Genomic DNA, 72089 nt, shown 5'->3' with positions numbered 1-72089 from the left:
GTATTACAGCAGACCAGAGTATTACAGCAGACCAGAGTATTACAGCAGACCAGAGTATTACAGCAGATCAGAGTATTACAGCAGACCAGAGTATTACAGCAGACCAGAGTATTACAGCAGACCAGAGTATTACAGCAGACCAGAGTATTACAACAGACCAGAGTATTACAGCAGACCAGAGTATTACAGCAGACCAGAGTATTACAGCAGACCAGAGTATTACAGCAGCCCAGAGTATTACAGCAGCCCAGAGTATTACAACAGACCAGAGTATTACAGCAGACCAGAGTATTACAACAGACCAGAGTATTACAACAGACCAGAGTATTACAGCAGACCAGAGTATTACAGCAGACCAGAGTATTACAGCAGACCAGAGTATTACAACAGACCAGAGTATTACAGCAGATCAGAGTATTACAGCAGACCAGAGACTAGAAAGGACAGTTATCAAAAGGAGGAATCCCGGTAGTCTGCATACCTTTAATGAGCTCTGAGCAGAGTACCAGGCTGTGTTGGGTTCACTCTTCTTCTCTAGTGCCATGGAGAACATGGCTGACCTACTCAACCCACCAGCCAGCCACCTTCAAACGTTTTCAGTTATGTGTTCAAGCTGTAGTTGCAGTTTCATTTAGCTTGTGATGACCCCATAATAAGTGTGCTATTTCATCCTCACATAGCATCAAAAAGGTTACACCATTGGTTTTGGTAAACGTGTCCACTCACTTGAAGAACATTACTTAGCTTAGATTAAGGGGTTTTCCACAGAATCATTTTTTTAATGGAATCCACTTATAAACTGAATGAACCGTGACTGACGTCTGTCGGTCTCCGTCTGCTGACCAGTCAAATGTTTCTGCTCATATTTACGCTTCTCGCTTTCTACTTTGACCCCTTTGTAGCTATTCCAGAAGAACCATCATCACAACACATCTAAATCAGATAACTGAAGTCATAAAATGTATTGAAACTCTTTGTCACAGCGACTCCTACTGAACAGTGGCCCCATTAGTGTCTGTCTCTGAGTTTCTAGAAAAGCACATTCCCATGGTCTCAGCTGAGAGGGTGAACTCACATCAACTCCCTTCAACACTCCCAACCCCCCGCCCATGCCACTCACTAAGCGAATCAGTGGAGAGCATTCTGGTGGGGGAAGATTTAATTCGATATAACGTCGTTTGAGTTTGAGGAACAGTGCTCTGTATGCGCAAATCATTGTCATTTGGAAAGGCAGGGGATGTAAAATATGTAGTTTAGTCTGATGAGCTTATAGACCTCTCCTCTACCCCACCCTGACCCACCAGAGGCAGTGACAGCATCACTATCTGTGGGTAGAACAGAACCAGAGGCAGAACATCAGGTGACTGGAGTCATAGCAGAGTGGTGCTCACAGATCTGGGACATCTCAGAGCACTCCAGGACAGTGTGCACGGGACAGTGTGCACGGGCCATCTGTGCAGAAATGAACACCAATCAACTGAAGCCAAACCAACAAACTGATACAAAAAATGTTTTTACTACAGAATCAAGTGAAACATGTAAATATAATGACAAGGGGCCTCTGAAGAGCTGGCCCTGTTTGAGGGGACGGACAAACAAGCAATTTTACAGAACCACGCAGAAATACATGTCCCAGAGTAGGATGGAATCAGAACACCATAACAACAGTCTAATCTCTCTGTGTGTGTTCCATTCTAAATGTTTCATTCAGCGGCCCCATGCGGACCACTGTGAGGTTACACTGACGTTACACGAGTGGTCGGAACATTACGTGAGTGGTCGGAACACTGCTTGTCCTATCTGGCACAAATTGAATCTTGTGAAACGGCCACACTTTAAGTCACGCACAGTGAAGGTCTGCTGAAATGAGAGGGACGGGTTGTTGTTAGGTAGAGCAGGGGAAACTGGGGCTTCGGTTAGTGTTTACAATTGACATACATCTTCCTTTAAATATATATGGCCACTGTTTTACATATGCCTCTGTATCTACCTGGTTGAATACATGTTATGCATTCAAATGGTAAAACTTGTATACATGTTACAGAACAGGAGTACACAAGACACGTGATGGTTTTGTTGCTCCTCCACTCCACTTGTGACACAAAGACATGTACTGTATGGGACTCAAACGTATCAGTCAAACAGTACGTACACACACACACACGTACACGTACACACACACACACACACACACGTACACACACACAATGGAGGAGAGAGAGAGAGGAGCAGTGTTCTGCTGGGATGACATTTCACTCAATAATCTGATGACCTTTTATGATAATATTTCATTTGATCAAACACTCCTTTCCTCCAGGGAGACTTAGAGATAGATGAAAGCCTGGGTGGCAGACACATGGACACGAGAGGAGGCTATAAGTGTTGTTCCTGCCAGTCCCTCAGTGCGTCAGACTCTGTAAAACACAGGACCAGTGTTCTGATTGGATACAGGAAGTTATGTTGTTATGAAAGCTGTAATGCACCGTTAGGTGGATATCTATTCTCTACCCATTCTGGGGAATTTAGAATATTTGTAATGATCATGGTCAACAGTTAATGCAAGACCCAAGTTAAATTAAAGTATATGTCATTACACACATGATAATTATAAACATGATAATTACACAACAATCCTAAAGTGGATGGAATCTAATAGTAGCCTATTAGAGAGCTGTATGGGGATGCTGTGAATGTTGCAATGGATAGAAGAAAATAAGAGGAGAAAGGTGTAAACAAGACGAGACGATGTCGTCCGTTTTTTTTTGGGGGGGGGGGGGGGGGTGTCAGTCCAGCATCCAATCATCACTCGTTACCTCAGCGTGGCATCTGTATCCCGGGTTGCCATGGCGATGCAGTTGCTATGAGATCAATCCATCTGTAGATCACATAGTGGCTGGCGGAAATCGGACTCAGTTCTCTGCTCAAAAAGGACTCAGTTGCACTCAGTTAAAACTCTAACTCCTAGCTTTTACACTCTGGCTTGTCACTGAAATTCTATCACAAAGATGTATAAAATACATATCTTTCTAAAGGTAGAATCTATAGCCTTAATAGGAGATCATGCTCATGCTGGAATGAGAAAGAACTAATGACTGATTCTCCATAAGCATTTATCTTAGTGGAGAGTGTGTTGAATATAAGATGGGCTGTTATAGATCCCCTAACCACAGCTGCTCCCCTCACCCTCTGAGTCATAATCAATGAGATCAGTGAAAAACTCCAGTATAGAACTACTCTCCACAGTTTCCGGGTTAAAAAAATCAATAGGACGTGTTTCGACAACAGCATTAGTCATATCAAAATAAACAATGAGGTCAGACTGCATTGCATAGCTAGTTATAATTAGCTACCTTTCACTACACAACTAAGGCCTGTCTGTCAGTCATGTCTAGATGGGATGCAGCTTTTGTCAAATTTGACATCAAAATTAGATTTGTTTTGCATTTTCGCTAAACTGAAACCTTTTCCTAACCTTAGCTTTATTCTCCTAACCTGCTACGTTAAATCTCCTAACCTGCTGCATTAATTATTTTAAACCTGCTACAAAACGTCAAAAGCTGTAGACAATTCTAGACAATACCTTGTCTGTCTGGCCAACTGCAAGTGCCTCTTGAGAGTAGCATGCCATCCAACACAGACTGTCCCTCCCCCTTCCCCTCTCTCTCTACCCCCCCCATGCACAACATGGTGTCATCGTATGACGCATGGCCCAGTACCTCTGATGTGGGGCAGTGGCAGAGCCCTGGCTGCCAATATACACTACACTCAACTTCCTAATACCACCAATCAGCTTATTTCCCCTGTGACCTCAGATACCTGAACTTCTGGTTGATTTCTCTCCTCCATCTGCACTTCCTCTACCAGTGGCCTGGATTATCACTATCCTTCTCATCTCCCATGGGAACTGGCCTTAAACCTACATAGAGAGAGAGAGAGAGCACATATTACAGACAATATGGATGGTGTGTGTGTGTAGACTTTGTGTTACACATGGGCCTGTTGGGGGTCTCTATAGATAGTCTCATGTTACATGGATGTTTGAGCCTCTGGCCTTGTACAGGGAGATAGCAATCACAGCAACAGCTGTTGGCAGAGTCTACAGTATGTTACAATACTACATTATAATCATTTGTCACAACAGAAACTGGTACCGACTGTCACACCCTGGCCTCTGTTATATTGATTTTCTTTATTAGTTTAGTTAGGTCAGGGTGTGACATGGGGGATGTTTGTGTGTTTTGTCTAGTTTAGGGTGTGTGTATTGTTTAGGGGGGTTTTGTAGAATGTATGGGGTTGTGTTCAGTGTAGGTGTTTAGGAAAGTCTATGGTTGCCTGGTTTGGTTCTCAATCAGAGACAGCTGTTTATTGTTGTCTCTGATTGGGAGCCATATTTAAGGCAGCCATAGGCTTTAGGCTTTTGTGGGTAGTTGTCTATGTCTATGTTGCATGTTAGCACTTAGTCTTTTATAGCTTCACGTTCGTCTGTTTGTTTTGTTTTCGTTCGTTTTTGTCTTCCTAATAAAAGAAGATGTATTTTTCACACGCTGCGCCTTGGTCCACTCATTATCCTCAAGACGATCGTGACACCGACACACACCGGATATTGGAAACTACAGAAATTGAACACAACATAAATTGGATACACACACTAACAGACACACACAGAGTCAGGGGTCAAAGGTGATGGTGAGCCGAGCAGTGCAGAGCCCCTGGTCCCGGTTCCAAACTGGGAAATGGGAAGCACACATACATATTGACTTTTTCAGTAAAGTGAATGAAGTTTTCTAACATAAATGCAGCTAGTCACCATCCCACCTGAATCTGAAGGAGGTTGGTGAAAGAAGTGGGATTGTGAGGGAAATAAGGAGGCATAGGAGTCAGGTCTCCATTATGCAGGAACTGTGTGTGTCTGGTTGGCTTTTCTCTTCAGAGTTTCAGCCACAGAGAAGTGATAACGCTAAGGATCAATCAGAGGATATCACAAAATCAATATGAAAGTTAGTCTGTTCCAATAGCTCATCATGGACCCTGTAACCTTCCCCTGTCTGGTGTTTATGATATAACCATGACTCCCAGTTGAACATCTGAATCCCTCCCAGCCGCCAGAGGTTACACTCAGCCCCCCTGATGTCATGTGGCCACTCAGCCTTTTGACTGCATCCCCCCCAGGAGTGAGCTGGAGAGATCACTTGTTGCAACATTAATTAGCAGGATATGTTCTGTACAACACGGAAGAAACGCCCTCGGATTGACAGATTACTGCAGTCAGCGATACTCAGGTATAATATATTTTTTATATTTTCAAAATAAAACAACATTTGTTTTAGGCTATTCATAAATTATATAAATTTAATTACAGAGATAAAACCAAAATTAATTGCATTGAATACTGTACTTCTAAGAGCAACAAGTGATTAAAATCAGTTTTATGTGAGTGTGGCGAAATAGTAATTAATCCATTCTCTTTATTTAGCACATCAAAGACATTCATTATGGCAGATCTGTCAAGTTCATTGTCTGCTCAAACAGCAGAACAATGAAGCAGTTTTTTCTGTTTAAATGTTCAAATGGTATTTCATTAAAAAAAGGAGTGCCGAATTTTACTTTAAAAAGTGTATTATTATACTGTATTTTACACTAATTCTACCAATAGTGTGATTATGTTGAGCAGTTGGACTGTAAAAAATGTGATCAGATGTCTCTACTGTCATGACTGTCCTGTGAGAATCAGAATGGGTCAGATCAGCTTGGCAATGGATGACAGTAACCAGACCCTCTCTCACACACAGACAGGGGGAGAAGGGAGCTGGTGTGGGGTTGACAGCTCACACCCTGTTGTAAATCAAGGAGAAAGATCTAGGGTCTCCCTCTCCAGTATTAACCAAAGGAATGTTCTTTGTTAACATACCTTTCCTGCTGAAACTAACATGTTTAAAAAGTGAATACTGGAACAATATTTCTAACATAGAATGTGGGGAATGGTCAGAGGGGATCTAAAGAATAATAACTTCATATTGTTTTTTTGTGATGTCATTAAAAAGGTTATAAAGGAAATACTGTAACTTGAAAAGTATACCCACTACATGTACGAAGTCTCCATCCGCTACGTTGTATATTAAATATAAAAAATTATAAGTATTTTTGTTAATAAGATAGGAATGTGATTTTAAGAGCCTTGAGATAATTTGTCTCCTATAAACTTTGCATAGTAAGTAACCATGCCCCGAGTGAGTTCAGAGAGCATGTCAGCCTGACGGAACCATCCCTTTCTACCAGAGTGCATAAAAGGATTTAAATTAACTTTGAACCTCAACACAAGGTGAAGAAAATAAACTCACCTCCCAGACCAGGAAAGATAGGGAGCTGCAGCCCATGTCTAAAGTCTAAACTGAATATCAACATGAGGAAGAGGCAAGAAGCCCCAAATTCCTAATGAGTTAATTGTTACATGATTAATTTAAATCTGGTAACAATTAAACATAGTTAGTTGATTCGATAAATAACAGTCATCAGATTAATGAAAGTAAAGTAAACTATTTACTTACGTAGGCTCATCGTTCCCCAGGGACCATAGCCATCGATGACTCCTCTCCATCGCACTCTGTTCCCCAGGGACCATAGCCATCGTCGACTCCTCTCCATCGCACTCTGTTCCCCAGGGACCATAGGGCATTGATGACTCCTCTCCATCGCACTCTGTTCCCCAGGGACCATAGCCATCGTCGACTCCTCTCCATCGCACTCTGTTCCCCAGGGACCATAGCCATCGTCGACTCCTCTCCATCGCACTCTGTTCCCCAGGGACCATAGCCATCGTCGACTCCTCTCCATCGCACTCTGTTCCCCAGGGACCATAGCCATCGTCGACTCCTCTCCATCGCACTCTGTTCCCCAGGGACCATAGCCATCGATGACTCCTCTCCATCGCACTCTGTTCCCCAGGGACCATAGCCATCGTCGACTCCTCTCCATCGCACTCTGTTCCCCAGGGACCATAGCCATCGACGACTCCTCTCCATCGCACTCTGTTCCCCAGGGACCATAGCCATCGTCGACTCCTCTCCATCGCACTCTGTTCCCCAGGGACCATAGCCATCGTCGACTCCTCTCCATCGCACTCTGTTCACCAGGGACCATAGGGCATTGATGACTCCTCTCCATCGCACTCTGTTCCCCAGGGACCATAGCCATCGTCGACTCCTCTCCATCGCACTCTGTTCCCCAGGGACCATAGCCATCGTCGACTCCTCTCCATCGCACTCTGTTCCCCAGGGACCATAGGGCATTGATGACTCCTCTCCATCGCACTCTGTTCCCCAGGGACCATAGCCATCGACGACTCCTCTCCATCGCACTCTGTTCCCCAGGGACCATAGCCATCGTCGACTCCTCTCCATCGCACTCTGTTCCCCAGGGACCATAGCCATCGTCGACTCCTCTCCATCGCACTCTGTTCCCCAGGGACCATAGCCATCGTCGACTCCTCTCCATCGCACTCTGTTCCCCAGGGACCATAGCCATCGACGACTCCTCTCCATCGCACTCTGTTCCCCAGGGACCATAGCCATCGTCGACTCCTCTCCATCGCACTCTGTTCCCCAGGGACCATAGCCATCGTCGACTCCTCTCCATCGCACTCTGTTCCCCAGGGACCATAGCCATCGACGACTCCTCTCCATCGCACTCTGTTCCCCAGGGACCATAGCCATCGACGACTCCTCTCCATCGCACTCTGTTCCCCAGGGACCATAGCCATCGTCGACTCCTCTCCATCGCACTCTGTTCCCCAGGGACCATAGCCATCGTCGACTCCTCTCCATCGCACTCTGTTCCCCAGGGACCATAGCCATCGTCGACTCCTCTCCATCGCACTCTGTTCCCCAGGGACCATAGGGCATTGATGACTCCTCTCCATCGCACTCTGTTCCCCAGGGACCATAGCCATCGATGACTCCTCTCCATCGCACTCTGTTCCCCAGGGACCATAGGGCATTGATGACTCTTCATCACACTCTGTTCTGGGTTGTCTGATCAATCTCGTTCCACCCCATGCCAGATCTTTTGGTGTCTGCAATAAAATGCCATTGATATCAAATTGATAATTAGCTCATTATCATGTCAGAAATATATTTGTCAATGCACCTTTGATCTGGTGTACTTGGCTGTTATAAATACACATCAGTAAACATCATTCTTCTTACTCAAATGTACAAATGCTCCATCCAAGCAGAAACATACCTGATTCTACAAATCAACTAATCATATTCTCTAATCAAGGCTTTGATTAGTAGAATCCCTGTGTGTTACAGCTTGGCTGAAGAAACAAAAGCCTGGACGCAAACACACGCACTGGCAGGGTAAGATTGCCTGCTCCTGTTCCTGACTGTCAGAGTGTGGTCTTGGCTACCTGTGGTTTTCCAGTGTGGTCTGAATGTACCTTTGGCCCAAATACAGTAGAGCTGCAGCCAGACACACAATAACCTATCCATTAGACTCCCACACAGAGAGGGTGTTGTTGTTCCCATTTGACTCTGGTAAACAATAGCAGTGTGTGTGTGTGTGTGTGTGTGTGTGTGTGTGTGTGTGTGTGTGTGTGTGTGTGTGTGTGTGTGTGTGTGTGTGTGTGTGTGTGTGTGTGTGTGTGTGTGTGTGTGTGTGTGTGTGGCTTCAGACGGTGACAGCGGGAGTGTGTCCTGGTGTAACTCTGTGGTATCCTGACAGTCATCCGTCCCAGCTTCCCTGTTGATTGGATTACTGCTGAGGAGACCGACACAGCTTTATCCCCTTGAAACACACAGCCCTGCTTGTCCCTTATCAACTGAACTGAGATCACGGCGGCGCTCGTCCTCTCACCTCGCCTTACCTCAGACGAACTCCCCCCACCCTCCTCCCTCTCCAGCACAAAATACAGCTCTCCTCCCTTCCTCCTCTCTCCTCTTCAGGCAATTGGATCTTGGTTGCTAACTCTCAGCTCGTCTGGACTGATTGCTCATCTAACACTGTCTGCCCCTTGTCTTCTAAATATATCATATTTATCCATCTTTTCTTCTCCTACACTTTCAGAAAAAAGGATTCCAAAAGGGTTCTTCGTCTGTCCCCATAGGATAACCCTATTTAGTTCCAGGCAGAACCCTTTTGGGTTCCATGTAAAACCCTCTGAAAAAAGGGTTCGGCGTGAAACCTAAAAGGGTTTTACCTGGAACCAAAAATGGTTCATCAAAGGGTTCTCCTATGGGGGACAATTGCAGAACCCTTTATGGTTCTAGTAGCACCTTTTTTTCTAAGAGTGTAGCAACCATGGCTAGGTTCCAATATCCACACTATCATATCGTTTAGAAAGCATGCCCAAGACATACCTTCATTCTAAGTGGTATGTTAGTGCAGATATCAGAACAGGGCCAATGTCTATAGTATCCTAAGGGCATCTATTTCCTGGAAAATCGGGGTGTTCTCCTAACACTGAACACACTGTGAAATCTCATAATGGGGCAAAGGCGGAAATCGGAATCAATCTTTAAAATGGTTCCTGGGCAAGAGCCAGAATATATCCACCAATCACAGAAGTGCTCTCTGCTCCTGGAAGACACACAAGAGCCAATCAAGATAGCAGAATTCCTGGAAGTTTGCATCTTCTATTAAGAAGCAAGAGGGTTCCAATTAAAAACAACATACCCACTGGGCACAGACGTTAGTTCAACATCTGGTTTTGATTTATATTTGGTTGAGTTGACAACATTTCACCATGTCTTTGGATTTAGGTTTGGGGGAAAAAAGACGGAATGCCCTTACGTTGGTGACTTTTTGCAAATCTGATCAGTTTTCCACATTGATTCAACGTCAACATATAGATTTTTTGGGTTGAAATTACGTGGACACAATTCTGATTCAACCATTTTTTTCCTAGTGGGTGGTCACTAAAAAGTGTACTTCGTCAAAGTTATGCCCTATTACTTTGTAATTACAATGTACAAAGTCACAGAGCAGTTATAGACAATGAGCCTGTTGTAATACTACAGAAATGTATCTCTTCCTTTCTTGGATAGTTAGGGAGCTAACGAAATGAGGTAGCCAAGATGCCACGACATTCATTATGTCGTGGCATCTCGGATCGGCTCGGATCAATAAACATTTCCCTATGAACATTTCCAAGGAAATCAGGAGGAAATCATTCTATTTTCAAGAACTAGACTAGAACATTGCTGAGCCGTCGTTTTTCTTTTCAGGGCCAAGTGGCACTCTTTCTGAAGGGAAAAGCAAGGTGCAAAAAAAAAAAGAAGAAAGTCCAGCCTATCGCGGGCAGCTTTTTGTCTAGGGTGAACTTTGAGTTGATAGAGCACATCTAAACACCTAACGGCAGATTGACAAACCAGTTAACTGTGCCAGCAACTCCAATCCCCAATCTGTCTGCTTTCCATTCATTGACCATTCCTTGTGTGGCCGATTAGTAGCTATGTAACCCTCTCTTTAGGACAGAACATCCCCAACACCAACTCTATTAGGAGTCTGTTAGGAGTTACTACAATTTCTCTAAGATACTAAATCAGGGGTGGGCAAACATTTTGGCTCGAGGGCCACATGGGGATTTTGAAATTCAACGGAGGGACGCATTTTTTGGGGGACCAATTGTTTGTTAAAATCAATTTGCGAGGGCCTCCCGAGTGGTGCAGCGGTCTAATGCACTGCATCGCGATCCCAGGCTGTGTCACAGCTGGCCATGACTGAGAGACCCATGAGGCGGCGCACAATTGGCCGAGCATCGTCCAAGTTAGGAGAGTGTTTGGCAGACCGAGATTTCCTTGTCCCATCATGCTCTAGCGACTCTTGTGGCGGGCCGGGTGCATGTGTAACAGTATAACTTTAGTACGTCCCCTCGCCCCGACCTCGGGCGCGAACCAGGAACCCTCTGCACACATCAACAACAGTCACCCACGAAGCGGCTGGCTTCCGGGTTAAGCAGGCACTGTGTCAAGAAGCAGTGCGGCTTGGCTGCGTCATGTTTCAGAGGACGCACGGCTCTTGACTTTCGCCTCTCCTGAGTCCGTACGGGAGTTTCATCGATGGAACAAGACTAACTACCAATTGGATACCACGGAATTGGGGAGAAAAAGGGAGAATTTTTTTTCCTTCTCAATGGCTGGATTTTTATGTCTCGCGGGCAGGTTTTGAAGTTCCTTGTGGGCCGGATACGGCCCGTGAGCTGTACTTTGCCCCCCTTTGTGCTAAATGCATACCGTAGCTGACAGAAATTTTTGTTTCTGTTTAATGCATTTATTTGTTAAAGGCATAGTTCATTGAAATACAGTAGGCTACTGATATCTGAGTCTCAATAACCCTTTGAAGCCTGTTTCTGAATGTTCAGCCTATTTTATTCAAGATGGAGACAAAGAAGCTTTGGTAAAGTGTGACGGACTCCAGTATCTTCAGCAGACATCTTGTGTTATGGTTCTAGGCTGGACCAAAAGCAGACAGGGTAAAAACAGCCAGCCAGTCTCAAGGTTTTTGTCTTGTTGTGCACCTTGGACAGGGTGAGAAAGGGACATTGGCTCGACTCTGTAGACGCCACTCATATTAAGTCAATGCTGGGCACTCTCCTGCTCTCTTTTGTTCGGTTTTTATCCATGTCTGTCATTCTATCACCATCTCTCTCTTTACCTCCCTCCTTGTTTGTTTATCTTCCTCCCCTCTCCCCCCCCCCCCCCCCTCTCCCCCCCCCCCCCCCCCCTCACTTAATTTCTGCATCACTGTCCCCCCTTCTCAGGGTCAATTTAACGTGAAGTGTGTTTTAATGAAGAATGGAGCCTACATAACCTCTGAGCCGAGTGAAGCACAGACCCTTGCTCCTGCAACAGTAAAGACTTTTCCGGCTAACTTTTATGTTCTCTGACAAATGTGGTTAATCATTAAAGTAGAAGAGCAGCACAGGGTGATGTAGAGTATCCCAAACTAGGTATGTCGCTTAAAGCCACTCAATCACGCACTCGCTCTTTCCCCTCTCTTCATATCTTTCTTTTGCTCTACCTCTTTTTTCGCCATCCTTTTCCCTGTTTTTCTCTCCCTCTCCGGGTAGATTGATTCGCGCTACCTTGATCAGTGTCAACTGCACACCTCTCCCTCGCTCTCTTTTCCTCACTCTCCCACTTTCTCTCCTTCTCACTCTTTCTTTCTCCATCCCTATCTTCCTCCCCCTCTCCTCCCGTCTGTCTGTCTGCCTCTCACCCTCCCTGGCCCTGCCTGCTGCCACACCACTCCAGTCAGTCTGCTGACCACAGAGAGAGCTGTTTTGGTGGTGAGTGAGTCGCATGGTCCCATGACCAAGGGAACAGAAAGAAAATAGGTCAGGGAAAACAAACGTATCCCTCTCTACGAAGCAGCACAGCGGAGGGCCTGATCTCTTTATGATGGAATCACACGCTGCTTCTATACTGAGTTCTGGCACTACAAGAGAGAGAGGCAGGAAGGAAACAGGTAGGGAGAGAGTGTTTGTGCAAAAGACAAATACAGCGAGAAAGAGATGGATAAAGACAGGTACATGAAGAGAGAGACAAAGATAGAGAAATTAAAAGAGAGGGAGTCACATCCAAGGTGTTCCAGACCCCTAGGGCAGTGTGAGTCAGTTTCCTGGTCCTCAGTAGCTCTTTCTTGGGTAGCTGACCCCTCCGTCTTCCCGTCATCCACAAGCTGCTGGAGAGGGGTGCTGAGTCATGTAGAGGTGGGGAGGAACACACACACAGACAGTGTTGAATGCTTTTCCTAAAACATGATTGGACGCAATCTCAATGGGGTCCCTTAAAAGTTCCGAGCCGTGTTTCCATGGCAATAGTAGCTGACACCATCCTGTCGTGACAAGATGTTTTTGGATACAGAGACCTCGGGTAGCGACGCAGCAGCAAGATTTAACACTGGAGATAGAGGGGCTTTGCAGGACAACAGGCACACAACTAGTATATCCTCTCTGAAACTCTCTGGTAGCCTACACAAAGCAAGGCGCTTTGGCTGTTCGCTAAAACATTAAACGAACTCAACGACCTCATCTGAGAGACAGAAAGCTAGAAAGCGAGAGAGGAAAGAGGGAGGGTAACCACAGGAGGGGGAGAGAGAGAGAGAGAGAGAGAGAGAAAGAGGAAGCCAGAGAGAGAGCAAGAGAGAAAAATACTCATTTAGACAACCAACCGGTGACGTATTTTCTACGTCTCAGATTCCTCAAAGAGAACATTTGTTTTGGGATAAATGGCAAGCAGTGTCGATAAAGCAAATTATTTGTTTTTAATAAACACCTCCAAAGGGTCAAATGCGGACACTCTTTTCACTTACATAAAGGAATGATTATGACACAGACTGAGGTTAGCCTGTGGCTAATGTTGTTCTAACTGGGAGTGATCCACACTGTCTATTACAACACAATATGGAAGTATATTCTAACTAGGTTATCAACGAAATGAAGAATTACTGCATGTATCATCATCATCATAAACGCCATCACAATAATCATTATTATCATCCTGATAAGGATCATGGCGTTGAGTGAGCATATTCATTATAGACATGATCCCCTGAGCGGCTGAGCGTGTCGGTCCGTTGGATGGATGGATGGTGTGCGACCAGAGCAGGGCTCATCAGGGGTACTAGACACAGAAGGGTGTCTAGCGACAGTCAGCCCCGTCTGCTCTCTAAGTCGCTGGAGAACTGCATGACCCTGGAACAACCAATTAACAGTCAGGGGCTGGCACTGTTTGGCCAATTGCCCCACTACACCACCATCTAGACAGCACAGCCCAGAATTACACTTACCTCATCTACGGGTATGTCCCAAATGGCACCGAATTCCCTATATAGTACACTCCTTTCAACCAGAGCCCTATGGACCCTGGTCAAAGACAGTGCACTAAATAGGGAATATGAGGCCAATTGGGATATAGCCCAGGAAGCCTATATTGGTAGATAACAACTAATGAAGTTAAAGGTTTGGCCTCAAAGGTTATGACTTGATTCTGTGAGGCTCTGGTCCAATATCCACACTAGAATCATTGTCAGGTGGCCTCACTCATGAGTGAGGTTCATCCCTCAGTGCAGGCAGAATCTGGCGTAAGACAATGCACTAGAACACCATTTAAGAGGTAATATATTTGGCATACATTAAGACTTGGTATGCTATGGATATTGGGATGTAGCCTGTGAGGTTAGTTTCAAAAGAGAAACTCTGGGCCTGCACAAGGCCTTCCTGCAAAATTAAGTTTCATATTTGATTAGAAGTTCCTCTTAATGTCTTCTGTTGGATCACATATCTAACATACTGTATATATCATAATCCAACATGAAATAGGCAAGAATCCTATTTTAACGAGCATTGGCCAGTGTTCGAAGTTCAAACACAAGGTCATCTGTCGCTAAACCATCAATACATGCTAAAATCACCCATATAGCTTATTGTTCAATTGCAGCCAACAATTTACCGCTCCCTAAAGCGAATGTCGGGGTACATTTTTTGTCCTGATTGCTATCCATATTGGTGTCTCAGGGGGAGTTGGGATATGCAAAATATTTCCAATTCACATCACTGACATTTTCAACCTCTCCCTAACCGAGTCTGTAACACCAACATGTTTCAAGCAGACCATCATAGTCCCTGTGCCCAAGAAAGCGAAGGTAACCTGCCTAAATGACTACCGCCCTGTAGCACTCACGTCTGTAGCCATGAAGTGCTTTGAAAGGCTGGTCATGGCTCACATCAACACCATCATCCCAGAAACCCTAGACCCACTCCAATTCGCATAACACCCCAACAGATCCAGACACAATCTCTGTTGTACTCCATACTGCCCTTTCCCACCTAGACAAAAGGAACACCTATGTGAGAATGCTGTTCATCGACTACACCTCAACACCATAGTGCCCACAAAGCTCATCACTAAGCTAAGGACACTGGGACTAAACACCTACCTTTGCAACTGGATCATGGACTTCCTGACGGGTCGCCCCCAGGTGGTAACGGTAGGCAACAACACATCTGACACGTTGATCCTCAACACAGGGGCCCCTCAGGGGTGCGTGCTTAGTCACCTCCTGTACTCCCCGTTCATCCACGACTGCATGGCCAAGCACGATTAACACCATCATTAAAGTTTGCTGACGACAACAGTGGTAGGCCTGATCACTGACGACGATGAGACAGCCTATAGGGAGGAGGTCAGAGACCTGGACAACAACCGCTCCCTCAACGTGAGCAAGACAAAAGGAGATGATCGTGGACTAGAAGGAAAAGGAGGGCCAAATACGGCCCCAATCACATCAACAGGGCTGTAGTGGAGCAGGTCAAGAGTTTCAAGTTCCTTGGTGTCCACATCACCAACAAACTATCATGGTCCAAACACACCAAGACAGTCATGAAGAGGGCACAACAACAACTTTTTCCCCTCAGGAGACTGAAAAGATTTGTCATGGGTCCCCAGATCCTCAAAAAGTTCTACAGCTGCACAATCGAGAGCATCCTGACCGGTTGCTTCACCGCCTGGCATGGCGACTGCTCGGCATCCGACCACAAGGCACTACAGTGGTTAGTGCGTACGGCCCAGTACATCACTGGGGCAAAGCTTCCTGCCATCCAAAACCTATACACTAGGCGGTGTCAGAGGAAGGCCAAAAAATTATCAAAGTCTCTAGTCACCCAAGTCATAGACTGTTCTCTCTGCTACCGCACGACAAGAGGTACCGGAACGCCAAGTCTAGGTCCAAAAGGCTCCTTAACAGCTTCTACCCCCAACTTATAAGCCTGCTGAACAATGAACAATTAATCAAATGGCCACCCGGACTATTTACGTATACACCCCCCCGTGTTTCTACACTGCTGCTACTCACTGGTAATTATCTATGCATAGTCACTCTATCCCTAGCTAACCTAACGTACAAATAACCTCAACAAACCTGAAGCCCCGCACATTGACTCGGTGCCAGTGCCCGCTGTATATTTTTGTTATTTATTTATTATTAATTCATGTGTTTTACTTTAGTTTATTTTGTAAATATGTTCTTAAAACTGCATTGTTGGTTAAGGGTTTGTAAGTAAGCATTTCACTGTAAGTTCTACACCTTTTGTATTCGGCGCATGTACCAAATAAAACATGTATTTGAAGAGAAGTATTCCTCATTGTGTCAGTGAACAGACTCTGGACTAATCTCAACATTGGAGTATTTGACATATGAATTTGACCCTGGTCTGTTTCAAATGTGTAAACGAAGCACCCAGTCAGTTGGCTGTCCCATTTACGCAACAGGCAAACTAAAATTAGTATAGTGTTTCTAAGCAATGACAAGCCCCCATCTGCTCCATTTAATCAGTTTCACGCAACTAGGCTCGTCTAGCAAATCTCTTCAGAATGTCACTGGTTCACTATGATCGAAAGATTCCTTGTTACTTGTATTTGACTTCTGGTGCTGTGTGAATAAAGTGACAATTTAAAACCACAAGATGGTAGCAGACAGTTACAATAGGATGCTCTAGTTGATACTGGACCCGGTTTCAATGCTTGGAAAATGCTTGTTGCTTCCTTCCTTTCTTACAGGCAACCAAAGATCCAATATACTCATTAGCACACCAGTATGCATGACAATGAGACAAAACATAAGGGGTCATACATGATCATAAAGTCCTACAATGCATTATGACTGCATCAGGTTTATTGGGCGTTCTACTTAACTTTGTTTTTTCCGGGAAGCCCATTTCAAACTATTAAATTGCTTTATTTTTTCCTTTTTATAAAATTATTTTCAGGATGAGAAAATGTTATCAATGTAAACTTAATAAAACAAAAATCAGATATGTAGAAAATATTTTAAATTGTAAGGTCATCTTTGAAAACTAACTATCAAAATAAAAGCTAGACAGTTAGGGAGAATCTAAAATGTACAAAAATAGGCATTAAAACAGGTTTCCATCCAACCTTAAGAGAGTACAGTACTTTTTGTATTTTATAAACAACAACCTGGGGAAATGAATGAGCCAATTGACAGATTGGGAATTTGGTCAGGACACCAGGGTTAACACCCCTACTCTTACAATAAGTGGCATGGGATCTTTAGTGACCACAGAGTCAGGACAACTGTTTAACGTCCCCTATACAGGGCAATGTTCCCAATCACTACCCTGCGGCATTGGGATATTTTCTTTTAGACCAGAGGAAAGAGTGCCTCCTACTGGTCATCCAACACCACTACCAGCAGCATTTGGTCTTCCATCCAGGGACAGACCACATCCAACCATGCTCAGCTTCAAAGGTAAACCAGCAGTGGGATGCAGGGTGATATGCTGCTGTCAAAAATACATGTAGAATAACAAATAAATCATGACCAGCCTGGTGGAAAAATTACATTTTTCATTAAACTTTTCAAATGTCGACATAACTAAATACGCTGTGTCGGTAAAATTAATTAGGTGAGAAATGTCAGTGTAAACGCTTTTATGTGCAAATATTGATATATTAACCATCTTATCGAAATAAACCTGCAGTCACGCGATGACGTGTGGTCCTCCCACTACGACTCGTCAGGAAAGCATGCAGTTAATTAGGTAAATTATCATTTAACCGAAAAAGGTATTTTTAAGTGCACTATGTCATCACACACAGCATTTTATCTGGTGGGAAATTGCACTTTAAAAAAGAAGTCCATTTCAGAATATTAATGTTAAAATCTGTCGCCAATTGGATGGAAACCTAGCTATTCAGGAGTATTTGTCATGGCATGTGGCTCCCATTGATTTTGTTTGTTTTAGTCACAGATAGCATAAGCCATGTCCAAATGTGTAGAATTGAATGGGGGGGGGAAAAATCACTTTAAAAATGCAACATTTTATTTCCACCAAATGGCAAAATGTGTAGAATTGCAAGAAATTTGCCTTAAAGCAGTTAAATTTGGTAACCCACCACATAAACCCTTTTTATCCATAAAATTTTTTATGCATTTTACCTGCAGACTTACGTACAATATAATATTAACCATAGGTTCATTGTAAATTGTATGATAGATATTGGAACAGTCCATAAAACAGCTCAGGCGTTAATGTGATCGGTATTGTTTGCATAAAGCATCAGTCACTTAAATGTTTGGGAGCATAATTAGTGCAGAATTGTATTTCTATAGTTTACTCTCCGATAGATAGCACTACTATAAAATGTTTTCTGGTATGAGTCAGTGTATGCCTTTTACTGTGTTAAAGATGAAAAAACAAGCTTCTAAATGTACATATTCTCTCTGGGGTGATGTGTTGTGTGGAGATATAATAGTCTAGTCAAAGGCAATCTCCAGATTCTGAGTGATGGAGATGAGTTGGAAACCTTGATACGTGGTCATCCGTGTCCATGGATACATAACTAAATAAGGACAGGGGATGTAGTTCGTCAAGGAGTAGTCTCACATGGCTATCCTTCCAAATCGTCACACAGGCTTCCAAGGGTAGTGAAGGAGGAATTAGGCTGCAAATCATGAAAGCACTCTATTCCTGTTCTAGGATGAAAATATAAAAACTCACATGTTCTCTTTATTTACCATATACAGCTAGATAGATGTACACCACTGGAGATTTTGGATAAAAGCACACACACAATGCTGATGTATGTAGGAACTCATCACATACTTTTAAAATGCTGAAACAAAGAAAATCGTGGATTACAAATCGATAAAAAAAATAGTAGAATCCAAATTCAAAACTGTTCTAAATGCATATAGGTCACATGTGTTGTCTGTCACACATCCCAACTGTGGTAGCTAATAACCTTTAACGTTTTCTGTACACAGGGGACATTCCGTACAAAATATTACATCTACCATGTAGTAGCTATAACAAAATAAAAGTACATTATATGTACAATATTAGATGATGCCAATTATCATACAGGGTTGTATACCAAAAGACACTTGTAGAATCATTATTTATAAAAAAAAAAAAAAAAAAATACAGTACCGTCGCAAAGTATTCAGAACCCTTGACTTTTCCCACATTGTTACATTAGCCTTATTCTAAAAACATCCTGAGCAATCTATGCAGAACCCCACAATGACAAAGAGAAAACTGTTTTTTTAAAGAAATGTTTGCTATTTTATAAAAAACAGAAATACCTTATTTACATAAGTATTCAGACCCTTTGCTATGAGACTAAAAATTGAGCTCAGGTGCATCCGGTTTCCATTGATCATCCTTGAGATATTTCTACAACTTGGAGTCCACCTGTGGAAAATTCAATTGATTGGACATAATTTGGAAAGGCACACACCTGTCTATATAAGGTCCCACAGTTGACAGTGCATGTCAGAGTAAAAACCAAGCCATGAGGTTGAAGGAATTGTCCATAGAGCACCGAGACAGGATTGTGTCGAGGCACAGATCTAGGGAAGGGTACCAAAACATTTCTGCAGGATTGAAGGTCCCAAAGAACACAGTGGCCTCCATTCTTAAATAGAGGAAGTATGGAACCACCAAGACTCTTCCTAGAGCTGGCCGCTCGGCAGTCTGGGGAGAAGGGCCTTGGTCAGGGATGTGACCAAGAACCCGATGGTCACTGACAGAGCTCCAGAATTCCTCTGTGGAGATAAAAGAACCTTCCAGAAGGACAACAATCTCTGCAGCACTCCACCAATCAGACCTTTATGGTAGAGTTGCAAGAAGAAAGCCACTCCTCAGTAAAAAGGCACATGACAGCCCGCTTGGAGTTTGCCATAAAGCACCTAAAGACCATGACAAAGAAAATTCTCTGCTCTGATGAAACAAAGATCAACCTCTTTGGCCAGAATACCAAGCGTCTGGAGGAAACCTGGCACTATCCCTACAGTGAAGCATGGTGGTTGCAGCATCATGCTGTGGGGATCTTTTTCAGCGGCAGGGACTGGGAGACTAGTCAGGATTGAGGCAAAGATGAACAGAGAAAAGTACAGAGATCATTGATGAAAACCTGTTCCAGAGCACTCAGGACCTCAGACTGGGGTGAAGGTTCACATTCCAGCAGGACCACGACCCTAAGCACACAGCCAAGACAATGCAGGAGTGGCGTCGGGACAAGTCTCAATGTCCTTGAGTGGCCCAACCAGAGCCCGGACTTTAACCCAATCGAACATCTCTGGAGAGACCTGAAAATAGCTGTGCAGCAATGCTCCCCATCCAACCTGACAGCTTGAGAGGATCTGCAGAGAAGAATGGGAGAATCTCCCCAAATACAGGTGTGCCAGGCTGGTAGCGTCATACCCAAGAAGACTGAAGGCTGTAATCACTGCTAAAGGTGCTTCAACAAAGTACCGAGTAAAGGGTCTGAATACTTATGTAAATGTGATAGCTTCTTTTTGTTTTTTTATACAAATTTGCCCAAATTTCTAAAAAACTTTCTGCTTTGTCATTATGGGGTATTGTGAGTAGATTGATAAGGGGGAAAACAACTTAATACATTTTAGAATTAGGCTGTAACGTAACAAAATGTGGAAAAAGTCAAGGGGTCTGAATACTTTCCGAATGCACTGTATGTAAAATAGAGAGCGCCAGAGGCTACAATATTAAAGCAATTTGATGAAGAACAACAGTCACCACCAGAGTCCTCTCTGCTCTCAGGACACTGGGAACAGCCAGGGATCCATTCACATTCAGTCAACTGAAATTACAATTCTCCTCTGTGAAGCAATGAGGAACATTTGTATTTCAGATGACTTCCTAAATTAACCCAAACCCTGGTGCCATCCAGTTTTGTTTGTGCCATCTATAAAAGCACTCTATACCTCCTTTTAGTAATTTTACAGCAAAATAGTTGGGGGGGTGGCATAAAGAATAACATTCACCATAAATTTAAGACAAAGAAAATAATCTAGAAAGAGACAGTGAAACATCGTGATAGTAATAGTAGTATATTTACAATTTGCACATTCAATCTGAACATCAGAGTTTTTGCAGGCAATGGAAAAGACCCTGCACACATCCAGAAGTAGTGTCTCACACACAGAGCTTCTCTACAGGGATACAGCCAGAGTGCATGTCTGTCTGGGGACTCAAACAATGGTGTTGTATCACATCAATACTCTGCCTACATCTTAAAAATGGCACACTATTTCCTATATAGTGCACTTCTTTCGATCACGGTCCATCGGGCTCTAGAATAAGGTGCCATTTGGGGGACATCCTAAATGGAACAGGGCGTGGGGTAATAAGATCAGGTTGAATGAGAAGCATCCTTCTCTACACCTTTTTCATCAGGCACACAGAGGAACTGACGTAACTCAGACCAGACAGCACGAATGATTCATTCATTTTGGATCTTGGGTTTTTATTCTTCAAGTTTTATCAGGAAGTGCTTCTATGTTAAGTCTTTGGGGCTTACCCACTCCTCTCTAGCTTGACCACAATCATTGATCTGCTTTGTAGATTTAACAAAAACCAGCTCGTATGCATTTTACACCAAACATGGCCCTAAATACATACTAAATACTCTGTGGGTGTGTGTCATTGTGTTTCAACGTGCGTCTCTCTGGTCTGTTGGGAAGCTAATGCTAAATTGAACATGGTTCTGCATTCACATAACACTGCTATTCTACTCTCAGTTTAGCCGCGTGTTCAATAAAGGCACTATGAAAGGAAAGGCTTGTGATGAATTTTGACTGACTACAGACAGAATTATCTTTATATGACTGAACTAGGCTACTACTTCCCAACGTAGAAAAGCAACATCAGAAAGAGAGGGGTCTTGGTTGTGAGGAGCAGGTATTCCTCTGTGTGTAGCCCAGTACAGCTCCTCACACACTACAGCTCAAAGGGAGTCTAAACACTGAACTAGAACACGGACCACACTTTTCACAACACTAACATGACTTGGATGTCTTGATCAATACTGATTATGAATGAAGACAAAAACAGACCGACAGGGAATGAGATTGGCGTGTTCACATGGACAGTGAACTCTAGCGGATCCAGAAAACAATTGATGTGCTGTGCCCTCAGTCTTAGAAAACCATTAACCATTGTTCGAACCAACCAAACACACTGCAACCTGGGACAACTTATTGCATACAATATCATACAGCTAAGAAAGGGCGGATACGTTTTTTAAAAAGCGAGAAAAAGCAAGAGTGAGGTTGGCACCAAACTAGGTCTGTACAGACCAGCTGATGTCCAGTGGACAGAAGAACCCCCCTTTCACTCAGCCAAGCACATTTAGAGCCACAACTTTATTACGTCTCTTGACGGTCCCCAATAATTCCCCTCCCATCAAATCAATCCTAGCAGAACACAAGAAACAAGAGAAAAATTACGCTTATGGCAATAGCAGCAGTAACTAGGCAACAAAGAATAAACATGAGAGAGAAGGACTGTGCTTTCCTCTCTATGCTGAGAGAGGAGACTAAACTGCTTCTTCCTTTGCCCATTACGTACAGTATGCATCTATAATACATGTCTGTCTGCCAGTCCTATTGCCAGTGCACATGACATCTAGAATGAGGATGAGAGAAAAACAGAAAGAAACCAAATTAAAACAATAACAGAAGACCTGAGAAAAATGACCAGAAGGGAACAGCACTGCTTTTACAAGACAGAGAGAGGGAGGGCGGGCGAGGGGAACAATGTCATGTTTGGTGGTCATGCCATACAGTCCTGTGCCATTGACATCTCCTGGCAGGGCTGGAGCGAACTGGGGAACACTTCAGAGTTGGACTGGTGGAGTTGTTTGAGCTGCAGCTTCTTTCAGCCAGGCCATTCTGTTTTGTTCTATTCTGGACCTTGTCTGTGCTGGACTGTTCTGGGCCCCCCGGGGCTGGTCTGTCTGTCAGTATGTGGTGTCTGACTGTATGTGTGACTGTCTGTACACGTGTGTGTGCGACTGTATGTGTGTGTTTGTTTGTGTGTGTGTGAGAGAGACTGTCTGTACGTGTGTGTGTCTTTAGTGTCCGTCGTGTGGTGTGACCATATCATTGGCCCTCCGGTGCGTCTCCAGGGCCTTGACAGTAGAGATGTCCTGAGGCAGCTCAGACTTCCTCCTGACCAGCGGACGCTCCTTACGCTCCTTCCTCTGGAGCTATTGGGGGAGAGGGAGAACAGTTACACTCCAGTCAAACCAAAATCTACAAAGTAGTAAGGAACCGTGGAAGTATTCTCCAAATGGCATGTACGACATTCCGCTGGCTGTTAGCCTATTCAGCGCGGTGTCTAAGCTAGCTAGCCCCTCCCTTCCCTGATTGTTATTAAGCCGCTGCTAATTTGCATAAGCGTTGGACTCTTAGTCACCGACAGTTGAAGTTGAAGTCTGCGTTAGGGGAAGCATCGCGACTGTCTGTCCCAGAGACTTATTTTTTTTAACTTTGTGGACGTGAGGTGCAGTTTAGGGAAAAGAAGATGATCACTTATTCTGCTGTTATATTGCACATGCAGTGACAGAGGAAAAAACTACTGCTTCTTTGTTAGCAGGAACTTTTGTTCTAATATCCCAGACGGACCTAAATGTTTCACCCTTAAGGATCCCAGCTAAGTAGCTAAATCAAATCTAATTTATCACACGCGCCGAATACGACAGGTGAAGGTAGACCTTACCGTGAAATGCTGAATACGACAGGTGTAGGTAGACCTTACCGTGAAATGCTGAATACGACAGGTGTAGGTAGACCTTACCGTGAAATGCTGAATACGACAGGTGTAGGTAGACCTTACCGTGAAATGCCGAATACGACAGGTGTAGGTAGACCTTACCGTGAAATGCCGAATACGACAGGTGTAGGTAGACCTTACCGTGAAATGCCGAATACGACAGGTGTAGGTAGACCTTACCGTGAAATGCCGAATACGACAGGTGTAGGTAGACCTTACCGTGAAATGCCGAATACGACAGGTGTAGGTAGACCTTACCGTGAAATGCTGAATACGACAGGTGTAGGTAGACCTTACCGTGAAATGCTGAATACGACAGGTGTAGGTAGACCTTACCGTGAAATGCTGAATACGACAGGTGTAGGTAGACCTTACCGTGAAATGCTGAATACGACAGGTGTAGGTAGACCTTACCGTGAAATGCTGAATACGACAGGTGTAGGTAGACCTTACCGTGAAATGCTGAATACGACAGGTGTAGGTAGACCTTACCGTGAAATGCTGAATACGACAGGTGTAGGTAGACCTTACCGTGAAATGCTGAATACGACAGGTGTAGGTAGACCTTACCGTGAAATGCTGAATACGACAGGTGTAGGTAGACCTTACCGTGAAATGCTGAATACGACAGGTGTAGGTAGACCTTACCGTGAAATGCTGAATACGACAGGTGTAGGTAGACCTTACCGTGAAATGCTGAATACGACAGGTGTAGGTAGACCTTACCGTGAAATGCTGAATACGACAGGTGTAGGTAGACCTTACCGTGAAATGCTGAATACGACAGGTGTAGGTAGACCTTACCGTGAAATGCTGAATACGACAGGTGTAGGTAGACCTTACCGTGAAATGCTGAATACGACAGGTGTAGGTAGACCTTACCGTGAAATGCTGAATACGACAGGTGTAGGTAGACCTTACCGTGAAATGCTGAATACGACAGGTGTAGGTAGACCTTACCGTGAAATGCTTACTTACAAGCCCTTAACTTTATTTCTTGAACTGCATTGTTGGTTTAAGAAAAAATGTAATAAATACATTAAATATATTTATTTTTTAAATAAAAGTTACAAAAAAATAATGAGGCTATATACCAAATACTATGTACCAAGTGAATGTGTGGGGGTACAGGTTAGTCAAGGTAATTTATAGGTAGGTGTAATTTATCATTTATAGGTAGGTGTAAACTGACTATGCATAGATAATAAACAGCGAGTAGCAGTAGTGTAAAAACAAAGGGGGGGGTGTCAATGTAAATAGTCCGGGTGGGCATTTGATTATGTGTTCAGTAGTCTAATGAAGCCTTTTGGACCTAGACTTGGCGCTCTGGTACCACTTGCCATGAAGTAGCAGAGAACAGTGTCTTGGTGTGTTTGGACCATTCTAGTTTGTTGGTGATGTGGACACCAAGGAACTTGAAACTCCTGACCCGCTCCACTACAGCCCTGTTGATGTGAATGGGGGCCTGTTCAGCCCGCCTTTTCCTGTAGCTAACGATCAGCTCCTTTGTCTTGCTCACATTGAGGGAGAGGTTGTTGTCTTGGCACCACACTGCCAGTTCTCTGACCTCCTCCCTACAGGACGATCAGCTCCTTCGTCTTGCTCACATTGAGGGAGAGGTTGTTGTCTTGGCACCACACTGCCAGGTCTCTGACCTCCTCCCTACAGGACGATCAGCTCCTTCGTCTTGCTCACATTGAGGGAGAGGTTGTTGTCTTGGCACCACACTGCCAGGTCTCTGACCTCCTCCCTATAGGCCGTCTCATCGTTGTCAGTGATCATTCTACCACCGTTGGGCCTTTCTAGGGAGTTTCCTAGCCACCGTGCTTCTACATCTGCATTTCTTGCCGTTTGAGGTTATAGGCTGGGTTTCTGTACAGCACTTTGTGACATCGGCTGATATAAAAAGGCCTTTATAAATACATCTGATTGATTGATTAATGATGGTGTTGGAGTCATGCTTGACCACGCAGTTGTGGGTAAACAGGGAGTACAGGAGGGGACTAAGCACGCACCCCTGAGGCGCCCCCCGTGTTGAGGATCAGCGCGGCAGATGTGTTGCCTACCCTTACCACCTCGGGGCTTAATCCCAGGGTGTTTAATCCCAGGGTCCTTAGCTTAGTGATGAGCTTTGTGGGCACTATGGTGCATCCTTGTTTCTCGCTCCCACCTTTGATAATGAATGACCTCCAATTGTTTGATCGCTAGAAGTAGTACCTGGTCTTATGGAGGCATTAGACTGATCACACATCCTCTTCTCCAAGAGATGGGGGAACAGTTACACATATCCAGAGTCCATCAACCTAAACAAACCTTCTCTAGTCCTTGATAGTCCTCAGTGCCGCTAGAATTCAAATAGCACGTTTAACTAGGTATATCACGTCTTGACTAGATCTCAACTCAAAGTGCTTCATATTGTATACCCAACTCAGCCCAATCCCTCATGTCCTAGATATGTAGTAGTCCTGTATGAAGTGTACACTATAGTATGAACTAAAGTATTCATTACTGTCAGCTCTCCCCTGCCTTAGAAATGTGAGCCTGCCTATAGATATCTGATTCTGTCGATAAGTACGTCACTCACAGCACTCTCCCCGACCCTGTCCCTCTCCAACCTACATCCCAAATGGCACCCTATTCCCTATGTAGTGCACTACTTTGTACCAGGGCCCATAGGGCTCTGTTGAAAGTAGTGCACTATATAGGGGATATGGTGCCATTTATGACACAGCCCGGGCAGTAGGCGAGGAGAGGGCTGTGAATGGCGTACTTCTACTCCTATCCATGCTGCACTACTCCTGTTCCTACATGTTTGTCTCTACCCCTCTTAACCATTAGCCTACAATTTCTGCACCCCCGCGGAAATCTAATTAACATAATAATAAAAAATCCCCATCAACATCTGACTGTTTCAGCTGGAGATATGTTTTTTCGCATGTGCTGCGTCTCAAAATACCGCATCCGCCGACATCACCCTATACCTTCAGGGGCCTTTAAATTACAAATCTAATAGCTAAATGATACTTGGTAGGACCATCTTAAACAATTCCATAATGTTAGCTTAGAACACCCCCCACCCAGGCTTCGACTCTAGAGGGTGAAAACTGCAACAAGGTGGAACAGGAAGCAGCAGATTCTGATGCTACATTTCATACAGCTCGGGAGACTGTGCTCTGAACCTTCACATGAACAGTCTAATTCAATGCACTGACTGCATGGAGGACGACAGAGGAATAGCACCCCCCCCATACCACCAACACACAGTACCTGTGTGGCTTCTTCCTCTATGGTCTTCTTCAAGATGTTAACATCCTCCATCATTGGTCCGTCTGTCTCCATAGGACTACCCAGGTCTGACGGGTCCACGTACACCAGGAACTAAACACACCGAGAGAGAGGAGGGTAGGATTATAATGAGACACCAGGAAGTAAACCCAGCCAGAGAGGTGAGGAACTCCCAGAACCAAAGATAATGATATAGACCTTTTTAGATCATTTGGTCAAATCCATGATGAGTCAGATGATTTCTGGTTGTTGGGTTCTGAGCCATAGAATACACCTATGTATCTGGTGCTGCCTGGGCTGTTCTGTGGTGGAGGACTAGTGGCAAAACTACTGGCTCAGTTGGTAGAGCATGGTGCTTGCAACACCAGGGTTGTGGGTTTGATTCCCACAGGGGACCAGTACAAAAATATATGCACTCACTACTGTTAGTCGTTCTAGATAAGAGCATCTGCTAAATGCCTAAAATGTAAAATGTTTGAGAGAGCAAGAGACAACGGGGCTGGATTAAAACACACGAGGAAAGATGCTTAGAGCTCACCTGAGGGTTGGACTTGGCCAGATTCTCAATCTTCACCCACGCCTCTTCTCTCTCTTTCCACTTGGCCTTCTCTCTTCACACACACAACAGGTTTAGGGAGACAGTGGAACAGAGATCAGACAACGGGGGAACAGAGATCAGACAATGACGGGTTTAGGGAGACAGGGGAACAGATCACAACGACAGGGGAACAGACATCACAACAACAGGTTTAGAGAGACGGGATCAGACGACAGCGGAACAGAGATCCGACGACAGCGGAACAACGACAGCGGAACAGACATCAGACAACGACAGCGGAACAGACATCAGACAACGACAGCGGAACAGACATCAGACAACGACAGCGGAACATACAACGGAACAGACATTTCAGAGTCATTTCAAGATGAAATCTGCTAAGCGGAGACAGAAGTAGAATGAAACTATGTGGGTGGACGTTGCAAATGAATGAACAGTTAGGAGAAAGGTTTTATTCAGTGTGTGTGTGTTTAGAGGTAAAGTAGTCTTACTTGTTCTTCTCTGTTCTGAACTGCTGTGTGCAGTCATCAAACAGCTTCTGGTTCATCTCCATGAAGAGCTTCAGGGCGTTGTATATCAGACCGTGGATCGTCCTGCACACACACATTAACCATACATATGGACCGATGTTTACTTCTCTTTCACAGGGCAGCAACAGAGAGACGGAGTCTGCTCCATAGTGGCAGGTAGTTAGGTAGTTGTTAGCAGAGTGGCTCACTTGTTCCAGTGGGTCTTGGAGTTGAGGTAGAGCGAGGGGAACATAATAGGGAGTATCCTGGCAGCATTGTCACTGATCAGACTCATGATGTACTCATTGTTCCAGTAGTACAGCGCTCTCTCTGCCACCTGATACACACACACACACACACACACACACACACACACACAGAGAGAGAGGGATACCTGGTCAGGCCACACCATAGCACAGAACCACACACAAGCCTGGACATGCGCAACACACACTGCATGAGTTCCACCAGATCAAACACACACCTGGAAGTGAGGGCTGGACACACACTTGGCCAGCTGTCTGAAGAGAGGCTCCATGACCTTGACGAACTCCGAGGGTTCGATGACGTCCAGGATTTCCTCCAGCTCATTGAGGAACATCACCTCCTTTGGACTGTGCGTCTTCGGCCAGTACTTCAACAGAGCCATCACCGTCTACAGGAGAAGATTAGAGTCATACATTAATACTCAACTAACCAGTCACTCCCACAGAGCTGTGTGTCTAACTAACCAGTCACTCCCACAGAGCTGTGTGTCTAACTAACCAGTCACTCCCACAGAGCTGTGTGTCTAACTAACCAGTCACTCCCACAGAGCTGTGTGTCTAACTAACCAGTCACTCCCACAGAGCTGTGTGTCTAACTAACCAGTCACTTCCACAGAGCTGTGTGTCTAACTAACCAGTCAGTGTGTTTTGGCCAGTCCTTTAACAGAGCCATCACTGTCTATAGAGAAGATTCACACATTAACACTAAGCCAGCATTAGAGCAAAGCACTAATCTCACGCATTCCATGGGGGAATGGTGATTCTTGCACAGCGAACAGCAAGATGTCTTACCGGTTCTGTGAGAGTGCTGTCCTTCTCTAGAAACTGCACCACGCAATAAGCCAGCTAGAAAAGACAGAAACAAAAAAGCAGATTAACTACAACCATCATGTCGACACCGCTTAATACAACTAATAAACACTTATTACAACCTATAACACATATAGGCCATATTAACACATTGTATAGCATGCCTAAGGCTTTAACTGTACGGTCATTAACAGTAACGTGTTTGAAACCAAAAGGAGTTGTTAGGGATAGCTACCTGTGGGTGATACACACTAAGGGACTTGACTTTGTGTAAAGGCAGCAACACTTTCAACAGGAAGATCTTGTGCTCCTCTTTCAACGGTAAGGCAAAGCCATTGATTATGCTGCAAACAGATAAAAGGATTTGAAGGTTGTGATCAGCAATGTAATTCTTCTGATCAACACAAAACAATATAGGCACAAAAGCGATTAAAGAACAACATACCTTCCTAATATTTCCAATAACTCTGCTATTCCGTTATGACGTTCTGTTTCATAAATGAACCTGGGAACAAATGACAATATCAAAAGCAGAACAGAGCAGTTCAATAAATGGTCATTTAAACATTGGCATACGCCATGTTAAGTGTCTCCCCGTTCAAAGGCCCTTAAATCTTTGGTCCTGCCCATTGAATGTCTCAACTGTCTCAAGGCTTAAACATCCTTCTATAACCTGTCTCCTCCCCTTCATCTACACTGATTCAAGTGGATTTAACAGGTGACATCAATAAGGGATCATACTGTAGCTTTCACCTGGAATCACCTGATCAGTCTGTCATGGAAAGAGCAGGTGTTCTTAATGTTTTGTACACTCAGTGTATGACAATACAATTTCATAGTACAGTATTATGACCATTTACTCACTTATAGAATATGTTATTGATCTGTTTCCTGATGTACGCTCTCAGGCCCAGGAACTTTCCGTAGATGCGATGCAGAGTGGTCTTCAGAAAGTCCCTTTCCCTGGGGTCTTCACTGTCAAACAGGTCTAATAGCTGTGGAGACAATGCAGCAGGTGACCTTAGATCACAAAGTACTCTCACAATCTCACATCCTGTTAATTTACTTCCAGTGAGAAAGGTCCAGCGCTTAGCTACCTGCATTACAAATTTCTGGTCGATATACTTCTTGGCCACATTTGGTTGAAAGTCTGGAGACTCCAGAAACCGGAGGAAGAACTCGTAGACGAGCTGGAGAAAGAACAGAGGTGTACACATCAGTGGTATGAAACGGCACGCGTATTCATTTGCTTGTTTGTGTGACTGTGCGTGACTGTGCATGTTTACCTGGAGGTGTGGCCACGCGGCCTCTAGCGTGGGCTCATCCTCCTCGGGGTCAAACTCAGCCCCTGTGGGGTTGGATGATGGAGGCAATGTCCTGAACATGTTCACTGCAAACTGAAGGACAGACACAGGCAGGTCACGACACAGCACTTCATATTATTACCATAAGGGCTATTGGAAGAACTATCCCAAGCATGTGTCAATGGTTGGCCAACTCCAGTCTCAAAATGAATACTACCATGCTCTGCGCACACGTTGGAGAAAACATTTTGAAGTATGCATCGCTGCAAGCTTCAACGGAACGTATGCACAGAAATATGACGCAACCACATAAAAAACGCAAAAATTATTGAAATCAAAGGAAGCCATTATTTTGGGCTGAAGAGAGGAAATAAACTGACTTGAGAATGAACTGTTGCCCATTCACATCTCTTATGTTGCCGGGCTACAATATTTTATCTTGATACGTTAAAAAATACATCGTGTTCATTTTGGCACGTTTACCTGCCTAACCCATTGTGCAACATCATAGTAAGTCAATATGTCCAACTGGCCACAAACAATTGGTAACTAGCTAGCCACGAAGAACTGACAGCTAGTCATCTAGATTGCATAACATCGGTTATCGGTCATTTTTGCCTTTTAAACTAGCTGGCTAGCTAGATTATTACGATTCACATATAGCTAGCTGATCATTCCGAAGTTAAAAGTTGATGTAGTCTTGTGTCGTCTGTATTGCCATTAGACTGGCTGGCTCGCAGCAGATTGAGTCTTACAGGCAGTAACGCTTTACAGGGCATAGTTGTGCTGAGGTGACTGAGGCACGAACATCTCGTCTCCCGACTTCTGTAAGTATTTGTAGCGTAGCTAGTACCAGATTATATTCACGTTTTCACAGAGTACTTGCAGGCTGTGTAGTAGCCCATGCAGCCATGGATCATGACGAGTGATAACTTAGCTAGCCAACTAACTTGGTCAGCTTTCTAACCATGGATCATGAGGGTTAACAACTTAGTTACAGCACTAGCAAATTACCTATTGATAGTAAACAAGTATGGTCATTGTCTACGCTAATATATTAATGATAAAGTATGTTGCAAGCTAATGCATAAAGTAAAAACAAGTTGTCTCTTGCTGAAGTTAGCTAGCTTGTTACTTTTGTTAAATGTCTGCTCCAATGTATCAAATGTAACAAGACTGCATCCCCACTCGCCATCACATCCCCACACGCCATCACATCCCCACACGCCATCACATCCCCACACGCCATCACGGCTATATTTAAAAAGAATTGATGGAGGAATAAATGCCGCAGGAAGACCAGACAGAGATGCAGGTGAGTGATGGCTGGAAGGGGATCCAGCTGCCGGCTGGCTGATTACAGCTGCCATGTGATAGGCGCATGAAAGTGAAGCGGACATTATTGGACTGGCGCATACAAGAGTCTAGTTAATGTTGCTTAAATTCAACTGAATTTCTAAACAAAACTGACTATTAGGATTTCATCAACAGGCGTCAGCGGGTTCTTCAGATCGGTAGGGACAACAACAAAAATGTGGTAGTATCTTATGAAACAGTACTACGGATTCTAAAATGTTGGTATCATAAGTACCATGAGGTTTTGGTACCATGATATTACCCTGGTACCGTTATACCATGCAACACTAGTCTATGTAGATCATTTGCTTTACTGACAATATTGGAATATTAAACCGACTCAGACGTTTAAATCTACAAATGTTTGACGTATAACAGCTGAGAGTAGTCGTGATCCAGGAAAGTCAGGCATAGAGGAGCAGCCGACATGACTCAATTTACTCTAAAAAGGTCAAAAGTAATGAAATATCACGGGAGTGCGTAGTGCCTCGCATAATGTATGACTGAGGATGGGGGTGTGGAGCAGGGTAGAAGGCATATTGAGAAACACCCTTTGTTTCATGTGTATTGTGAATACAACTAAATATAAGAGAACAGTACAGATGTCCAGCTGACTTCTTCACCCATCAGGCGGCATCTTCTTGATCATTTACATATTCATCATTTAAAAACCTTTTTCAAGCAACGCAGCCACAGACCAGTAGAACCAGAGAGAGGAGGATGTCAGGACCTTTAAGATTACATTTACCAGACCCCCCCTCAATGAGCAGCAGACATTTTTTTTTTTAACCAGCCGAAGCTTAGGCTACTCTTTTTGTTCACCTCTCCAAGCCAGCAGCATACCACCCTGCATTCCACTGCTGGCTTGCCTCTGAAGCTAAGCAGGGTCGGTCCTGGTTGGTCCCTGGATGGGAGACCAGGTGCTGCTGGAAGTGGTATTGGCAGGCCAGTAGGGGGCACTCTTCTCTGGTCTAAGGACATCCCAGGGCAGTGAAGGGGATATTGCACTGCATAGGATGCAGTCTTTCGGATGGGACGTTAAATGGATGTACTGACTCTCTGCGGTTGTAAAAAATCCCATGGCACTAATCATAAGAGTAGGTGTTTTAACCCCGGTGATAAGGCAAAATTCCCAACCTGGCCCAATTTCATCATTCACAAAATGGTTGCCGTGCATCCCCCAGGTGAGTGGTGGAGGAGGTGAGTTTCTCTCCTTACCATGTAAAGCGCTTTGAGTACCTTAGTTTGTAGAAAAGCGCTATATAATTCCCATTCATTCTCACCTTTCAGATAACACTAGACACCCCCCCCCCAGCAGGTTGAGTTAAAATGCACTCACTTGACTATATTATCAATGTAACATTTGTTTTGGAGCGCTTCTGATACGGTCTGTAACAATAGTGCACTTATCAATTGGGCGCCCCCTCAGAGCCGCCCATCGTGGTCTATCTAACCATAAAGAACACACCCTTTAGAGTCCGCCTCGTCAACACTTTGATGTTAAAAGCAGTGAACACATCAAAGTGAAAGACTCAGGAAGGGGAGAACTAAAGTAAACCAAGAGTATATTCTTATGCTGATTTGGCAGCGGCCTTGCATTTTCTGCTGCACTGATCAAATAGAGGCAGGATCAGGAGAACGAAGGGACATTTGCACCTTGATCATCCTTGGTTTCCTGCTTTGATAAACATCAAAGCCTGTTTTAATTCAGACCTGGCTGGCCGGCAGGCAGGCAGCACCACGACACATCACATCCCCAGCCATGTATATCTGTTACAGAGGTAGGTGAGCCCATGATGACGAAACCACAAAGGATGAGTTCAGATTTTCACACCAATCCGATTTCAGTCATATGTGGCGTAACACAGATATTGAGCCCACAGTGCTAGCCCTTGGCTGATAATGGCTAGCTAGGTAGACAATAGGCCTACTGCTAGCTGTACTATAGAATAACAAAGTCGGCCTCGCCTCTGACTCTGGGTAACAGATTCAAGTTCAGTGAGTGTAAAGCAGTTCCACTCTCTGCAATGCCCTGGTTTCACAGAGTTCACCTGGTAGGGAATGGGACGCGCCTATGCCTCGGGAACTATAAAAGAAAACATCTAGCCTAACTAGAACTGAAATAACTTGAAGAATTTCTGCCAAAGGCACCCTCGACAAAAAACGTGAGACTGAGAAATGCGGAAACTTTGTGGTATGTGGAATATGCATTTGAAAGCTTCTGTGACAGTTTAATTGATTGAAATGGCTTATAGCTTTCATGACCACTTGAGAATAGCAGGGTTAGGAATTCACTCAAGCCAGAGAGACAGAAGCCTACACAAAATGGTTGTGGGGCCTATGGACACTAAATGTTTTGCAAAAAAACCATCAGTCGTCGTCTTTGGTGACCATTAAAAGCAAGTTTGAGGACAATGAGGGATGTGACAAATGTAAAATGTGACTTAATGTATAAATAAAAAAAACATTTGTTAAAACGATAAGAATCATGGTTAAATTAATTACAAAATTCCACTTTTACAATACAGAATGGTTCTATTACGTATGTATGAAGAACTAGGTCCGGGTGATGAAGTTATATCTACCACAACCCTTTACAGACATATTACTGTAGATGCGTTATATGTCGATAGCGACAATTGATAACTTAACAGTTTAAAAAAGTGCCGCATCAGGTCTGTACCTTTTCAGACAGTACAGTCGTGGCCAAAAGTTTTGAGAATGACAAATATGAATTTCCACAAAGTTTGCTGCTTCAGTGTCTTCAGATGGAATACTATGGAATACTGAAGTATAATTACAAGCATTTCATGAGTGTCAAAGTCTTTTATTGACAATTACATTGATGCAAAGAGTCAATATTTGCAGTGTTGACCCTTTTTCAAGACCTCTGCAATCCACCCTGGCATGCTGTCTAACTTCTGGGCCACAACCTGACTGATGGCAGCCCATTCTTGCATAATCAATGCTTGGAGTTTGTCAGAATTTGTGGGGTCTTGTTTGTCTACCCGCCTCTTGAGGATTTGACCACAAGGATTTGACCACCTTAATGGGATTAAGGTCTGGGGAGTTTCCTGGCCATGGACCCAAAATATTGATTTTTTGTTCCGAGCCACTTAGTTATCACTTTTGCCTTATGGCAAGGTGCTCCATCATGCTGGAAAAGGCATTGTTCATCACCAAACTGTTCCTGTATGGTTGTGAGAAGTTGCCCTCAGAGGATGTGTTGGTACCATTCTTTATTCATGGCTGTGTTCTTAGGCAAAATTGTGAGTGAGCCCACTCCCTTGGCTGAGAAGCAACCCCACACATGAATGGTCTCAGGATGCTTTACTGTTGGCATGACACAGGACTGATGGTCGCTTTTTTCCAGATGCCCCAAACAATCGGAAAGGGGATTGACTTTATCGCAGTCCTCAGCAGTCCAATCCCTGTACCTTTTGCAGAATATCAGTCTGTCCCTGTTGTTTTTCCGGGAGAAAAGTGGCTTCTTTGCTGCCCTTCTTGACACCAGACCAACCTCCAAAAGTCTTTGCCTCACTGTGCGTGCAGATGCACTCACACCTGCCTGCTGCCATTCCGGAGCAAGCTCTATACTGGTGGTGCCCCGATCCCGCAGCGGAATTAACTTTAGGAGATGGCCCTGGCGCTTGCTGGACTTTCTTGGGCGCCCTGAAGCCTTCTTCACAACAATTGAACCGCTCTCCTTGAAGTTCTTGATGATCCGATAAATGGTTGATTAAGGTGCAACCTTACTGGCAGCAATATCCTTGCCTGTGAAGCCCTTTTTGTGCAAAACAATGATGATGGCACGTGTTTCCTTGAAGGTAATCATGGTTGACAGAGGAAGAACAATGATTCCAAGCACCACCCTCCTTTTGAAGCTTCCAGTCTGTTATTCGAACTCAATCAGCATGACAGAGTGATCTCCAGCCTTGTCCTCGTCAACACTCACACCTGTGTTAACGAGAGAATCACTGACATGATGTCAGCTGGTCCTTTTGTGGCAGGGCTGAAATGCAGTGGAAATGTTTTTGGGGGATTCAGTTAATTAGCATGGCAAAGAGGCGTTTTGCAATTAATTGCAATTCATCTCATCACTCTCCATAACATTCTGGAGTATATGCAAATTGCCATCATACAAACTGAGGCAGCAGACTTTGTGAAAATGTATATTTGTGTCATTCTCAAAACTTTTGGCCACGACTGTAGAATTCTGCTTCGGCGTAAAATGTTCTGTATTTTTTCCCTGACAACAATAAACACTGCTGTGTTATTTATGCAGTTTAATGGTATGGTAGCTAGATGTGTTAAATACTAAAATGTATTGGTAAGTCATGGTATTTAACAAACTTTAAAGTACTTTTTTAGGAGTGAGTAGTCTGCGAGCAGGCAGCAGGCGAGCCGGCTTCGCGCAGTAGCTCGATATTATGATTGACAGTTCTGGTTGCCTAGTGATGGACTTGAGTACTGCTTCAGAAGCAGTAATTCCTTTAAAGACAAGTAAATGTCAGTTCATCTCACTAGAGAAGGTTTCGTGTGAGCATTTTTTTTTATTTTTTTTACATAGTGTAGACTACCCTAACAGACAAACATGCCGCAGCGCTTTCAAGGGGCCACATTCCATTGTCTGAAAAGCGGAATCGAAACAGGCTACTGGTAGCCTACTGTGATTTCATATGAGGCAAAAAAAAAAATGAGTAGGCTAGGCTTGGAGGGTATACCAGTTATAACGTTTACCAGGGCATTTTGAAATACTGACTATGGTTTTCAATAACGTAAAATTTATAAAAATATATTATAATAACCATCTAAGATATGCCAAATAAAATATCTCCAGCTCGAGTCTCCAACTACGCATTTGGTTTGCGAACTTGTTAGCTAAGTAGCTAGCTTGCAAGATCAAGCTGTTGTTTTTTACAGCAGAGACAATCAATCGCCTCCTGGATCAAGATCCCTGCTGCTTACAATTGTTTTGTGTGAAGATATTACATATTTTTATGGTCTATATTATGGTCTGGAAAGAAATAGCGCTTCTTGTGTATGAAGGTCAGGATATGAAGATCCAGATACCGCCCAACCCTAGAGTAGGCTACCCCATGCTCGCAAGACTGGCCCAAAGCTGTAGGTGCCACAATAGGCTAGGATATTCTATTCGCAACAGACCGAAGTCTTAAAACCGCTAGCCAAGAGACAGAGCAGGCAGGCCAGCGTGTGAGAGAGGCAGGAGAAGGCAGGCCAGCGCGAGAGAGAGGCAGGAGAAGGCAGGCTGGCGCGAGAGAGAGGCAGGAGAAGGCAGGCTGGCGGTCATATGTTATGATAATCTATAAACACAGATGTTTTTATAACTGAACTGTGATTTTTTTACATTTATTTTTTATTAAAACGTTTTTCAGTTAATTATTTTTTTTAACATAACGGGTCCCAACTTCGTTTAAACGTTTTAACTTTTAAACGTTCACACCCCTAAGGACAATACATCAATGTCACCAGAGGGCCTTCTTCACTGACTAGGCCTATGTGCACCACACAATCAACGGAAGAAGAAAAACAGCATGATAGTGTAGAAGGGTTGTATAAACCAGGAATCAAAAATAAGCAAAACAGGTCCAAAAGAGGGAGGGAGTACTAACAAACACTTTTCTTTCCCTTTTATGTTTAAAAATGTTTTGGTACAGTGTACACTAATAATTAAAACCAAGGCATTCTTCACTGTGTCTACTGACCACGTGCACCACCTCTGGGTAGATGGGCTCTGTGATGACGTTCCTGTTGTGGGTGATGTACTCCACCATCTCGCTGAGCGCTGCCCGCTTCACCTCCTTCCATTTCAGGTCGCTCAGAGGGTCCGACAAAAAGTCAAACAGGACGCAGCACTGACGCAGCTTCTGGACAAACAACTTTTCCTGCTCAGCCGGAGGGACATCTGGGTGGGGGGGGGGGGGGGGGGGGGGAAGAGAGAGTGGGAGAGGGAGTCAGATTCATTATCCACTCACATGAGGAAATTAATTTTCACTGCTTGACAAAATACACAGAACAAAGACAAATTCACAGCACGTGCTGTAGGCAAAATAACAAAAACCCAGCCACTTAACTAGAGAATGAGTGAAAGTTTTTTTTTTTTTTTTTAAAGGGAAAAAAAGAGTCTCAGACACTGACTCTCCTGATTAGAGCCTGCTGAACGAATACAATTGTAAACACTTTGAAATCAGGCTCAAGGAGCACAGAGCGTGGCAGCCATCAAATAAACATTAACATTCAAATATCTGCTCAGTCTCCTTTCTCTGGATGAAGGCTCACTCAGGTAGATACACTACATGACCAAAATGTGGACACCTGTTTGTCAAACATCTCATTACAAAAACAAGGGCATTAATGTGGAGTTACTGCAGCAAAGGGGGTGGGGGGGACTAACAGCCTCCACTCTTCTGGGAAGGCATTCCACTAGACGCTGTAACATTGGAAGCAAGTCCCAGCAGCATTCAGCCACAACAGCATTAGTGAGGTTGGGCACTGACGTTGGGCGAATAGGCCTGGCTCGCAGTTGGCATTCCAATTCATTCCAAAGGTGTTCGATGTGGTTAAGGTCAGGGCTATGTGTATGCCAGTCAAGTTCTTCCACAGCTCAACAAACCCATTTCTGTATGGACCTCGCTTTGTGCACGGGAGCATTGTCATGATGAAACCGTAAATGGGCCTTTACCAAACTGTTGCCACTAAGTTGATAGCACAGAATTGTCTAGAATGTCATTTTATGCTGTAGTGTTAAGGTTTCCCTTCACTGGAACCTAGCCCGAAACATGAACAGCCCCAGACCATTATTCCTCCACCAAACGTTAGTTTGCAATATGCATTCAGGCAGGTAGCGTTCTCCCAGATTCGTCCGTCGGACTGCCAGATGGTGAAATGTGACTCATCACTCCAGAGAACACGCATATCCACTGCGCCACAGTCCAATGGCAGCGAGCTTTACACCACTCCAGCCAACTGTTGGCATGGTGATCTTAGGCTTGTGTGCGTGCGGCTGCTCGGACATGGAAACCCATTTCATGAAGCTCCCCACGACCAGTTCTGATGACATTGTTTCCAGAGGCAGTTTGAAACTCAGTAAGTGTTACAACCAAGGACAGACCATTTTTTTGCGCTACAGCACTCAGTGGTCCCGTTCTGTGAGCTCGTGTGGTCTACCACTTCACGATTGAGTCGTTGTTGCTCCCAGACCTTTCCACTTCACAAAAACAGCACTAACTCACTAGCAGGGCAGAAATTTGACAAACTGACTTGTTGGAAAAGGTGGCATCCTATGACTGCGCCACGTTGAAAGTCACAGCTATTCAGTAAGGCCATTCTACTGCCAATGTTTGTCTATGGAGAATGCATGGCGGTGTGCTTGATTTTATACACCTGTCAGCAAAAGGTGTGGCTGAAATAGCCAAATCCACTCATTTGAAGGGGTGTCCACATACTTTGTATATATAGTGTCGCTAGCTAGCTCATCATTGCCGTGTGCATGCGATGACTGACCACAACACAGCCTGACAGAAATCAATATTTAGAAGCAGCCAGCTTCATACACTAGGCCTACATGACAATTCCAATCTGAAGAGAAAACAAATGCAGTCTAACAAAGGTCTCCGACAGTGCATTCTGGTTAACCACTTTTTTCACCTAACCTGTGTTAGGTACACAAACGCTATTATTAAAAAATATATATATATATTCACAAATGAGTTCCTTGAATTTTTTTGTTGCAAGTTTGTCATGTAGATCTTGGTTGAACTGACCTACCACCACTACCTGCACACTAGGTCACCACTGAAGCAGGAGATAGAAAGGACTTTGGACCAGGGGCCATATACACAAAGCATCTCTGACAAAGATGGTGGTATATACTGACAAGATACTGGAGTCACCACTCCAACAATGGGTTAAATGTTCCCAAAGACCAAAGGCAGGCAGGAACATTCTGGCCAATGAAAAAAGTTTGCGGAAAAACTATGCTCGCATGATGGGTACCCTAACCATGCCTGGCTAGCTGAGACTTAAACATACATTTTGGTTCCCAGAACTAAAACCTTGGCTTTAGCTCAGCGAGATATTGCCATTTTGAGTTCAATACCTTACCTGGTCAGGTACATTGGTGCAGAGGATGGCATCTATACAGACATGCTGGATTTAAGCCCTTATAAATGATTTCTGATAGGTTAATTTGTACATTTATGATGAGGGTTTTGTTATCTATTATAACAAACCTTTATTAATTTTTTTACTTATGTATTGTATATCGCTTTTTATATAAGCCCTTGGGCTTCCAACCACATCTACTTCATTATCAATTGTTTTTTGGGGGGGTGGGTATTTATTTAAAACTGCATTGTTGGTTAAGGGCTTGCAAGTAAGCATTTACCTGTTGTATTCAGCGCATGTGAGAATTTGATTTTTATTTTTTATTTTTTTTTAATCTTTGTTGTTTATGACTGGTTCTCTTTGGTGCAAATAAATGATACGTTAAACCTACAAAACCAATGAGCCCGATACTGAGGACGACTGAACCTCCACCAGTATCATCCCACCACACACACAACCTTATGAGTGAAACAACAAAACTGCCTGGCTCTCGGACTTTTAGTTGACACAGAATGACCAAGAGTGTGTCCCAAACGGAACCCTATTCCCTATGTAGTGTGCTACTTTTGACCACAGGTAATTTGGGACGAAGTTCCAGAGAGAATCCTACAGAAAAGGTTGAGGAAACAGGGACGAGGGCTGTTGATTATATAGCACAGCAAATCATCAGCGTTTCGTTCAATTGAATAATTTTGATATGAAATAGGCCGTTTTCACCAAACCTGCTGATTGTCCAACCTGAACAATTCTATATAGGCCTAAACCTGTGTGTTTTTTAGAAAGTAAAAAGAAACTACCTGACTTGGCAGCCCAGTGCTAACACGACCCCTCTCTTTCATTATCCCCTGTTGAATAACACTGCTTCTGCTGTGGAACATGCCTGTGTCAGGCGTGTTGAGACACGTTGTTGCTCTAACATGCATGTCCCATTATCCACTCCTCCATGCCTACCCTACCCCAGGCCTAGTGCCATTACACAACAGTCCTAGGGTTTCCCATCATGCCTAAAATATTAAAGGGACGTGTGCCCCGCACACACCTAACAGTGTGTGTGCATGGGCTCATGACCTTAATGCCTCCACAGACATTTACAGGTTAAGAGAAAGCATCTGAACATTCGCTATGGGTGTAAAACAGGGCACAGATCTAGGATCAGCATCATCATAACTCCCAGTGAACACAAGCACATCTGAAGGGTTGATGCAGACCCGGATTCAGCCAAGGCACAACGGTTAGGGTAATTGTGTGTCAAGAAGGGCCTACTTAATGCTTTAGGACAAGCTGAAAGTATGGACTGCTTTGCCTAAACCAACTGCTTTGAATGTTTACACCATTTTTATGCAAAATAATAGCATTAATGCATTTCTCATAACTAGGCCAAGTAACACCAGTGTTTCCCATAGGATTGTTTTCAGCAGTGGTGGTAAAGGGAGGAGGGGGTGCTACTAGCGCTAGCGCAATGACATGCTAGCTGTTGCCATAGACTTCGTCACTGAGCCAATGACTATCCATTTAAAAGTGTATCTCGCCAGAAATAGACACAGAGTATTCCAAACATTAAGAACATCTTCCTAATATTGGAGTTGCACCCCCTTTTACCCTCAAAACAGCCTCAATTCGTCGGGGCATGTACTCAACAAGGTGTCGAAAGCGTTCCACAGGGATGCTGGCCCATGTTGACTCCAATGCTTCCCACACTTGTGTTAAGTTGGCTGGATGTGCTTTGGGTGGTGGACCATTCTTGATACACAAGGGAAACTGTTGGGCGTGAAAAACCCAGCTGCATTACAGTTCTTGACAAAAACCGGTGCACCTGGCACCTACTAACATAGCCCATTCAAAGGCACTGACCGAAGAGGGGACATTATCTTCCAGCTGATGGCACAACTCGAGTTGCACCGCATTATTTCTGTCTCATGCACAAATTCATGTTGTTACTCCTATGAACAAAGAAAGTGACATTTTCCACGATATTGAAAAAGACCTAAGCAAATAATAATACTAGCATAAGCCTATCGATACACATTCCTACTCATTCATTGCAGCGGCAGTGCTGGTTGAATTATATAAAGTGTGAAAGTAACCATCACTCAAAAACAACAGCTCTTTATTGTATTAATTGACGGTCTCTAGTTATGGTTATAAAAGTCTTGAAATTTCATAGTATTCAGTGCGCTCGAGGAATCTTTATTTTACACATGCTACGTAGGTTACTGCATGATAATCTGAGAAATCCGATTGGCCAGCGCTAGGCCTATAGGTGCACTTGCTTGCTCTCCAGGCCCGCCGGGAAGGCAGAGTTCGTTCCTTTAGATACATTAAATTATTTTTTTTAAAAATGGGAACACTTCGCCTACCCGGCGCGCAGGGCAGCTGAATCCGGTGCACCTCGCACCATTAAAAAAAATAGGAAAGCAAGGTTTTATTGTTTGGCTATTGACTGGTTGGTGACCACTTACCTACACTGATTGAAGTGGCTTTAACAAGTGCCATCAATAAGGGATCATAGCTAGCCCGTGGATTCACCTGGTCAGTCTGTCATGGAAAGAGCAGATGTTCTTAATGTTTTGAACACAGTATATTTTGAAGCGGTGCCAACAAATTCAGCTGAGGGCCAACGCTGCTAAATGAAGAGTGGAAACACTGAACACAAGTCTACACCTCTAAGCCAAATCGGTAGTGTCACTCCTACAGTGTCTCAGCAGACTACTCACAACAACAGTGCCAGAGGCCATTAGCTTTTATGGAGATTTGAACAGCAGCTGATGCATAATACATTGCCAGAAAAAATGTCATGACAACAATATGCAGCAGCAGGTCACAGGTGTCTTGGCAAAATCTATGTGCATAATAATACGAGATTGAGGCGATGGGGACAATACAGTACGGTTTCCATAAAAATGCACTCGTATTGCAATCATGAAACCGTTGTTTCTTCACTATTAGTAAAAACAGAAGACCAAACAATGTATATTCAATGACTAGTGTCTGCTACTGTTGAACTAATTTGGTCCTTAAAGCTACTGTTTAACACTGAGGATGTATGAAACAGATTTCAACATTTGGCTGTTTTAAAGCTACACATTTTGCCATGGGGCAGAGAGAACATTTCACCTTTTTAAAGCCATTTTCCTGCAATTCTAAAAACAAATTTAAAACTAATGGTTGTTAGTTCTCAAGATGATCCCATTTAAAAAAATATAGCTCCATTATCTGTTCTACATACTTTATATATCTGGTTATAGTTCACACTGAAAACATTTTACCATCCGAAAATTATTTTAAAAAATGTAATCATATTTTCGAGAGTGGCAACAACTAAATGAATATAGGGAAAACACTGCCATCTCCACTGCGAGGGACAGAGCATAGCAAAAGCGCTCTGCCTTTTTAGGGTGACACAAAACACACAAACGGCTGTGACCTCACATCCTTTGACATCAGCAGTCTTGGTGGGGGATGGTAGAGGCAGAAGGCAGTAAAACTAGCCCCCTTCCCCTCCCTTTCTCCCACACTGAGCTATGCAATGCCCTAGCAAAAACCTTCCTTGATTGTCTACGACAAAAACAATCTTCACTTGCTCCAAAAACTCCCCAGGTGCCCAGACAGTAGATAAGACACCCTTCCCTGCCGCCTCCTAGAGAAGGCTTTAGTCTCAAACCGTTTCTATCTGCAAAGCACATTGAAACAGCTACAGATGGTAAATGGCAACATTTTTGCCCACCTCCCCCTAGTGCGCACACACACACACACACACAGAACCAGATATAAGACACAGAAAAAAAACTGCCAGCTAGCATTGCTCACCTCTGAAATGCATGAGGACCACGGGCTGAAAGGGCCCATTTGAGCTCGGTGCATCCAGAACCATCACGCTGGCAGCACTAGTGCCTGTCAACATCTAATGGCTGGGGTAGAAGGTAGCACAGGCTAAGGCGAGGAGCCAGCCTCCATTTTAACACCAAACACTCCGAGCAGAAAATGAAACTCTGCTGCAGTTGGAGGGAACAGGCAAGTTAGTGATGTCATCACTCTAAGGAGTGTGATTGGCCAACCTGGGTCACATGGGGCAGGCTGTAAGAATGCACAAGCATGAGGCAGGTCGAGGGGATTTGCTGGTGTGCTGGGGAAGAGGCGGGACCTTTGCTGTGATTGGAGCAGACACAGGAGGTCTGGCTAACAACCTCAGGGGGAAAGATGACTGAAGCTCTGCAAACCTTACCCCTCATCTCTTTTCCTTCTCTGTCTCGCTCACACAAACATCTACCCTGCCCCCGCCTCCATTACAATAAATGGCATTCCCATCAGAAAGAGCAATGTAAATAAATAAATCAAGACTCAGACAAAGTAACCCACTATAAAAAGTAAGCAAACAAGCAGTGTAGCCTAATAGGCTACATTATCACCCGCCTTATCTAGTCTCTAGGAAAAGCACAGATAGTCCAATGATACTTTATACAACGTACAGTAGGTCAGTTCTATACACACGTATTATTAGGCTGCATCTTATCTCTGGCTCACAACAAGTGGATTTCCCCTCAAACAACAATAATGAGAGGATACATAATTACACAGTGATTGATGAAAGACGTGAAAAATAGCAAAACACGTGGAGGCATTGACTATCATTCAGTAAAAGCGGAGGACCCGTGTGTGCGTGCACATACAGATGGCCCAGGTGTAAGAAACAGGAAGCCACAGTTATTACACAGGAAGCTAGTGAGCAAATGTTCTGCCTCAGCTGCTCTCATAGAGAGCAGATACATCACTAACACCAGCACAACAGGCAGACACACGGCGCGCACACAACGACTATGGCTCACATTCTTCTCTTGCTCTTAGTCGTATGTGTGTCAGCCCTTTCTGCTTGATAAGACAATGACAGGGGTGTAGACTGACTAACCATGCTCGTTGTAAAGAGCAGAAACACACATAGGATTGTCTACCTGTCACCAACCAAAAATATTTAGCACCTCTGAACAGTGTCAGTAGTCAAGCTCTTTTATTCACACAGCAAAGACCATGAAGTTGGCAGTCACAAGGCCTTGTTAAAATATTCCAAAGCATGAGGTGGCAGTAGCATTGTTTGGCAATGCATGTCCGTTTGCATTGCTTAGTTTAAGGTCTAGATTCCAATGTTTGTTAGCTAGCTAGATGTGCCAATGTTGCTATTTTGTATAAAGCCCTTGTTGATACAGATGGCCACAGCTAGATAAATATCTATCAAATGACGAACAATGTAATTCACTCTCCATAATCCCATACTGCCTCTGCCTGCCCATAGCGACATTTTAGCTAGCTAGCGTTAGCATATTTGCTAGCTAGCACAACATAGCAATTGAGCTAAGGACACTGCAATAACAGGCATTGTGATTGAATTATAATGGAAATACTAACTACAGTGGCTAGCTAGCTAGGAGGAATTATTCCAAATCAAATTTTATTAGTCACATGCGCCGAATACAACAGGTGTAAACCTTACAATGAAATGCTTACTTACGAGCCCCTAACCAACAATGCAGTTTAAAAAATATGGATAAGCATAAGAAATAAAAGTACCAAGTAATTAAAGAGCAGCAGGAAAATAACAATAGCGGGACTATGATTCACCGAACTAAAGTACTTTAAGAAAGTTGTTGTTTCAGTCTCCCCCATCTCCACTAACTGAAGCTAATTGTATGGATTTTTTTCCTATTAACAATGTCAAATTAACATTTGTACAGAAAAACACATGAAGGCCAAATTACAGAGAAACTTCTTGATGCAATTAAAGCCTTTAAGTCCGGGAAAACTCCAGGGCTGGATGGCATACCAGTGGAAGTATACCAAACTTTTCTTGATATACTCAGAGGACCATTATTAGCATGTTTTAACCACTCCTACATAAACGGTAGATTATCAGACAAGCAAAAATGTCTGATATCATTATTACTGAAACAGGATCCAAGTGGTATATAAACTCAGCAAAAAAATAAATACCCCTTTTTTAGGACCCTGTCTTTCAAAGATAATTCGTAAAAATCCAAATAACTTCACAGATCATTGTAAAGGGTTTAAACACTGTTTCCCATGCTTGTTCAATGGATCATAAACAATTAATCAACATGCACCTGTGGAACAGTCGTTAAGATACCGACAGCTTATAGACGGTAGGCATTAAGGTCACAGTTATGAAAACTTAGGACACTAAAGAGGCCTTTCTGACTCTGAAAAACACCAAAAGAAAGATGCCCAGGGTCCCGGCTCATCTACGTGAACGTGCCTAAGGCATGCTGCAAGGAGGCATGAGGACTGCAGATGTGGCCAGGGCAATAAATTGCAATGTCCGTACTGTGAGATGCCGAAGACAGTGCTACAGGACGGACAGCTGATCGTCCTCGCAGTGGCAGACCACATGTAACACCTGCGGGACAGGTGCAGGATGTCAACAACTGCCCGAGTTACACCAGGAACACACAATCCCTCCATCAGTGCTCAGACTGTCCACAATAGGCTGAGAGAGGTTGGACTGAGGGCTTGTAGGCCTGTTGTAAGGCAGGTCCTCACCAGACATCACTGGCAACAACGTCGCCTATGGGCACAAACCCACCGTCGCTGGACCAGACAAGCAAAAAGTGCTCTTCACAGACGAGTCGCGTTTTTGTCTCACCAGGGGTGATGGTCGGATTCGCGTTTATCGTCGAAGGAATGAGCGTTACACCGAGGCCTGTACTCTGGAGCGGGATCGATTTGGAGGTGGAGGGTCCGTCATGGTCTGGGGCGGTGTGTCACAGTATCATAGGACTAAGCTTGCTGTCATTGCAGGCAATCTCAACGCTGTGCGTTACAGAGAATACATCCTCCTCCCTCATGTGGTACCCTTCCTGCAGGCTCATCCTGACATGTCCCTCCAGCATGACAATGCCACCAGCCATACTGCTCATTCTGTGCATGATTTCCTGCAAGACAGGAATGTCAGTGTTCTGCCATGGCCAGCGAAGAGCCCGGATCTCAACCCCATTGAGCACGCCGGGACCTGTTGGATCGCAGGGTGAGGGCTAGGGCCATTCCCTCCAGAAATGTCCAGGAACTTGCAGGTGCCTTGGTGGAAGAGCAGGGTAACATGTCACAGCTAGAACTGGCATATCTGGTGCAGTCCATGAGGAGGAGATGCACTGCAGTACTTAATGCAGTTCGTGGCAACACCAGATACTGACTGTTACTTAAGATTTTGACCCCTTCTTTGTTATTCCATTTCTGTTAGTCACGTCTGTGGAACATGTTCAGTTTAGGTCTGTTGTTGAATCTTATGTTCATACAAATATTTATACATGTTGAGTTTGCTGAAAATAAATGCAGTTGACAGTGTGAGGTCGTTTCTTTTTTTGCTGAGTTTATATAAGATCCAGTCCATTTAAAAAAATTGGAGGCTTCTTACACTTCAGTGTTGCGATACAAAAATTCTAGCCAAATGCTTGGCGCATAAAATTAAAAAGGTTTTGTCAAGATATTATTCATCCTAATCAGACAGGTCTTTTACATTGACGATACATTGGAGATAATACAAGACAAGTACTGGAAACAATAGAATACTATGACATATCTGGGGAAAAAGGCCTGGTTTTCATAGCTGATTTTGAAAAGGCTTTTGATAAAGTACGACTGGAGTTTTTATATAAATGCCTAGTATATTTCAATTTGAGAATCTCTTATAAAATGGGTTTAAGTATAGTAACCCTATGTATAAAATAGTAAATAATGGCTACATCTCAGTAAGTTTTAAACTGTCAAGAGGAGAAAAACAAGGTTGTCCACAATCGGCATATCTATTTATTATTGCCATTGAAATGTTAGCTGTTAAAATTAGATCCAACAATAATATTAAGGGATTAGAAATCCGTGGCTTAAAAACAAAGGTTTCATTATACGCTGATGATTCATGTTTTCTATTAAAACCACAATTAGAATCCCTCCGCAGCCTCAGAGGATCAAGATACTTTTGCTAACCTCTCTGGATTAAAACCAAATTATGGTAAATGTACTACATTATGTATTGGATCACAAAAAAAGTTCAACTTTTACATTACTGTGTAGTTACCAATAAAATGGTCTGACGGGGATGTGGACATACTCAGTATACTTATCATGAAATAAAGAAATGATCTCACTCCAATACATTTTTATAGAAAGTTAACAATAGATCAAGATCTTGCCACCATGGAAAATAAAATACCTGTCTACTTGTGACGGGGAAGAAGTCACCCTGATTAACTCTTTAGTCATATCAGTTTACCTATTTGCTTATGGTTTTGCCTACACCTAGTGACCTGCTTTTTAAATTATATGAACAACAAATATTCAAATTTATTTGGAATGACAAGCCAGTCAAAATTAAAAGGGCCTATTAACATAACGAATATGAATTCGAAGGGAAGAAATTATTAAATACTAAAGCATTAGACCTCACAAAATGTATCAGTCATACAAAAGTTACTCAAATCCGAAATGGTTCTCTAGTAAATTACTAAGAATGTCTCAACCCATGTGCAAGAAAGGACGTTTTCCCCTTTATTCAGATTACACTTTCGGTTATTTGAAAACGATATCTCCAAAATATGTTTTTTTAATTTTAATTTTAAATGTTTAACATGCCTTAGAAAGTTGGTTGCAATTTCAGTTTAATCCACCTGACAGAACAAATAATACAACATATATTGTAGTTAAACTCAAATATACAAGTTTATTGATAAAATTATTTTTAAAAGGTGTCATTTTTGTAAATGTTATCATAAATAGGACTGGAGTTGTCAAATGCAGCTAACACAGACCTAAGGAAATGTCTGCTCTACCTAAAATTACAACCAACTAATTGCAGCATTACCTAAAAATAGAAGAGGCAAGTAAATTAACTTCTTATGGCTGCAGGGGCAGTATTGAGTAGCTTGGATGAAAGGTGCCCAGAGGTGCCCATAGTAAACTGCCTGCTCCTCAGTCCCAGTTGCTAATATATACATATTATTATTAGTATTGGATAGAAAACACTCTGAAGTTTCTAAAACTGTTTGAATGATGTCTGAGTATAACAGAACTCATATGGCAGGCAAAAACCTGAGAAAAAATCCAAACAGGAAGTGGGAATTCTGAGGTTGGTCGATTTTCAACCAAGACCCTATTGAATACACAGTGGGATATGGATGAGTTTCCACTTCCTACGGCTTCCACTAGATGTCAACAGTCTGTAGAACCTTGTCTGATGCCTCTACTGTGAAGTGGGGCCGACGGAGACAGGAATTAATCAGGTCTCCAATGACCTGACCATGCTCTGAACATGCACGTTCACATGAGAGGGAGCTCTGTTCCATCGCACTTCTGAAGACAATGTAATTCTCCGGTTGGAACATTATTCAAGATTGATGTTAAAAACATTCTAAAGATTGATTCAATACATCGTTTGACATGTTTCTGACTGTTACGGAACTTTTTGACATTTCGTCTGCTTTTAGTGAACACGCTTCCTGACTTTGGATTTGTTTACCAAACACGCTAACAAAAATAGCTATTTGGACATAAATGATGGACATTACCGAACAAAACAAACATTTCTTGTGGGAGTCCTGGGAGTGCATTCCGACGAAGATCAGCAAAGGTAAGTGAAGATGTATAATACTTTGAGTTTTGTTGACTGCACAATTTGGCGGGTAACTGTATGGCTTCCTTTTGTGGCTGAACGCTGTTCTCAGATTATTGAATACTGTGCTTTTGCCGTAAAGCTTTTTGAAATCTGACAGCGGTTGCATAAAGAACAAGTGTATCTTTAATTCTATGTAAAACATGTATCTTTCATCAAAGTGTATGATGAGTATTTATGTTATTTGACGTGGCTCTCTGCAATTTCTCCGGATATTTTGGAGGCATTTCTGAACATGGCGCCAATGTAAACTGAGGTTTTTTAGATATAAATATGAACTTTATCGAACAAAACATATATGTATTGTGTAACATGAAGTCCTATGAGTGTCATCTGATGAAGATCAAAGGTTAGTGATTCATTCTCTCTATTTCTGCTTTTTGTGACTCCTCTCTTTGGCTGGAGAAATGGCTGTGTTTTTGCGGTGACCTAACATAAACGTTTAAGGTGCTTCGCTGTAAAGCCTATTTGAAATCAGACACTGTGGTGGGATTAACAAGAAGTGTATCTTTAAAATGGTGTGAAATACTTGTATGCTTGAGGAATTTTAATTATGAGATTTCTGTTTGAATTTGGCGCCCTGCACTTTCACTGGCTGTTGTCATATCGATCCCATTAACTGGATTGCAGCCATAAGAAGTTTAAAGATCAAAAACGGTTGAAGAAAATTAAAGGACCAAAAATTTGACAGTGGTGCCATATAAATTGCAAAATAGTTGGGCAGAGATTTGATGTACCGATTCCATGGCACATGGTTTATGAATTGACAAGCAAAACGACATCGGATTCAAAACTTCAAAAAGTTTCTATTTAAATTATACAAAATTCTTGTAACCAATAGAATGTTATATATATTATGGGGGATAAAATCTTCCCAGCTCTGCAGATTTTGCTGCGAGGAGGCAGAGTCATTAGATCATTATTTCAGCAAAAATGTTTCTTTAATTTACAATCTGTAGAAGCTATGAGAATAGAAAGGTTCAGTACTTTTGTGAAGCATCACAGCACAGTTGAAAAATATATGGCAAATAGAAACCCAAAATGGATGGTGTTAAGAGATAGATGGGAAATGTTGAATGGAGTTGAAAGGTGGGACTAACAACAAGATAATCAATGTAAAACATTCAGGGTCTGTAAAATGTATAGGTTTAGAAATGTTGTGAAATAGCACAATTACAAATAGAAATCAAACTGGATAGACATCAGAAATAGAGGAAGGTCTAAAAACAAACAAAATAACTATTGTAAAATAGATTGTGTCTGTATAAACTGAAAGTAGAAGATGTGTTTACTCCAATTGGGGGAGGGGTATAATAAAAAGTATATATTTAAAAAATGTATAGATATATTTACCCCCAAAAATATGGGGGTTTGGAAATGATGAAGACAATTACATTGATGGAAGCAACAATCTACAATATTAAAGCTGATCCACCCCCTAAAATAAATAAAACATACAATAGAAAAAAAACAATAGTGAGACTATATACAGGGGGGTACCGGTACAGAGTCAATGTGCAGGGGCACAGGTTAGTTGAGGTAATATGTACATGTAGGTAGAGTTTTTAAAGTGACTATGCATAGATGACAACAGAGAGTAGCAGCAGTGTAAAATAGGGTGGGGAGACAATGCAAATAGTCTGGGTAGCCATTTGATTTGCTGTTCAAGAGTCTTAGGGCTTGGGGGTAGAAGCTGTTTTGAAGCCTCTTGAACCTAGACTTGGCGCTCCAGTACTGCTTGTCGTGCGGTAGTAAAGAGAACAGTCTATGACTGGGGTGGCTGGGGTCTTTGACAATTTTTAGGGCCTTCCTCTGACACCGCCTGGTGTAAAAGTCCTGGATGGCAGGATGTACGTATGTACTGGGCGTATGTACTGGGCCATACGCACTACCCTCTGTAGTGCCTTGCGGTCGCAGGCCAAGCAGTTGCCATACCAGGCAGTGATGCAACCAGTCAGGATGCTCTCGATGGCGCAGCTGTAGAACCTTTTGAGGATCTGAGGACCCATGCCAAATCTTTTCAGTCTCCTGAGGTTGGAATAGGTTTTGTCGTGCCCTCTTCACGACTGTCTTGGTGTGCTTGGATCATGTTAGTTTATTGGTGATGCCAAGGAACTTGAAGCTCTCAACCTGCTTCATTACAGCTCCGTCGATGAGAATGGGGGCGTGCTCGGTCCTCTTTTTCCTGTATTCCTCTATCATCTCCTTTGTATTTACTGTTGTGTCTATAGCGTCTGTGCATTTAACCAGCTACCATCCCATAACTTACATTGCATATGAAGTGTGAATGGCTCATGACATTTAACCGATATATGGAGAAAATTCCAAATTCCAAACTCCGGTCCCCACGTGGGGGTTTGTGTTCTCGGATTGGGGAAAGGGGGAGACCTAGTCAGTTGTACAACAATGCATTCAACTGAAATGTGTCTTCCTCATTTAACCCAACCCCTCTGAATCAGAGAGGTGCAGGGGGCTGCCATAATCAACATCCACGTCTTCGGCGCTCGAGGAACACTGGGTTAACTGCCTTGCTCAGGGGCAAAACGACAGATTTTTTACCGTGTCAGCTCAGGTATTCGATCCAGCAACATTTCGGTTACTGACCCAACGCTCGAACCACTAGGCTATCTGCCACCCATTGGTTCAAAGTCAAGTTGTTGGCCGAGTCCACAAGGAGAAATGGCAGGTTCGTCGCTACCGGCTCAGCACGCAGCAAGTACTGCTTTCTGTCTAGCAAGAGAAGGAACAGCCTCCCACTGTGATACATAACTATCGGCAGTGAGATTCTTGGCGTGTTTCATGCTTTCCCCCCCTACTGTGGTTTCTGACCTAAATCAAATAGGTGAAGTGAGTCATAGTGCAACTTGTGAACTCAACTGCGTTTTCAGAAAATGTTCCAACTGACAGCGGGATTCCTTAGCTTTGTTTGTAGCAGGTCGAACTGAAGATGACCAGTCAGGTTAGCTGCTGCGTGTTTTCGATCTGGATGTTCTGTGTCCAGGGTCACTATAGGAAGGTAAGAGTAAGTATTGATGTTGCTATAGATACAGACTGAACCAACGGTCTTTACAGTAGAGGTGAGGGAGGCTGCGTGTCTATTGGCAAAGTAGCACATGGGGAGAGAGCTAATGTCACTGTGCGCCACACTGAATACTCTGTGAGAAAGTTAAAGGAAGAAGCCTCTCTCTTGTAAGTTAACTAGTACCATTGGCAGTATTCAAGAGGAGAATAGTTGGTAAATGTATTGTTACCAGTAGAATTATTTACAATTAGAAAATACTAATAACAGGTCATTCAGTTTAGTTATATAAAAGGAATTCCTGGTTTGTGTGTGTGGTGGCGCTGATATTTGGCAGTTTACGGTACGTGGACTAAAGATTGCAGGCCTGCATAAGACTAGAGCAAAGCAACTGGTGAAGTAATGCTCTGTTATAGCTGTTATGGGCAGCCTAGCTGTGTGGAGAAGGGAAGCTTTTTGTAACCAAGACCTTTGAAATGTTTGAATCATTAATGTAATATGATTTCTGGATTCAAGTATTTAAAGTGTGTGTGTGTGTGTGGTGTGTAGGGATGGGCATAAACTACAAAATACCCTAAAGACCAATGTATCAATTAATTAAAATACATGTACTTTAAAATATATTTGGAAGTAGCTGAGTTAAAAGAAACAACATTGTCAGTAACCGTTAAAGAAACTTCTATGACAGTGATATGTTCTTTATCCATCTTAGTTGAATGCACTCTCACTCTGGATAAGAGCATCTTTTAAATGACCAAAATGTAAATATGTGAAAATGAACAACTGCAAAGCACACTGGGTATTGCCATTGACCTCGTTTCAGGGCGGAGATCAGAGTAAGTCAACATGTTATGCAATTGTTCCTTTTTACATTACATATAGTTAATTTATCAGATGCTCATATCACACCATAGTGCCATCAGACTTGATACCAATGTAGGGTGAAAGGGGGCCACAAAATGTTGAACTGCTATAAAGAAATGGTATAGTGAAGTATTTTGAAAATACAAATTACAGCTTTCAAAAGTATCTGTTACAAAATACACTGGAGTGTAGTTCAACACATCATAGAAAATCCTCCGAAATCATAAAAATACATGCAGCAGAAACACCGCCCAGCTCTGTGTGTCGTCTTGTTCTTCTATCCTCGTGGGGACCTGAAATACCCACAAGTCCCCACAAGGATAGTAAAACAAGAAATTCTCCCTTGTTAGGACATTTCCCATGTCCACACAAGGACAAAGGCTATTTTAAGCTTAGGGGTTAGGGTGTGGCGTTAGAAGTTAACGTTAGATAAAACAGGATTTTGAATGGAAATACATTTTAGGTCCCCACAAGAATAAAAAAAAACAAGTGTGTGTGTGTGAGATAAAGAGCTGTTTCTGGCCTGCTTAGTCATGGGGCATTCTCCTGTCTGAAGAGCTGTTGTTCTTCTGATACAGACTGCACGCACTCACTCATTGGTTATCCTCCAAACTCTCATTTGGCACAGGCCACCGGGCTCCAGCCATTTAAATAAACTCTCCCGCTAGCCTCTACAGTTGTGCAGAACAACTGGACTGAACTTGTGAAGCGTCGGGCTACTCTGGCTATAACAACAAGGTCTGTTTTGGAGCCATTTCAAAGATGTGTCAATATAAGTAATTGAAGACTTCTTTTATGAGTCTGCTGACACTTCAACACCACTTTCTATTGACCTCAAGCTACTACTGAAGCCATATGTCATCCAGCCAATGACTTGAGTTCACAGTCACACAGAGTGAAGTTCCTCCGCTCTGAAACAACAGTTCCTCCAGACAACAGTTCCCAACAGAGAGCGAGAGAAACTGTATCCCTCCCAAGAGAGCTCCTCTGTCACGGGATCTCAAACAAAAACACCAGCTGCTGTTCGTTTCTTTCTTCACCACCTTTTGGCAAACCCTTGCAGGGTGGGAGAGTTGAGAGCCAAGTGGGGGGTTAACTAAAAACAGACACTCGTCTGAAACACTGTGGTGTTTGTTTTTCCCCCAAAGTAGCAAGTTGGTCATGCTTATCAAACTGTGGAAAAGGTAAACATTATCCGGGAACAGCTTTTTTTAGGCATTACCACCACGTGAACAGGATGCAGACTGCATATTCCACTCAGCAATAATGTGAGGTGGTATCAGGCTGCATCTTCCCCTGCCTGGTCAGTCTTCTGTCAAAAAGAGGCACCTACTAAAGCTCTGTGGAACACAAAATAAACAACCCCTAAAGTTCATTGTAGCTCTCGGAAATCAGCTCTTCAGCTACACAGAACTAACTCTCCAAAAGCAGCACTCTACCTCTTCATGTGGCCCAGGTGTCCAGAGCCAGCCCGTTGGTAAAGCTCTGTGTAGCGGTCTAGTCTGCAGTAGTTCAGCCATTCAAAAAGCAGCAGCACTAAAGCTCGGTGTAGCCTGACTGCTGCCGACAAAGAGTTTATCTCCATCCAGAGGAGAATGTGTGGAATGAAAGCAGGCCTTGCTAGGTGCCTGACTGCCTATTAGGACAGGACCACTGATAACACCCACAAGGTCATGGTCCATCGGACAATATTAGCAGAACAACCTTATCAAAGGCCCTCGTTGGGCCCATGATGTGACCAACTGTTATCACGACTCGGAGCTTATCGAACTCGTAAAGAACACAGTAACGCAAGAGAAAGGAAACAAAAGTATTACATGATCAGAGATAAGCGTCTGCCTGAATGTAAGCGGTCTGACAGAAGACACAGGGACGAGTGAGAGGTGTACAGGACATACTATCACTGCTGAAGCAGTTGGCTTGCGTGGTTACTCTAGACAGAGTTGGATGTAGACAGAAACTAAAGCAGCTCTCCACTTTGCCCCAAACACCAAATGTTCCATGTTATTTCAGACCCTGCATCTAGGCCTAAGTAATGCACGGGTCCTGTCCTTTTCACATGGTGTAGCATAGCTTATGTACTTATGAAATCTGCTGGATGTGAATACTGCGCACATTCCACATCTATAATAGTTTGCCATGGACAGCCAACTGCATGCCAGTCACTCACAGTAGTAACATTATAACACTGCATAGGATTTGCATGCGCCAGTGCTGATATTGTCTATGAGAAATGCAGGGGAGGGTAGGTGGGTTGTAATGTAGCTCCCTGCCAACCACACGCTTATCTGGCAACCGGCAGCATCCTGAAACAAGGACCTGGCAGCATCAAAGCCTTATCTCTGGATTACCCCCTAAATATAGACACTTGTGTTAAATCCAGCGCAAAGTCAGAGCCCTTTACGTCCACTGTTTGTTTCCACGTCTTGAGCAACGCTGTCGGAGGTACATTTTATAGCATGGCAGAGCAGTGGGGAGGTACAGAGACTTGCACAGAGAGCGAGAGAGAGTGATGGTGATGTTGCTGTGATTTACATCAGATAAGAATGCAAGAGAGCTTTTGGAGATGGCAGGCAGCTATGCTAAAGCTTACCAGGGCTAAACCTAGAGGATAAGCCAGGGCTGGGGGTAATGGGACAGGGGCCAGCACATACATCAGTTGGGAGGGCTGAGAAACCAAACCTTACCAAGCCAATACAGGATACAGACCATCGCCTACATAGCTAGATTTACTTTCACTTATGGAGTGAACGGAGACAAAATATATGTCTTTGAATAGGCTGAGTTAGGACTAGCCTAGACTAGGAGTGGTTTACTGTGCAGTCATACCTTTGAAAGCATGAGACAAGAGAGAGGGCTAGGAATAGGCTAGATTAGGTCCAATCGTACCTTTGAAGGCAGGCAGCTTCTGCAGCTCTCTGTTGTTGCTGAGGCTGAAGCGGGACGAGCTCTGCCTCTTGTCCTTCTTGACCGGCGTCTGGGAACCCGGCTGCTTGCCCTTCAGCAGCTGAGTGGCGGGAGGGACGCTGTTACTGCCTTTCCTATTGGAACCCTGCTGTGTGGAGGGGGGGGGGGGGCATGGATCAGAGCATGCACCCAGGTTTGTTCATTAGACACCAAACAAAAAACAATGAAACGGAGGGACTATTCATTTTGTATCTAATTTCAAAAGGTTTCCCCCTACTGAACACAACCCAGTGTAGAGTCGTCCCGGCCCCCCCTAGGTTAGATATGAAAACTGGTAAATGTGGGCAGTTTCTCATAGTCTTGTCCCACCTGCCTGCTGGGACCCATTAATCACCACACATACACCTGACAGGGCTGTCTCTCCGCTATGGAGTTACATCAGAAGGGGGATTTGTCAAATTCACTGAACTCAACTAAATGTTGCCTTTCACACTACAAGACAGGGGTTTAGGGTTTTAGGCCTTCTTAGTGAGCCGCCGGCCTGCCGACTGTCTAGTAGTGGGAGGAATAAAGCTGCTGGAACCCATGACGGGCCTGGATTACTGACCCATGACACAACAGAAGGTCTTCTCTCCCGCTGATTAATTTACCCAATGTGTTAGCTTCATAACTTTATACCTTCATAGCGGTGTCAGCTTTATATACTGTATTAGCTTCATACTGCAGCTGGTCAGGCCCTTGGGTAAGAAAGTGGTGTGGTTCACACATCCAAAAAAACACAGGAGACAGGAAATAAGTCTAGCTACATGTAACCAAAGAGGCAGACATTTATTCTGTTTGTTTCTGAACAGACATATCAACAAACTTCTCTGCTTGCATCTAACGCCCTGTTTAACCCAGCTCAAACAATGAGAAGGTCGTGCTAGCTTAGGCCATTGGCGCTTAAACAAAGGGTATTACTAAGCCTGAACCAGCCTGTATAATATGACTCCCATGGTTTCATTGTCATCATCCCACTGACGTCAAAAGCTTAGAACCCCAGTGGCCACAAGCATCCCAGAGGAGAGCGGAACCTGGCTGTATGCAGAGAGGGGTTGGATTGGGTTGTGGGAGTAATACAGCGATTTCAATTTGACACATTAGCAGTTCGGCTGCATGGCTGATGACACACAGTACAGATAGATAACCCCGGATTACACCCCCAGAGAGCGAGAGGAGGGCAAACCGTTTCTATGAGGGCTTAATCCCTGACTGGTGTATGTTCCTGTGGATTCATGGCCATATCTACATCTTCAGTACATCTGATTTTAACTGACATAACTAGCCATCTTAGGGTGGTCTCAGATCACAATGGTAGTAGCTAATGTTATGCAAGCATTATTTATATTCTGACAAAGTAAAGGGATAGTGACTACCATGTTTTTGAAACGGACAACTAGTCTCTCTACATGTGAATCAGGTTCATATCCGCTGCTTGGGTAGAACAAAATGGCATTGAAATGTTTGCATTCAAAACCATATATATATATATATATATATATAGTTTTTGGTGCTGTAGTAGCTAACGTCAAGTGTTTATCTTGCACATTCATAGACGGGTTCTCAAGAGCTAGCGAGGTGTTTAGTTACCTCATGGTCGTTTTCCTGACCTCCGGTTTTGACAACTTTTCCCGACTCCTGTAAAGAAAACATATTTTAGACATGCCTTATTCAAAAGTCAGCTAAGTAATGTGTAGGGACAGGGGGCAAGTTGACTAATGTCAAACGCTAACGTTAGCACTTCATGTTTACCTTCCCAAGCAAAGCTAATGTTTTTGACAGTTTTGTTGAAGTTGAACAAGTTATTTAGTAACTTTAAGAAGTTAACTTTAATTGTAGCAAACGTTAACTATGCGTTTATGTCCCTCAAATCGTACTGTACTTTTTGTTACAAATAATCTGACTGGCTACACGCAACTACCCAGCTAACGGTAGCTATCCAAGTTAGCATAGCTAGCTAACATTAGCTAGTCATAATGGGACATTGCAAATGTCGAGTTGACGGCCGCCTGTTCGTAGTTCAAACGAGTTGTTGTACATCACTACTCGTATGGGCGGTTTTGCAAGCCAACTCCCAACTTACCTTCTCTTTTTTCGCTTTATTCGGCATTGCAAAAATTTAGCCGCCCTCGTTCCCTCTCTGACGCTCTCCAGAAGCTAAAGCCTAACGACGTTTAGCAGTTCTTCTTCTTTGGTATCATGGCGTTCGCATATTTTGTTTGTGCATGCCGCCACCTACTGTGCGGTAGTGTGTGGTCGATCACGTTATATTTTGTGATACAAAAATAAAAAGGAAAACATTTCACCACCAATTAACCCTACACCTATGTAACCTACCACTATTTAATAAAAATCACCCCCACAATCCACTACTTCGCCCCTTACTGATCCTATACCAGGCTGACCGCCTGGGAGGGCGAGACTCTTTCGTTCAAAACCTTATAAGTCTTCTGCAGTAAAACCTCTACACCCAGTGGCGATTTTAGCATGTAAATCTTGGTGGGACAAAAAAATGTAATAATGTTTTATGCATGCCAGCAAAGCCACTACACAACACTAAACAATACATGCATTGCACTATAACGGTGACAAACTTTGCCCACAAACTGTTAGGGACTACATATAGCTGTCCCAACAGCAGAGCTTTCTTTTAAGCCCCATGGAGTAAATCCTTGCTATCAGAGGAGCCTTGCCTGGCAGCCAAACTGTTCAGCCTCATTTACTGCCTTTTAAAATAACATAGCTGATATGGCTGACTAGCTTAAACAAATGTGGTTTCTACTGACAATTGAGATGTACAAACTATGGCATAAGGGAACTATGAGCGGATAAGAGGCAATTCGTAATTTCAATTAAGACAATAATGAGCAAGCTAAAACAGACATAGTTGATATAACTTCTTCATCTATGAGGTTTAACAGCTAGACTGGAGTACAACTCCCTTATACTTTACTTGAAAAAGAAAAATGTACTAAATAAATACCCTACCATCTAACACTATAATCTCAAAATTATATAAAATAAAATTAACACCCCACTACTCCACTAATTAAATGTATTTATTCCTACCTCATACCATCACCCTGAAAGGATGGGACATCACCACTTAACACATCCTGTAACTCTTCTGCTGTCAAGTCTTGCACACCCAAATTCCTCTCTGCAGCTGCCACCACAACCTCAATTTTCGGAGACTTACAATCCATCCCTGCAGTACAATTAATAACCATTGTTATAAATGCTAAAAATCCAATCTTACTGAAACTTATTTCACTTTTTGGCCTATCCCTCTGTACTGGTATATCTTTACTACTCTCACCACTCCTCCCCTTTAACCCATCTTTTTCTACTTTCTTCACTGCCTCAGCATATGAAAACTTCTGCTCTACTCTAACCCTGGAAACCTCAACCTGCCTCTCTCGCACGGGACATTTCTGATTCCCAGCTCCATGGGCACTCCTACAATTAACACATTCCACTACTTTCCCCAATACTACACATGCCTTTGTCTCATGCCCTTCTGCACATTTCTCACACATTGGACCCTCCCTCCTACACACTGCTGCCACATGCCCATAAGCTTGACACCTGTAACGTCTTGACGTAATCGGCACATACGCTCGTACAGGATAAGTTATATATTCTAACTTCACTTTATCAGGCAAAGACTCAACTTCAAAACTCTTCTGTTTCCCACTCTCGCCACCCTGTCTGTGTCGAATCAAACGACGAGCATCACATACACCGGGAATCTTTGCCCTCAGCTGATCAACGTATATATCTACTGCTACCCCAGTTATCACTCCTTTCATTGATTTCCTTTTCTCGAGAACGAAACAATTCACTTTTCTTGCCCCCATTAGTTTTACTTCGAACAGATTCTTCCTCTGCCCAACAGAAACACAAACAATTATCACTAGAACACTTCTGGTTACCCTCACCGATTTCACCCACCGTGAAACCACAAATGGATCAGCCAAAAGGCAGGAGTCCACTTTTCCATAAGCTTCACTCCTAATGTCACAGACTCTTCTTCATCATGATCCTCGGTACATACCTCGGTCTCCGAGGACTTTACCGCACCTACCACCTCTGATACTTCCCCCTCATTCACTTCCATTTCTCCTCCTGTCTTCAGCTCCCTCTGCTTACACTTTCTACCATTCTTCTTTGACAAACCATCTCCCTTTTTCCCACCATTTTTATCCGACTCAAGCTCACCCTCTTCTTCCCTCATTCTCTTGGACCTCTTCTCCCTCTCTTTTTCCTTCCATTCCTTCTCCGTTTTGCAAGTACACATCTCCTTATGATAATACTGCCGCTCCATCTTGACACCCATCTTGTACTTGCTTTCTCTAGGGACTCCATTTTCCCATTCCGGAGTTCTGCTCATGTCCCCAATAACGTGCCTACAACAACGCAGCTGGGCCTTCCGACCTTCCAATATAATTTCCTCCATAGAAGATATAACTATTTGTTCAGCACTTTTGAAATGTACTGCGACAAAATTCAGAACATGGGCTGTTCTTACAGTATTCTCCCTGTACACCAAGTCAAAACCTTAGGATAAATAAAATGGGGCATATAAGCAGACAATGAAAGTTCTTACTATATTCGATGATGACATTTCTTTAAAACAGCTTATAGGCTACATGTGCACCAGCAAGTCAGAACAGTAGGCTAACTTGTGAGAAGGAAAGTGACCAAATTATTAGGGTGATGCACATGGGCTAATAACAGCTTACTACACAACATTTTTGGACCACTGTGCACACTTGAACAGGAAGATGGCGCGGTCCTGCTTGTGGGCAAATTTTGTCATGAAACTTTGCATTCAAAGTCTGGCATTCTATAGATTTGTAAACTCTGAAAAAAAGAAAGTTGAATCATGATATCAGTGATCTTCAGGTCGGAGCTCTAGAAAGAGGCCAGAGTTCCCGACTTGGAATTCCAAGTTGGATGAAAGTTCTAAACGGATTTTCCCAGTCGGAGATCATTCCCAGTTGTCGTGAACTCACTGAAGTCTGAGATTTTCAAGTTCCGAGTTTCCAGTTGTTTTGAACGCAGCAGAATTCATGCTGGATTGACAGCAGGGCCAATGTATTCAACCTTTTCTGACCCATGGTGTTGCGTGTGAATGTTTATCCTTGAACGTTTATCCAGACTTGGATCACACACACTCTCCATCAAATAGCAGCGGAAGCAAAATAGTGATTGCTTTGCAGCGCTTGCAGTTAGGCATTTATTCCTTCCTAACTACTCATTGTTGAATTTGCGATTTCCAACTTGTTGTGTCATGTTTATGTCCAATGGCCAATGAGCACTGATACGTTTTATCTATAATTTCTCTTCATATGACAAGGATTTGCCAGTAGATTGTCGAGGTGATTCATGATGATGACGCTTCTAGTTTGCTTGCTATGATTTTGAAAATATGATTTTATTTATCTAACTAGGGAAGTCAGTTAAGAACAAATTATTATTTACAATGACAGCCTACCCTAGGCAAAACCTAACCCAGATGACACCAGGCCAATTATGTGCCACCCTATGGGACTCCCAATCATGTCTGGTTGTGATACAGCCTGGAACTGAACCAGGGTCTGTAGTGACACCACTAGCACTGAGATGCTGTGCCTTACACCACTGCACCACTTGGGAGCCCGAGTGTTGTTCATGATGTTGACATGATCAGTCCAATCAAAGCTACGGTAGATTATTTGATAATTTTATCTGTGGCCAATGATCCTGCGCCTTCTTAGATGGGCACTTCTAATGTAAATCTATGGCAGCACCCAAGGGGGCTTGAACTTTCTAGCTCTCCCTGTAGATTTGGCGGTGACGTAGTGTCCCATGAGTGACGGAACACTAAGCCAATCATGGCGCAACTAGAGAAGATTACCAACCCCTATGCTCTGTATTTTCCGATGGCTGCCCCACCACCACAGAAAGCACTGAGCTAGGCTGAAACACCTGCATTTTGGAGCTGCGGCTTTATTAACTCAATATATATATTTTTTACATTGTTTTCAAACTGATATGTGACACGTATTAATGCCAAAATAGCATGCAAAACAGGTGGGGCTCAAAACATGTGGGGCTCTGCATCTATTTTCTGTGATTTACATTCCATTTCTGTGGTACAGTTGATAACCAAGGCAATGAATGCAAAGAAGCCAACCTTACTGAAGCATGAATTCATATCACTGTATTGGCCGAGGCCTACTACTCACCCTTGACCAATCATCCTGCGCTCTCTTCACTGCCTCAGCATATGACACATTCTCCTCTACTCTGACCCTGGCAACCTCAACCTGTCTCTCTTGCACTGGGCACTTCTGATCCCCAGCAACATGGGCACCCCCACAATTGAGGCAGTTTTTTCCACCAATACTAGACATTCCTTTGTCCCAGGCCCTCCTGCACTTCTCACATCTCAGAATCTCCCTCCTACACACTATTGCAACATAACCATAAACTTGGCATCTGAAACACCTCAGCGAGTTTGGCACAAAATCTCTCACGGGATAACTGACATCTTAACATTAGTTTATCAGATTAAGACTCTGCTTCAAAACTCAAAAGGATAGATGATGTCTTCTCAGTTTCACCACGCTCGCCACCGTGTCTGCGTCGCACCAAACGACGGGAGTCACAGACACAGGGAATCTTCAATTTCAGTTGCTGCATCTCAACACTTAATGCCACCCCAGTAATCACTCCTTTCAAAGGCGCCCTGTTCTGGAGAACAAAGCAAGTCACAGGTCTTGTTCCTAGGCGTGTGATGAGAAGAGCCCACTACCTCTGGACAGAAGTCACAAGTCATCTTTGAGCTATCTTCACAGATTTAACAGTACACAACTTATTTTCTACCCAGCCTGAGACTACATATGGATCAGCCAAAAGGCAGGGATCCACTGGCTCCAAAAATGTCACTCCCACTGGGCATGAATCATCCTTTGCATGATCATCGGGCCTTGGCTCGGACTCGGAGGGCTTCACCACACATGCCACCACAGGTCATTCATCCTCACTCTCATCAGGTTAAATTTCTGAGCCAGCAGAGACAACAGAATACAGTTTGTGCTTGGCCATTCTTCATCAACACATATCTTCCCGCTGCACTCAGCTCTTCTCCTTCTTCGCTGCCATTTCCATGGCGCTCTGTTCACCATGCTCATACCGCGCCTTCATCCACTGTACTGCTTGCAGAACATTCACTGATGGCCTTTCTCCAATACCCAACTTCTGTAATTCACTAGTCTGTCTGTCTCTGGCCTCTCCATGCTCCCAAAATGTGGGCTTCTCTGCCCATTGAACTTTGTGTCTCACAACTTGTCTGGATGAAGCATCATCGGAACATTTTCGCCTATCCTCGCCGATATATTAGGCTGCTAACTGTCAGGCGACTCAACGTCTCTTTTTAACAGACAGTGCTCGAGAGTGCATAGGAGCACCAACCCATTGGCACCCGCCCTGCTGGCAAGACACGTTTAAACTGCAGCTGGTTGACATCAGTCAAGTTGGATGGGTGTCTATCTGGCTCCTACTCCAACATGGCAGGTAGATAGCAGTTTTTTGTTGTTGTATGGTTGTAACTTTTTTTTAAAATTTTCAACTGCTGGAGACATACAGCAAATAGTATGTAGCTGGTACTAGTATTGCAGTTTCTCATCATGTTGAATATGCCAACTATCTCTGTTAGTCTGTTAGGGAGAGCATAGTAGACGCAGATGCCATGAAAGTGCATAATGTTGTGTTGCATATGTATTCTGATTATGGAGTTCTTCTCCATCCATTCGTGGTGTCTATTCATAGGCTAAGCAACTATGTAATTGTTATCGTAGACAATGATTGTAATGCAAAGTATTTGTCAGCACAGTAGGGTAGAGTGGGGTAAGTTGAGCCAAACAGGTAAGTTGAGACACCCACAAAATGTATAATTAATAATTTGACCAAATATTTAGGAAGAGGTCATTTCATGGAATGTGTGGAGGAAGAAACATGGAAAAAGTGGTAAGAAACTTCACAAGGTCAAATTAATTGATGAAACCTCTAAACCAAAGTAGATCATTTTAAGGTTGTTCTTTTCATCAGTTGGGTTATTAGTTTCAATATGAGGTCTTAAACCTAGCATGAAATTGCATCCTTGAAGCTTTGTGGGCTAATAGAGTCAAAATGTTTGCCTTGGGGTAATTTGAACCAATGGCCTTGGGGTAAGTTGAGAAAATGGGTAAGCCAATGGCAAGTTGAGCAAATGTAAATGTTTTCTTCCCAGGCATAATTCAAGGCATTATCACTTGGGATATGAGTTAACAGGGCCTGCCCCATGTTTAAAGTGTTTTAAAAAAGTCAAGTGTAAGGTGTTAAGGCTGTGTTAAAATATGTTTAAAATGATTAGAACAAAAAAGCACTTGTGATTGTGTTGAATTGAGTTAGGGAAATAAAGATAAAAGATTTAAAAAAGAGTGGTAATATTTAATTCAGTACAGAAATGTGTAGGTGGCCTAACTTATGCTGTACCGTGACTCAACTTACCCCAGTCCTGGGATGAGTTGTGCCAGGAGACCAGTTTTTTGGACAAGCTATGGTTTTCAAAACTGTAATGTTAAAACGAATTCTGAGCATTTCCAGGGAAACACAACATTCTGAGATATATAGACATCTTTGTTAGAAATAATACTTGTTATGGCCTCCTGAGTGATGCAGTGGTCTAAGGCACTGTATTGCAGTGCTATCAGTGCCACTAGAAATTCTGGGTTCGAGCCTGTCACGATCGTCTTGTGGTGAGAGAGAGGACCAAGGCGCAGCGTGTGAAAAATACATCTTCTCTTTATTTTGAAGATGAACAAACGAAACAAAAACAACAAACAGACGAACGTGAAGCTATGCAAGAACTAGTGCACACATGCAACATAGAACATAGACAATTACCCACAAATGCATGATGCCCATGGCTGCCTTAAATATGGCTCCCAATCAGAGACAAATGAAAGACATCTGTCTCTGATTGAGAACCACTCAGGCAACCATAGACATACCTAGAAACATTCACTCAACACAAACTCATACACTAAACCCAACACCCCCTTTTCCATATAACCACCCAAAACGACAAAACACAAACATTCCCCATGTCACACCCTGACCTAACTAAAATAATAAAGAAAACAAAGAATACTAAGGCCAGGGCGTGACAGAGCCCATGCTGTCGTGACCCATGGGGTGGCGCACAATTGGCCCAGTGTCATCCGGGTTAGGGGAGGGTTTAGCCGGCAGGGTTGTCCTTGTCCCATTGTGCACTAGCGCAGTGCACGATGACATGGTCGCCAGGTGCAGCGTTTCCTCCGACACATTGGTGTAGCTGGGTTTTGGGTTAAGTGGGCATTGTGTCAAGAAGCAGTGCGGCTTGGTTGGGTTGTTTCGGAAGATACACAGCTCGACCTTCGCCTTGCCTGAGTCCGTACGGGAGTTGAAGCGTTGAGACAAGACTAACTACCAATTGGATACCATGAAATTGGGGAGAAAAAGTGGTAAAAGTAAGAAATAACTCATTTCCCTTGATGGCAGGATGCTGAATGTAATTGTTTTAATCAACTTACCCTACTGACAGAAGAAGCTGTATACCATTATAACGTTGGAGTATTTGTGCAGTATCCAACTAAACCTCTAGAAAAGCTAATTTTATTCGACAACAAATAGCAAAATGAAGCAATGCAATTGGTTAACGTGGTAACCTTTATTATTTTTTGGGTTCCCAACATTTGAAGTTAGTATCAATTCGAGAAGATATTTACAGTCAAGTCATACAGTCAACACACAAAAGAACATTGGAATGTCAATAAATACAAAAATGCTTGATACAATTCAAGATAAAAAAAAAATTAAAAAAAAGTGTCAACAGGCTCTTGTTTTTCTTCAAAAGAATTTAACATGTAGGGGAATGAATCTGAACTGCATGTGGTCAATGCGGGTCAAGGGATTTTGGATCAAGTAGGAGGGCAAGGGGGGGGGGGGGACATTCCAGGCTTATGAACAAACAAATTAATCCTGTCAATACTACTAGTGCCAAAGCTAACTGCCATAGTTACAGTAACACAGCAGCTGAGCAAGCTGGTCTAGTCGACCTCCTCCATCCTGGATGTATCCTCGTCTCCCTCCAGTGGAGGCATGTTCTCGACGGGGGTTGAAGTTGGCTCCTCAGGGGTCAGCTCATCCTCGTCAATACCTGGACAGGGGAAGAGGGGGAGGAATGAGTCACGGTCAGTTACTGAAGCTTTAACAAGGTGCTCTCTCATATCTAGGCCACTTAATGTTAAGTATACTGGAGGGCTAGATGGAGACAATATGACCTTATTGATTACACCAACATGGGTCCTTCAGATCAGAAAACACAAAAGGACTACAGGCAAAGGGGCTACAATTGATCACAAACATCCTCCTTGTTTGAGCAAATCAACTCACCCAGGCCTAGCTTTATCATCCGGTAGATTCGGTTGGAGTGTGTCTGAGGGTCATCCAAGGTGAACCCAGAGGACAGCAGAGCCGTCTCAAACAGCAGAATGACCAGGTCCTTCACAGACTTATCATTCTTATCAGCCTCTGCCTTCTTCCTCAGGGTCTCCACGATGGGGTGGTCTGGGTTGATCTCCAGGTGCTTCTTGGCAGCCATGTAGCCCATGGTAGAGTTGTCCCTTAGGGCCTGGGCCTTCATGATCCTCTCCATGTTGGCTGTCCAGCCGTAGGTGCTGGTCACGATGCAGCAGGGGGAGGAGACCAGGCGGTTGGACACTGTCACCTAAGGGGGGGGGTTAGGATAGGTTGGTTATTAGGAAGATGATCAGAACAGCATTGAATCAGGCAATCGTTGTACTGTCAGTGAGCTTGTAAATAAAGTGGGGTTTATTGGTGACATTTTGAGGTAGAGTGAAGCCCCCTGACATTTGCCTCATAAAGGACCTCTTCAGCAACATGATATCTGTGTAAGCAGTGTGTGATTAAGCGTCCTCACCTTCTCAACTTTCTTCTCCAGGATGTCCTTCATGATCTTGCAGAGGTTCTCAAACTGAGACTTCTGCTCTTCCTGTCTCTTCTTCATGTCCTCATCCTCAGGCAGCTCCAGACCCTCCTTGGTCACAGAGACCAGGTTCTTGCCATCGTACTCCTTCAGCTGCTGGACACAGTACTCATCAATGGGTTCAATCATGTAGATCACCTCCAGGCCGGCCTTGCGAAGGCGCTCCACGAACGCGGAGTTGGCCACCTGGTCTTTGGTCTCGCCTGAAACATGCAGTAGGTAAAGCAACTTGAGCAAACAGGTTCTTTCCATCTGACAACCTATGAACTGGGCTGTACAGTGAGGAGTGTGTTTCCTCACCAGTGATGTAGTAGATGTGTTTCTGGGTGTCCTTCATGCGTGTGACGTAGTCCTTCAGGGAGACCATCTCGTCCCCTGAGGCTGAGGTGTAGTAGCGCAGCATGTCTGACAGCCTCTTACGGTTCTGAGAGTCCTCATGGATACCCAGCTGGGAAAGAAAACACAGGAGATCTCAGTTAAACAACAAGTCACCCAGAAAGTATCTTGATGCGTTACGAGACTTTTACATTTTCCAGGAAGTAACCCAAAGTTCTGACAAATATGATATCTAGAAGGGGCTAGTTTGTTGCCTTGTGTCAGTAAGGTAAACGTCCTTTAAGATTAGAGCCAGATTTCACATAATTTCGGAGGACATGAAAGGTGTGCCCCCTGCAGATTGTTTTAACTTGGACTCCAAGGCCTACCTTAAGATGTATGCAATAACTGTGACAATATGCCATAGAGGCTGACCCTAGTCATGCAAACCCACTTCAGCAAGACAGAAGATGGCGGTAAGGAGCACTCTGAGTGACAGGGCCCTAAGCAGCTTATATCAGGTTTAGAGGAGACAAGATGGCGAGGGGACCAGACAGGTGGCGAGGGGATCAGACAGGTGGCGAGGGGATCAGACAGGTGGCGACCAGTTAAAGGTTAGTGGAACATTCCACAGCTACACCTTTCAGAATGTTCCCCAATGATTCTTCAAAGAACAGGTGGGTATATGACATAGTATCCACCTAGATTGTCTTCTACATCCTATTATACCACTAGATACAAGGTGACTGTCGCAACCTAGGTTTAGTTCAGGCTGACCTTGAAGGTAATGTTACAATGATGATAGCTGATGTGTGGTGAGCATGTTGGCACAAAATGGTTGCCGTGTACCACCCATGTGGTGGGTGCTGCTGTTACACATCGATTGTCAGAAAACTAGTGAAAAGCTCTGTATAAATAATACAATCCATTATTACTATGTTTACAGTGTCACATCAGTATGAAACTGACCTTGATGTTCTTGGAGAACTGCTCGTAGTACTTCTTGTAGTTCTCTCTGTCCTCTGAGAGTTCTGTGAAAAGCTCGATACACTTCTTAACCAGGTTCTTCCGGATCACCTTGAGGATTTTGCTCTGCTGCAGCATCTCTCTGGAGATGTTCAGGGGGAGATCCTCAGAGTCCACCACACCCTTGATGAAGTCTGGAGAGAATGACAGAGACAATATGGGTCAGATGAATTATAGCTGTGTTAATCATTCACAGACCTGCTCTATGTGAGCATCTACTTCAGTTCTGTCTGACTTACTGAGGTACTCAGGGATCAGATCGTCACAGTTGTCCATGATGAAGACCCTCCTGACGTACAGCTTGATGTTGTTCTTCTTCTTCTTGTTCTCAAAGAGGTCAAAGGGCGCGCGGCGAGGCACAAAGAGCAGTGCACGGAACTCCAGCTGGCCCTCCACTGAGAAGTGCTGTAGAAGAAAACAGAAGGTCAACAACTAACAAAAAAGAAATCTTCTTGTATGCCATTATGAAATTAGCTCAAGCATTATTAACTGACCAATCCTGGTACTACCTATGACTTTACAAATCAGAGTGAAACTTTGTAAATAAACAGTGTGGAAACTTATTCTGTTGGCCAATATAAATAGAATATCCTCACCTTGACAGCCAGGTGTTCCTCCCAGTCATTGGTCAGGCTCTTGTAGAACTCTCCGTACTCCTCATTGGTGATGTCATCAGGGTTACGAGTCCAAAGGGGCTTGGTCTTGTTCAGCTCCTCCTGGTCAATGTACTTCTCCTTGATCTTCTTCGTCTTCTTCTTCTTCTTGTCCCCACATGCGCCGTCATGGCCATGATCATGGTCATCCTCCTCGTCTGAGCCTACGTCCTCAATATCAGGTTTGTCCTCCTCTCCTTCCCCATCCTTCTTCTCCTTCTCCTCCTCCTCTGCCTCATCATCACTCACTTCCTTGTCGCGCTCCTTCTCCACCTGAACAGAGAGGATCATGGGCATGTTAGGGGACAGAGTTGATGTACAGTACGTCATTTTTAGAGGGTAGTTGGCAGAAATATTTGTGTGCCTGTTTCACATTCAATATAAAAATGCAAAAAGTGAAAAAAGTTATCAGCATCAATTTATCGTCCAATCACTTTTCCAATCTGAAATCTCTTCCTACCCCCTCCCTTGACCTCTTTTATGCAAATCTGAAAGGATCCTTGAGATGTACTTCCAACAACTTAGTAATCACTCAGTGGAGTTTCCACTACACCTAGGGGTTGATTTCACACTGGTTACAATTTAATCCACTCACGCCTACTAGTTCTTACAAAGAGTGTGATGGGGTATCCGATGAACTGGGAGTGCTTCTTTACGATTTCTTTGACCCGTTTCTCCTCACAATATTCTGTCTGGTCATCCTTCAGGTACAGAATCACCTTGGTGCCACGACCAATAGACTCAGCTATAGGAGAGAGACATGGGAGTCAAGTCAGCGTTTAGAACAGACCATACCAGGAAAACAGTCTAACTGTAGGCCTACATTATATATTGTAACTGTAGGCCTACACATATTTTCAGTTCACACCGATTCATATGATAACATAGAGTTAAGTCGTACAGTTTACTGTAAAACTATAATCTGTCTTTACCTGACGTGTCGACTTTGACGGTGAAGGATCCGCCAGCAGAGGATTCCCAGATGTACTGCTCATCATCGTTGTGCTTGGTGATGACAGTCACCCTCTCAGCCACCAGGTAGGCGGAGTAGAAACCCACACCGAACTGCCCAATCATAGAGATGTCAGCTCCAGCCTGCAGGGCCTCCATGAAGGCCTTGGTGCCAGACTTAGCGATGGTTCCCAGGTTGTTGATCAGGTCAGCCTTGGTCATGCCGATGCCAGTGTCAACCAGGGTCAGGGTGCGCTCCTCCTTGTTGGGAATGACCTCGATCTTCAGGTCCTTGCCAGAGTCCATCTTGGTCGGGTCTGTCAGGCTCTCATAGCGGATTTTGTCCAGAGCCTAGTAGTTGATTGAAAATAAATAAGTCTAAATAAATCTGAATTTTGATTTCACACTGACCTCAGCACGAGATTAACAAAACTCTTAATTATATGTAAATGTATCCTGCAGGCTACATCAATATTTTATTGTGTGTAATAAAATATGAATTAAAACAATCTAAAGATACTTCAAATATTAATAGTGGTGCAATAAACAAGGAATTTAAGTAAAATGCCTGTGTATTTTATGAATTGTCAAATAATGCTAAACTACCAAGTAGTCTAAGTGCTTGTGGTGTCTGAAGTACTCACATCTGAGGAGTTGGAGATGAGCTCCCTAAGGAAGATCTCTTTGTTGGAGTAGAAGGTGTTGATGATCAGGGACATCAGCTGGGCGATCTCAGCCTGGAAGGCAAAGGTCTCTGCCTCCTCCTCCATCGGAGTGTCATGGGCTTCCGGCATCTGTGGAGACAACAGAGACACACTCTGAGAAGGAGACAAAACACCAGATTGTCTTCTGACGGGTTGCATCACTCCTTGAACTGTCAGTGCAGCCGAAGTTGTGCAATCTGACATCACCGACAAAAACACATTTTTCAACTCCATCCCCAAATGAACCACTGTGTATCAGTATGGTCATGGCAGTCCAGACAGCTCCATCAGGTCAACGACAGTCAGTGAGTGGCTAGTAGGGATGTCACTGGCACAATACTAGTTCTCAAAACCATAAGACAAGGCTGGACCTGACATTTGAGTTTCAGACTTAAAAAAAGGTCCAATGCAGTCATTTTAATCTCAATATCAAATAATTAAGTACCTTACTGTGATTTTGTGATCATTTTAATTGAAAACAGCAACAAAAACAGCTTCTTAGCAAAGAGCTATTTCCTCAAGCAAGAATTTTGCTAGAACTGTCTGGGAGTGGACTGAGTGGGAAACTGAAAACTAGCCATTATTGGCAGAGAGGTTTGGAAGTATCTTTCTTATTGGCCTATTAAAGGTGTACTATGTAGAAATCACTGAACCATTTCCTGGTTGCAAAAATTCAAATAGTTTAGCTAATTTCAGTTCATGTGACAAAACAACCAAGTACAGTGTCGAGAATCATTGTACAATCTAAACCGCTGTGAAATATATTTTCTATAATAATTTTATGCTGTTTGAAGCTGGTGTACAAAACCAAAAGTAAGATGCAAAATCTAAAGTTAAGGGAAGCATAACAATAGTGCACATAGAACAGATCTACCGCTTCTTAGACTTGCTTTCAATGAGAATGCAGATCTATAACTAACATTTCTATGTGCATTTGGCCAGGTCGCCCAAAAAGTTACATATTGCATCTTTAACTAATTTACCACCTGGTGATGTCACCAGACAGGCCAAAACTCCATCCCACCAAAACAGGCTGAAATGTCAGGTGGTCT

The 72089-nt window shown here is 43.5% G+C and overlaps 2 protein-coding genes across 6 annotated transcripts in view; both read right to left on the bottom strand.

The window, feature by feature from the left end:
- Positions 1-20858: 20858 nt before the first annotated feature.
- Positions 20859-58494, bottom strand: LOC120019136 (serine/threonine-protein phosphatase 2A 56 kDa regulatory subunit gamma isoform-like). 4 transcript variants are annotated; one of them, XM_038962411.1, is made up of 16 exons: positions 58395-58494; positions 57902-57949; positions 56255-56420; positions 37415-37614; positions 30315-30425; positions 30126-30218; positions 29893-30023; positions 29474-29533; positions 29264-29372; positions 29011-29064; positions 28437-28607; positions 28162-28289; positions 27935-28036; positions 27423-27495; positions 26867-26977; positions 20859-23033 (listed from the first exon to the last, which is right to left on the bottom strand). In XM_038962411.1, exons 1-16 carry the CDS (start codon positions 58419-58421, stop codon positions 22899-22901), a joined length of 1719 nt encoding a protein of 572 aa, XP_038818339.1. In that variant the 5' UTR covers positions 58422-58494; the 3' UTR covers positions 20859-22898. The 4 variants fall into 4 exon arrangements, with proteins under 4 accessions (XP_038818339.1, XP_038818340.1, XP_038818342.1 ...); XM_038962412.1 differs by having other exon boundaries at positions 56255-56417; XM_038962414.1 differs by lacking the exons at positions 56255-56420; positions 57902-57949; positions 58395-58494 and adding an exon at positions 54805-54947.
- Positions 58495-66030: 7536 nt separating this feature from the next.
- LOC120019135 (heat shock protein HSP 90-alpha-like) overlaps positions 66031-72089 on the bottom strand; it is a 7485-nt gene continuing 1426 nt past the window's right edge. The window contains exons 1-11 of one of the 2 annotated variants that reach the window (XM_038962410.1): positions 71483-71488; positions 70978-71127; positions 70315-70684; positions 69994-70127; positions 69326-69655; positions 68969-69134; positions 68673-68863; positions 67689-67836; positions 67323-67591; positions 66776-67109; positions 66031-66539 (exon numbers count right to left, since the gene is read on the bottom strand). In XM_038962410.1, coding sequence (XP_038818338.1) covers positions 66430-66539; positions 66776-67109; positions 67323-67591; positions 67689-67836; positions 68673-68863; positions 68969-69134; positions 69326-69655; positions 69994-70127; positions 70315-70684; positions 70978-71127 — 2202 coding nt within the window. In that variant the 5' untranslated portion in view covers positions 71483-71488 and the 3' untranslated portion in view covers positions 66031-66429. Of the gene's footprint in view, positions 66540-66775; positions 67110-67322; positions 67592-67688; positions 67837-68672; positions 68864-68968; positions 69135-69325; positions 69656-69993; positions 70128-70314; positions 70685-70977; positions 71128-71482; positions 71489-72089 lie in introns of those variants that run through there. The other variant, XM_038962409.1, reaches the window with a different exon arrangement.

This window comes from Salvelinus namaycush, chromosome 24 (genome assembly GCF_016432855.1).
Source record: "Salvelinus namaycush isolate Seneca chromosome 24, SaNama_1.0, whole genome shotgun sequence".
Classification (NCBI taxonomy): domain Eukaryota; kingdom Metazoa; phylum Chordata; class Actinopteri; order Salmoniformes; family Salmonidae; genus Salvelinus; species Salvelinus namaycush.
This window is presented reverse-complemented; position numbering and strand designations above follow the sequence as displayed.

Bases quoted from the DNA above. Each gene is read 5' to 3' on its own strand.
- LOC120019136 (XM_038962411.1), bottom strand. From the start codon at position 58,421: ATGCCGAATAAAGCGAAAAAAGAGAAG. The intron at 28,608-29,010 runs GTAAGACATCTT...CTTCTCCTGTAG, and splicing joins ACAGCACTCTCACAGAACCG to ACGGTGATGGCTCTGTTGAA. The intron at 26,978-27,422 runs GTGAGCTCTAAG...CGGTGTGTTTAG, and splicing joins TGGCCAAGTCCAACCCTCAG to TTCCTGGTGTACGTGGACCC.